The sequence below is a fragment of the Pithys albifrons genome, chromosome 31, assembly GCF_047495875.1.
Source record: "Pithys albifrons albifrons isolate INPA30051 chromosome 31, PitAlb_v1, whole genome shotgun sequence".
Classification (NCBI taxonomy): Eukaryota; Metazoa; Chordata; class Aves; order Passeriformes; family Thamnophilidae; genus Pithys; species Pithys albifrons.
In genome coordinates, this window is record NC_092488.1 from 141 (window position 1) to 68,530 (window position 68,390).

At 55.8% G+C, this 68,390-nt stretch overlaps 4 protein-coding genes and 1 pseudogene across 5 annotated transcripts; 3 read left to right on the forward strand and 2 right to left on the reverse strand.

Annotated features, from left to right (window-relative positions):
- The first annotated feature begins 2,239 nt into the window (after positions 1-2,239).
- On the forward strand, positions 2,240-12,584 carry LOC139684057 (solute carrier family 12 member 4-like). Its single transcript, XM_071579661.1, has 9 exons — positions 2,240-2,447; positions 2,957-3,120; positions 5,170-5,374; positions 7,098-7,282; positions 8,071-8,202; positions 9,170-9,259; positions 9,437-9,519; positions 11,742-11,875; positions 12,395-12,584. Exons 1-9 carry the CDS (start codon positions 2,240-2,242, stop codon positions 12,484-12,486), a joined length of 1,293 nt encoding a protein of 430 aa, XP_071435762.1. The 3' UTR covers positions 12,487-12,584.
- An 880-nt stretch (positions 12,585-13,464) lies between these two features.
- Positions 13,465-29,229, reverse strand: LOC139684023 (zinc finger protein ZFP2-like). Its single transcript, XM_071579630.1, has 4 exons — positions 29,155-29,229; positions 24,940-24,993; positions 15,015-15,099; positions 13,465-14,840 (listed from the first exon to the last, which is right to left on the reverse strand). The coding sequence occupies exons 3-4, from the start codon at positions 15,070-15,072 to the stop codon at positions 13,744-13,746; spliced, it is 1,155 nt and encodes a 384-aa protein (XP_071435731.1). The 5' UTR covers positions 15,073-15,099; positions 24,940-24,993; positions 29,155-29,229; the 3' UTR covers positions 13,465-13,743.
- Positions 29,230-29,962: 733 nt separating this feature from the next.
- Positions 29,963-35,660, forward strand: LOC139684021 (zinc finger protein 436-like; annotated as a pseudogene).
- A 3,662-nt stretch (positions 35,661-39,322) lies between these two features.
- Positions 39,323-40,288, forward strand: LOC139684059 (olfactory receptor 14A16-like). Its single transcript, XM_071579662.1, has one exon. The coding sequence runs from the start codon at positions 39,323-39,325 to the stop codon at positions 40,286-40,288; it is 966 nt and encodes a 321-aa protein (XP_071435763.1).
- Positions 40,289-51,697: 11,409 nt separating this feature from the next.
- Positions 51,698-60,376, reverse strand: LOC139684020 (zinc finger protein 551-like). 2 transcript variants are annotated; one of them, XR_011699839.1, is made up of 4 exons: positions 59,873-60,144; positions 59,623-59,779; positions 58,149-58,280; positions 57,411-57,428 (listed from the first exon to the last, which is right to left on the reverse strand). XR_011699839.1 is itself a non-coding variant. In XM_071579628.1 (3 exons), exons 1-3 carry the CDS (start codon positions 60,201-60,203, stop codon positions 55,986-55,988), a joined length of 1,257 nt encoding a protein of 418 aa, XP_071435729.1. In that variant the 5' UTR covers positions 60,204-60,376; the 3' UTR covers positions 51,698-55,985. The 2 variants fall into 2 exon arrangements, 1 of the variants encoding a protein (XP_071435729.1); XM_071579628.1 differs by lacking the exons at positions 58,149-58,280; positions 59,623-59,779; positions 59,873-60,144 and adding exons at positions 51,698-57,160; positions 60,201-60,376 and having other exon boundaries at positions 57,350-57,428.
- Positions 60,377-68,390: the final 8,014 nt, after the last annotated feature.

A 68,390-nucleotide genomic window follows, 5' to 3' on the forward strand; every position in this document is an offset into this window, starting at 1 on the left:
CTGCCCTGTCCCTGGCCCTCCCCTGGCCTGCCCTCCCTGTCCCTCCCCTGTCCCTGTCCCTGTCCCTGTCCCTGTCCCTGTCCCTGTCCCTGTCCCTCCCCTGTCCCTGTCCCTCCCCTGTCCCCTCACCTGTCTCTGTCCCTGTCCCTCCCTGTCCCTGTCCCCCCGTCCCTCCCTTGTCCCTGTCCCTCCCCTGTCCCTGTCCCTCCCCTGTCCCTGTCTCCCCGTCCCTCCCTTGTCCCTGTCCCTCCCCTGTCCCTGTCCCTCTCCTGTCCCTGTCCCCCCGTCCCTCCCTTGTCCCTGTCCCTCCCCTGTCCCTGCCCTCCCCTGTCCCTGCCCTCCCCTGTCCCTCCCCTGTCCCTGTCCCTGCCCTCCCCTGTCCCCTCCCCTGTCCCTGCCCTGTCCCTGTCCCTGTCCCTCCCCTGTCCCTCCCCTGTCCCTGTCCCTGTCCCTGTCCGTGTCCCTGTCCCTCCCCTGTCCCTGCCCTGTCCCTGTCCCCTGTCCCTCCCCTGTCCCCTCACCTGTCCCTGTCCCTGTCCCTCCCCTGTCCCTCCCCTGTCCCTCCGCTGTCCCTGCCCTCCCCTGTCCCTGTCCCTGTCCCCTGTCCCCTCCCCTGTCCCTGTCCCTGTCCCTGTCCCTGTCCCTGTCCCTGTCCCTGCCCCTGTCCCTGTCCCGCCCCTGTCCCTGTCCCTCCCCTGTCCCCTCACCTGTCCCTGTCCCTGTCCCTGTCCCTGTCCCTGTCCCTCAGGGCGGTGTCCCTGGCGGGGGGCGCTGCTGTGCCTGGCACTGATGTTGGTCACCTGCTGGTACTGTGCCCTCCTGGCCCTGGGCATCGGTGCCACCGCCTACAAGTACCTGGAGTTCCGCAGGTGAGGGGGCACCGGGGGGGCACCTGGGGGGCAGCGGGAGGGGCACCGGGGGGGGCGGGGGGGAGACACCTGAGGGGGCACCTGGGAGGGCACCGGGGGGGGGGGGGCATCTGGGGGAGAACACACCTGGGGGGACACCTGGGGGGAAGGGACACACCTGGGGGGCACCAGGGGGGCTCCTGGGCGGGGCACCTGGGGGACAACCTGGGGGGGGCACCTGGGGGGGAAGCTGGGGGGGAAGGGACACACCTGGGGGGGGGAGGGACGCCCTTGGGGGGGGAGGGACACACCTGGGGGGGAGGGGACTCACCTGGGGGGGAGGGGACACACCTCGGGGGGAGGGGACACACCTGGGGGGGAGGGGACACACCTGAGGGGACACAGCTGGAGGTCACACACTTGAGGGGGAGGGGACACACCTGGGGTCACACACCTGAGGGGACACACCTGGGGGGGAGGGGACACACCTGGGGGGGAGAGAACACACTTAGGTGGGGAGGGGACACACCTTGGGGGAGGGGACACACCTAGGGGTGAGGGAGACACACCTGAGGGGACACACCTGGGGGTGAGGGGTCACACTGAGGGGACACACCTGGGGGGAGGGGACACACTTAGAGGGGGAGGGGACACACCTGGGGGGAGGGGGACACACCTGAGGGGACACACCTGGGGGTGAGGGGACACATCTGGGGGGACACACCTGGGGGGGAGGGGACACACCTGAGGGGGACACACCTGGGGGGGAGGGGGACACACCTGAGGGGACACACCTGGGGGGGAGGGGACACACTTAGAGGGGGAGGGGGACACACCTGGGGGGGAGGGGACACATCTGGGGGGTCACACACCTGAGGGGACACACCTGGGGGTCACACCCACACCTGTGGCCCCTCCCCCAGCGCACAGACCGAGTGGGGGGAGGGGCTGCGCGGACTCTCCCTCAGCGCCGCCAGGTTCGCTTTGCTGCGGCTCGAGGATGGGCGACCCCCGCCCCCCCAGCCTCAGGTGAGACCCCCAGGTAACCCCCCCAGCCTCAGGTGAGACCCCCGGGTAAGCCCCCAGATAACCCTACCCCTCCCCAGCCTCAGGTGAGACCCCCAGGTAACCCCCCATCAGGTGGGGACCCCCCAGGTAACCCCCCCCATCAGGTGGGACCCCCCAGGTAATCCCCCAGCCTCAGGTGAGACCCCCAGGTAACCCCCACCCAGCCTCAGGTGAGACCTCCAGGTAACCCCCCACACCCCATCACCCCACACTTTGTGACCCCTCCCCCGTTTGCCCCCCCTCAGCCCCAGGTGACCCCCAGACCCCCCGTGCCCCCCAATGTGCCCCTCAATGTGCCCCCAATGTGCCCCCCTGTGCCCCCAATGTGCCCCTGTGACCCCCCAGACCACCCCGTGCTCTCCAATGTGCCCCCTGTGCCCCCCCCAGGCCCCCCTGTGCCCCCCAGTGTGCCCCCTGTGCCCCCCAGGCAGCAGGTCCTGATGCTGTCCAAGCCCTGGGACCCCCCAGACCCCCCCGTGCCCCCCAATATGCCCCCCCCCAGACCGCCCCATGCCCCCCAATATGCCCCCTGTGCCCCCCCCCAGACCCCCCCGTGCCCCCCAATGTGCCCCCTGTGCCCCCTCCAGACCCCCCTGTGCCCCCCAATGTGTTCCCTGTGCCCCCCAGGCAGCAGCTCCTGGTGCTCTCCAAGCCCTGGGACCCCCAGACCCCCCCGTGCCCCCCAGTGTGCCCCCTGAGCCCCCCAGGCAGCAGTTCCTGATGCTCTCCAAGCCCTGGGACCCCCCAGACCCCCCCGTGCCCCCCAGTGTGCCCCCTGTGCCCCCCAGGCAGCAGCTCCTGGTGCTCTCCAAGCCCTGGGACCCCCCCCCAGACCGCCCCATGCTCCCCAATATGCCCCCTGTGCCCCCCCCAGACCACCCCGTGCCCCCCAATGTGCCCCTGTGCCCCCCCCCAGACCGCCCCGTGCCCCCCAATATGCCCCCTGTACCCCCCCAGACCACCCCGTGCCCCCCAATGTGCCCCCTGTGCCCCCCCCAGACCGCCCCGTGCCCCCCCAATGTGCCCCCTGTGCCCCCCAGGCCGCAGCTCCTGGTGCTGTCCAAGCCCCACCGCCCCCCCCCGGGCCGAACTCGTGGCTCTCTCGGCTCAGCTCCAGGGGGGGGGGCGCGGCCTCACCGTCATCGGGGGGGTCCTGAGTGGGGACCTGCCCCAGGACCTGCCCCAGGCCAGGAGCGCCGAGGGGGTGAGAGGGGGGGCCTGGGGGGGAGGATATGGGGGGTATGGAGAGATATGGGGGGCTGAGGGGGCTGGGGGGGCTGTGGTGGGCCTATGGGGGGGTTATTGGGGGTATGGGGGGGGATATGGGGAGATGCGGGAGACTGTGGGGGGGCTATGGGGGCTATGGGGGGCTATGGGGGAGGATATGGGGGGCTATGGAGGCCTATGGAGGGGATATGGGGGGTATGGGGGGTCTATGGGGGATATGGGGGATATGGGGGGCTATGGGGGATATGGGGGGGGATATGGGGGGTATGGGGGGCTATGGGGGATATGGGGGATATGGGGGGGCTATGGGGGATATGGGGGGGATATGGGGGGTATGGGGGGCTATGGGGGATATGGGGGGGATATGGGGGGTATGGGGGGGCTATGGAGGCCTATGGAGGGGACATGGGGGGTATGGGGGGCTATGGGGGATATGGGGGGGATATGGGGGCTATGGAGGGGATATGGGGGGTATGGGGGGGCTATGGGGGGATATGGGGGGCTATGGGGGAGGATATGGGGGGGCTATGGAGGCCTATGAAGGGGATATGGGGGGGTATGGGGGGGCTATGGGGAGATTGGGGGGGGGCTATGGGGGATATGGGGGGGATATTGGGGGGTATGGGAGAGATATGGGGGGTTGGGGGGGCTGTGGTGGGACTATGGGGGTCTATGGGGGGCTGTGGGGTGGGGGATCTATGGGGGTCTATGGGGGGCTGTGGGGTGGGGGATCTATGGGGGGCTATGGGGGGCTGTGGGGTGGGGGATCTATGGGGGGCTATGGGGGGGTCTCTGGGGGGCTGTGGGGTGGGGGATCTATGGGGGTCTATGGGGAGCTGTGGGGTGGGGGGATCTGTGGGGGGCTATGGGGGGGTCTCTGGCGGGGCTGTGGGGTGGGGGATCTGTGGGGGGCTATGGGGGGGTCTCTGGGGGGCTGTGGGGTGGGGGATCTATGGGGGTCTATGGGGGGCTGTGGGGTGGGGGTGCTTTGGGTCCAGGTCCCTTTGGGTGCCCCCTGACCCCTTCCCTCTGGGTGACCCCCTGACTCCCCGTGCCCCCTTGGCTGACCCCCGACCCCGTGCCCCCCATGTCCCCCTGTCCCCCCGTGCCCCCCTGACTCCGTGCCCCCCATGCCCCCAGGCACTGCGCTCGGCAATGACCGCCGCGGGTGCCCCCTAACCCTGTGCCCCCCATGCCCCCCTAACCCCGTGCCCCCCAGGCTCTGCGCTCCGCCATGGCCGCCGCGGGTGCCCCCCAGACCCTCCCGTTCCCCCTAACCCCCGTGCCCCCCGTGCCCCCCCTGCCCCCTTAACCCCGTGCCCCCCGTGCCCCCCGTGCCCCCAGGCGCTAGCTCGGCCATGGCCGCTGCGGGTGCCCCCAGATCTCCCCGTCCCCCCTAACCCCGTGCCCCCCTAACCCCGTAGCCCCCGTGCCCCCCTAACCCCGTGCCCCCCATGCCCCCCTAACCCCGTGCCCCCCGTGCCCCCCGTGCCCCCGTACCCCCCGTGCCCCCCTAACCCCGTGCCCCCCCCGCCCCCCGTGCTCCCCGTGCCCCCCGTGCCTCCCGTGCCCCCCAACCCCGTGCCCCCCGTGCCCCCCTAACCCCGTGCCCCCCGTACCCCCCGTGCCCCCCGTGCCCCCGTGCCCCCCGTACCCCCCGTGCCCCCCTAACCCCGTGCCCCCCGTGCCTCCCGTGCCCCCCGTTCCCCCCTAACCCTGTGCCCCCCTAACCCCGTGCCCCTCGTACCCCCCGTGCCCCCCGTGCCCCCCGTACCCCCCCGTGCCCCCCTAACCCCGTGCCCCCCGTGCCCCCCTAACCCCCTAACCCCCTAACCCCGTGCCCCCCGTGCCCCCCGTGCCCCCCATGCCCCCATGCCCCCGTACCCCCCGTGCCCCCCTAACCCCGTGCCCCCCGTGCCCCCCTAACCCCCTAACCCCCTAACCCCGTGCCCTCCGTGCCCCCCATGCCCCCCGTGCCCCCCGTGCCCCCCGTGCCCCCCTAACCCCGTGCCCCCCGTGCCCCCAGGCGCTGCGCTCCGCCATGGCCGCCGCGGGTGCCCGGGGGTTCGTGCAGGTGTTGGTGGCCCCGCGGCCCGAGGTGGGCGCCGCGCTGGCCGCGCTGGTTCAGGGGGTGGGGCTGGGGGCGCTGCGCCCCAACACGGTCCTGCTGGGCTGGCCCCGCCGCTGGAGGCACCGCCCCGACCCCGCCGCGGCCGCCCGGAGCTTCGTGGGTACGGGGGGCATGGGGGGCACGGGGGGCACGGGGGGCATGGGGAGAACAGGGGGGCGGGGGGGGGCTGGGGAGAACGGGGGGACATGGGGGGCATGGGGGCACGGGGGGCATGGAGGACATGGGGAGAACAGGGGGACACGGGGGGTACAGGGGGCGGGGAGGGACATGGGGGGCACGGGGGGCACGGGGGGCATGGGGGGCACGGGGAGAACAGGGGGACACGGGGGGTACAGGGGGCGGGGAGGGACATTGGGGGACATGGGGGGCACGGGGGGCATGGGGGGCATGGGGCACAGCGGGCACTGGGGGCGAGGGGGGACATGGGGGGCACAGGGGGCAGGGGAGACATGGGGGGTACAGGGGGCAAGGAGGGACATGGGGGATACTGGGGGGCGGGGGGGGCCTGGGGAGAACGGGGGGACATGGGGGGACATGGGGGGCACGGGAGGCATGGGGGACATGGGGAGAACAGGGGGACACGGGGGGTACAGGGGGCGGGGAGGGACATGGGGGGCACGGGGGGCACGGGGGGCATGGGGGTTATGGGGGGCATGGGGCACAGCGGGCACTGGGGGCGAGGGGGGACATGGGGGGCACAGGGGGCATGAGGGGACATGGGGGGCACAGGGGGCAGAAGAGACATGGGGGGCAAGGAGGGACATGGGGGACACCGGGGGGTGGGGGGGGCCTGGGGAGAACAGGGGGATGGGGGGGACATGGGGGGACATGGGGAGAACAGGGGGGCGAGGGGCACAGGGGGCATGGGGAATGGGGGGGATATGGGGGGGCAGGGGGGGACATGGGAGGACACAGGTGGCACTGGGGCCGGGGGGGCATGGGGGACATGGGGAGAACAGGCCAGTGGGGGGACATGGGGGGCACATCAGTGCAGGGGCTGGCGGGGGACATGGGGGGCACGGGGGGGGGGACATGGGGGGCATAGGGGACACAAGGGGACCTGGGGGTCACAGAGGGTCACAGGGGGACATGGGGGACATGGGGGACACAAGGGGACCTGGGGGTCACAGAAGGTCACAGGGGGACATGGGGGACATGGGGGACACATCAGTGCAGGGGCTGGCGGGGACATGGGGGGCATGGGGGGGGACATGGGGGGCATGGGGGTCACAGAGGGTCACAAGGGGACCTGGGGGTCACAGAAGGTCACAGGGGGACATGGGGGACACAAGGGGACGTAGGGGTCACAGAAGGTCACAGGGGGACATGGGGGACATGGGGGTAGGAGGAGTTGGGGGATGGGGGCATGTGGTGGGTTCTGGGAAACATTGGGGTGGGAGGGGCCGGGGGGGGCACACTGTGGGGCACGGGGGGCGCTGGGGTCGTGGGTGGGGGGTGGGAGGTCTGCAGGTGGGGCTGGGGGTCCCTGGGGGATGCCCGAGGTTGCTCGAGGGGTGCCTGGGGATGGGCAGGGGATTCCCAGGGGGTGCCCCGGGGGTTCCTGGGGGATGCTCGGGGATGGGCGGGGGCTGCCCGGGGGGATGCCCGGGGGGTTCCCAGGGTGTTCCTGGGGGTGCCCGAGGGGAGCCTGAGAGGTGCCCGGGGGATGCCCGGGGGGTTCCTGGGGGTGCCCGAGGGGCTCCTGGGGGGTGCCCAAGGGGTTCCCGGGGGTACCCGGGGATGGGCGGGGGGTTCCTGGGGGATGCCCGGGGGGTGCCGGGGGAGGGGGGTGCCGGCGCCCCCATGTCTGTGTGTCCCCCCAGAGCTGCTGCGGGCGGCCGGCGCCGGGGGGCGCGCGCTGCTGGTGGCCAAGGGACCGCCGGGCTCGGAGGGGTCCCCGGGGGGCTCCCTGAGGGGGTCCCCGGGCGGGGGCACCCTGGATGTGTGGTGGGTGGTCGGCACCGGGAGGCTCCTGACGCTGCTGCCGCTGCTGCTGAGACAGCACCCGGTATGGGGCGGGGCCGGGGGGCGGGGCTATGGGAGGGTGGGGTCAGGGGAGGGGCTACGGGGGCGGGGCTATGGGAAAGGGCGGGACCGGGGGCGGGGCTATGGGGGCGGGGCTATGGGAATGGGTGGGACTAAAGAGGGAGCGGGGCTATGGGCGGGGCTATGGGGGGCGGGGCTATAGGGGAAGGGAAGGGGCTACATGGATAGCAGGGCTATGGGGAGGGGCGGAGCTATGGAGAAGGGGCGGGGCTACGGAGGAGGGGCGGGGCTATGGAGGAGGGTAGGGGGTATGGACGGGCAGGGCTATGGAGGAGGGACAGGACTATGGGTGGGGTGGGGCTATGGGAGGGGCGGGGCTATGGAGCAGGGCGTGGCTGTGGATGGGCGGGGCTATGGGGATGGGCAGGGCTTGGGTGACATAAAGGAGAGGCGGGGCTTTGGTGGGGGCGGGGCTATGGAGAAGTGTCTGCCCTCCCTTTGGCCCCCAAATACCCCCTAGGTGTAGCACAGGTGTGTTGTGCCCCCCAGGTGTGGCATAGGTGTGTTTTAGGGGTCTGTCTGACCCCCCTGACCCCCCATGCCCCCTCAGGTGTGGCACAGGTGTGTTGTGCCCCCCAGGTGTGGCACAGGTGTGTTTTAGGGGTCTGTCTGACCCCCCTGACCCCCTGTGCCCCCCAGGTGTGGCACAGGTGTGTTTTAGGGGTCTGTCTGACCCCTGTGCCCCCCAGGTGTGGCACAGGTGTGTTTTTCGGGGGCTGTCTGACCCCCCTGACCCCCCGTGCCCCCCAGGTGTGGCGCCGCTGCCACCTGCGCCTGTTCACGGTGGCACTGCTGGAGGACAACAGCGAGAGGCTGCGGCGCCTGCTCGAGGCCGTGGCGCGGAGGAGGGCACTGCCCGCACAGGTGCACGTGGTGGAGCTGGTGAGACCCCCACACACACCTGGGACCCCCAAACATCTCCCCAGTACACACCTGGGTACCCCCACCCCAACCCTGCAGGGCACTGCCCGCACAGGTGCACGTGGTGGAGCTGGTGAGACCCCCACACACACCTGGGACCCCCAAACATCTCCCCAGTACACACCTGGGTACCCCCACCCCAACCCTGCAGGGCACTGCCCGCACAGGTGCACGTGGTGGAGCTGGTGAGACCCCAACACACACCTGGGACCACCCAAAAATACACCTGGGTATCCCAAAGATACACCTGGGACCCCCAAACCTCCCCCCAACACACACCTGGGCCCCCCAACACACACCTGGGACCCCCAAACCTCCCCCCAACACACACCTGGGCCCCCCAACACACACCTGGGCCCCCCAACACACACCTGGGACCCCCAAACCTCCCCCCAACACACACCTGGGCCCCCCAACACACACCTGGCCCCCCCAAATAACCTGGGACACCCTGCCCATACTGGTCTTTAGGCACTGGGAGGGCACTGGGGGGACTGGGGCATACTGGGAGGGCACTGGGAGGGATGTGAGACACTGAGAGGGCACTGGGGGCACTGGGGCATACTGGAAGGGCACTGGGAGGGACAGAGGGGCACTGGGGTGTACTGGGAGGTGAGTGGCCCATACTGGGCATCACTGGGACGCACTGGTCCATACTGGTCTGTTTTGGGAGGGTGGGATTTGGGGTTGAGGGCTCTACTGGGAAACCAGGGAAGGGGAGTCACTGGTCCATACTGGTCTGTACTGGGGTGTACTGGCAGGGAACAGGGAGCACCAGAATAGTGCTGTTGGTCATACTGGAAAGTACTGGGTCATACTGGGAGGGCAGGATTTGGGGCTGTGGGCTGTACTGGGAGCCCGGGCAGGGGGAATGACTGTTCCATACTGGTCTGTACTGGTCCATACTGGTCCATACTGTTCCCCCCAGCATGACGGGGACGTCTCTGCCTACACGTACGAGCGGACGCTGATGATGGAGCAGCGCTCGCAGATGCTGCGGCAGCTGCGCCACGCCCAGGTGACGTCACCACCCCGAGAATGACGTCATCAGACACAGATGACGTCATCAGACACGGATGACATCATGGGACCGCCCTGTAGTGTTGAAAGGCCTCCCCATGACGTCATCGCATGGGAGGGGGCGGGGCCTGTGAAAGGGGTGGAGTCATGTGTGGGTGTGTTTATGACATCACAGAGAGGCCACGCCCACTCGCAGCCCCCCAGTGCAGAAGAGGAGGAGGAGGAGGCGGGGGGAGACCCTCGGAGGGGCCCCAGCCCGTGAGTGCCACTGGGAGCACTGGGAGGGACTGGAAGAGGAGGGGGGGCACTGGGAGGGACTGAGAGGAACTGGTGGGGCATTGGGGGGTACTGAAAGGTACTGGGAGGGACTGATGGGGCACTGGGGGGCACTGGGAGGCACTGGGAGGGACTGGGAGGAACTGGTGGGGCATTGGGAGGCACTGAGAAGGACTGGGAGGAACTGGAAGGAACTGAGAGGAACTGGTGGGGCATTGGGGGTACTGGGAGAAACTGGTGGGGCACTGGGGGGTACTGGGAGGGACTGAGAGGAACTGGTGGGGCATTGGGGGGGTACTGGGAGAAACTGGTGGGGCACTGGGGGGTACTGGGAGGGACTGAGAGGAACTGGTGGGGCATTGGGAGGCACTGGGAGGGACTGGGAGGAACTGGTGGGGCATTGGGAGGCACTGAGAGGGACTGGGAGGAACTGGAAGGAACTGAGAGGAACTGGTGGGGCATTGCGGGTACTGGGAGAAACTGGTGGGGCACTGGGGGGTACTGGGAGGGACTGGGAGGAGCTGAGGGGGGACTGGGTGAACTTGGCGGGCACTGGGAGCACTGGGATGGTGCTCCGGGCCATACCGGGAGGTACTGGATGTACTGGGAGGGGATTTGGGCCATACTGGAAGGAGATGGGGCCATACTGGGAGAGCGGGATTTGGGGTCCGTGGTGGTGCATACTGGTTCATACTGGTCCATACTGGGCAGGGGGAACGTGCGCTGCATGCAGGGGCCCATTGGGGGGTGTTCAGGTGGGGGGTGTCAGTGGTCCATACTGGTCCATAATGGTCCATACTGGTCTGTACTGATCTGTACTGGTCCATACTGGTCCATAGTGGTCCGTACTGGTTTAGACTGGTCCATACTGGGCAGGGGGAATATGTGCCACCTGTACGTGGCCATTGGGCGGAGTTGGGGGTGTCAGTGATCCACAGTGGTCTGTACTGGTCAGTATTGGTCTATACTGGTCTGTACGGGTCCATACTGGTCTATACTGGGCAGGGGGAACATGCACCACATGCATGCGGCCATCGGAGGGTGTTTGAGGGGGAGGGTGTCACTGGTCCATACTGGTCTGAACTGGTCAGTACTGACCTATACTGATTCATACTGGTTTCTATCGGTCTCTACTGGTTTATGCTACTCTGTACTGATCTGTACTGGTTTATACTGGTCCGTACTGGTTTATGCTGGTCCGTGCTGGTCAGTATCGATCTATACTTGTCCATACTGGCTTATACTGGTTCGTACTGGTTTATACTGGTCCGTACTGGGCAGTATTGATCTATATTGATCCATACTGGTTTACACTGGTCCATACTGGTCGATACTGGTTTGTACTGGCAGGGGGAACGTGCGCCACATGCACATGGCCATGGGGGGGTGTTCAGGTGGGGGGTGTCAGTGCTCCACAGTGGTTTATACTGGTCTGTACTGGTCAGTATTGATCTATACTGGTCTGTACTGGTCAGTATGGATCTATACTGGTCCGTACTGGTTTATACTGGTCCATACTGGTTTATGTTGGTCTGTACTGATCTGTACTGGTTTATACTGGTCTATACTGGTCAGTACTGATCTATACTGGTCCGTAGTGGTTTATATTGGTCTGTACTGATCTATACTGACCTGTACTGGTTTATACTGGTCTGTACTAGTCAGTACTGATGTATACTGGTCTGTACTGGTTTATACTGGTCTGTACTGATCTATACTGATCCGTACTGGTCCATACTGGTCTGTACTGATCTATACTGGTCCGTACTGACCTATACTGGTCCGTACTGACCTATCCTGGTCCGTACTGGTTTATACTGGTTTGTACTGATCTATACTGATCCGTACTGGTCCATACTGGTCTGTACTGATCTATACCGACCTGTACTGGTTTATACTGGTCCGTACTGACCTATCCTGGTCCGTATTGGTTTATACTGGTCTGTACTGATCTATACTGATCCATACTGGTCTGTACTGATCTGTACTGATCTATACTGACCTGTACTGGTTTATACTGGTCCGTACTGACCTATCCTGGTCCGTACTGATCTATACTGATCCGTACTGGTCCATACTGGTCTGTACTGATCTGTACTGGTCTGTACTGGTCTGTACTGGTCCATACTGGTCTGTACTGATCAGTATTGATCTGTACTGGTCCGTACTGGTTTATACTGGTCCATACTGGTCTGTCCCGGCAGGGGGAACGTGCGCCGCATGCACGCGGCCGAGCGGCTCAACGCGGCCATCGCTGCCCACTCGGGGGGGGCTCGTTTGGTGCTGCTGGACCTGCCCCCCCCACCCCCCCCACGGCCACACCGGCCACTGGAAAACTGTATCCAAACTGGGTATACTGGGAAACTGGGTGGGACTGGGAATGGAGGGACTGGGAAACTGAAGGGGACTGGGAATGGGAAACTGGGGCGGACTGGGAATAGGGGGACTGGGGGGACTGGGAAACTGAAGGGGACTGGGAATGGGGGGACTGGGAAACTGGAGGGGACTGGGAATGGGAAACTGAGAAACTGGGGGGGATTGGGAATGGGGGGACTGGGAATGGGGGATGGGAGGGTGGGAATGGGAGTAATGGGAAATGGAGGGAATGGGGAATGGAGGGAGTGGGGAGAATGGGGGGAATGGGGGGAATGTGGGAGAACTGGTGGTTACTGGGAGGTAATGGAGAGGCTTCTGGGAGGTAACCAGGAGCACTGGGTGTTACTGGGAGGTTCCTGGGAGGTAACTGGGAGCACTGGATGTTACTGGAAGGTTACTGCGAGGTAACTGGGAGCACTGGGCATTACTGGGAGGTTGCTAGGAGGGAACTGGGAGCACTGGTGAGGCCTTGACCACTCAGACCTGGAGTTCCTGGAGGTGCTGACAGAGGGTCTGGGGCCGGTGCTGCTGGTCAGGGGGGGCGATGGGGACGGAGACCCTCCTGAGCCCTGAGCACCAGTATGGACCAGTATGGACCAGTACAGCCCAGTATGGACTGCCCAGCACTCCCAGGATGGAACCCCCAGCCCTGAGCACCAGTATGGACCAATATGGACGAGTATGAACCAGTATGGACTGCCCAGCACTCCCAGGATGGACGCCCCCAGCCTTGGGCACCAGTATGGACCAGTATGGACTAGTATGGTCTTCCCAGCGTTCCCAGGATGGACCCCCCCCAGTCCTGAGCACTAGTACGGACCAGTATGGCCCAGTGCTCCCAGTATAGACCCAGCAAGTCTCCACTGCACTTCTAGTATGGCCCAGTGCTTCCAGTATGGACTGTCAGGCTCCCAGGCTGGATCCCACCAAGCCCTGAGCGCTCCCAGTGCTCCCAGTGCATCCCAGTGCTTCCAGTACGGACTGCCAGGCTCTGAGGATGGACTGCCCTGAGGCCTGAGCTCCCCCAGTGCTCCCAGTATGGACTGCCCAGCACTTCCAGGATGGATCCTGCTGAGCCCTGAGCGATCCCAATGCTCCCAGTATGGATCCCAGTGCTCCCAGTATGGACTGTCCATCATGCCCAGAATGGACACCCCAAGCCCTGGGCACTCCCAGTGCTCCCAGAAACCCCCTGTTCATAGATGGAGACCCATGGGGGGTCCCCAACTCACCTGACCATCCCTGGGGGCCCATGGGGGGTCCCCCCAACCAAGCAGTGGGGGCAGAGGTGGGAAAGGGGAGTCTGGAGGGGCCCCCTGAGCTCCCAACCCTCTGGGGGGCTCCTGGGTGGGGGGCACCCCCTGACCTGTGTGGGATGTTCCAATTCCCAGGAAAAGGCGAGTGTCGCTTCCCGAATGGCCCTGACTGGGAGAGGTTGGGGCACAGGAACATTTACACCAAACTCCCCCAATCCCTCCAGAAACCCCAAATATTCCCCTGGAGCCAAAACTGCCCCAAAATCCCAGTAAAATGGCGAGGCTTTAGATGTGGCTTTTTTCAATTTCTTTATTTAAAACTCAACAAATTCCCTTTCCCAATGAATTTCCAACATCTCTCTGTGTCCCTGTGGATGTTCCTCCCACTGCAACCACCCAGGTGCCCCCAGGGAACCAGGAGGATGTGGAGACCACCAGCCAGGGATCTTCTCAGTGTGGGTCACCAGGAATGTGGGTCAGCAGGTGTGTTCCCAATGTGGGTCCTTCAATGGATGATGGAGTTGGAGCAGTGGACGAAGTTCCTCCCACAGTTGGGGCACTTGAGGGGCTTTCCTTAGCGGTGGGTCCGTTGGTGTTTTGTCAGGGAACGGGTCCGGGTGAAGCTCTTCCCACACGCCCCGCACTTGTGTGGCCTCTCCCCGGTGTGGATGCGCCGGTGGCTGACGAGTCTGGAGTTCTGTGTGAAGCTGTTCCCACACTCTTCACACTTATAAGGCCTCTCCCCGGTGTGGATCAGCTTGTGGGTGATGAGGCTGGAGCTCTGTGTGAAGCTGTTCCCACACTCTTCACACTTGTAAGGCCTCTCCCCGGTGTGGATGGGCTTGTGGGCGATGAGGCTGGAGCTCTGGCTGAAGCTCTTCCCACACTCCCAGCACTTGTAAGGCCTCTCCCCGGTGTGGATGCGCCGGTGATTGACAAGGCTGGAGCTCTGGCTGAAGCTTTTCCCGCAGTCGGAGCAGCGGAAGGGCCTCTCCCCCGTGTGCGTCCTCTGATGCACGTGGAGATGGGAACTGGTCTGAAACCCCTTCCCACACTTCCCACACTTGTGAGGCCTCTCCCCAGTGTGCATGCGCCGGTGGGTGACGAGGTGGGAGCTGTGGTTGAAGCTCTTCCCACAGTCAGTGCAGCTGAAGGGCTTCTCCCCCGTGTGTATCCTCTGATGTATGAGGAGATGTGCACTGTTCTGAAAGCTCTTCCCACACTCGAGACACTTGTAGCGACCTTCCACTTCCCCAGTGTGGATGTGCCGGTGGGCGCTCAGGTTGGAGGTGTATCTGAAGCTCTTCCCACATTCCCCACATTTGTAAGGCAATTCCCCAGTGTGGACGTGCTGGTGTTGGATCAGGCTGGAGCTCTGGCTGAAGCTCTTCCCACATTCCAAACACTTGTAGCGCTTCTCCTGTGTGCGACGCCGCTGCTGCACCACCAGGTCAGAGCTCCGGGTGACTCTCCGGCCGCGTTCCCCGCTCAGGCTCGGTTTTATCTCCTTGGAAAACCCTGGGCTGGGTTTGGAGCTCCTTATCCTGGAGGACCTCCGTGGCTTTTCCTCCCCACTGACTTCCTGGGCCGTGGAGCCGTTCAAAACGGCCCCTGCCACGAGGTTCTGCTGGTAGGATTTGTCCTCTGTGCTCTCCGTGCTCACTTTGGGGCCTGGGGCAGGAAGGAAGAAGGACAGGCAGGGGATTTCCCTCCACCCCACAGGGAAGGCCAAGGATATCCCCCCAAACTCGGCCCCGGCAGGACGGCATCAGCAGCGGGGTTGTCCTGCAGCCAGGGCTGATGCAGCACAAGGGAGGGCCAAAGGGGCACTGACTTCCTCCTTACCTGCCTGGGGGTCCCGGGGCATCTTCCTCTTCCTCTTCCTCACAGCTTGCTTCTCCATCCAGCCAAGGTCTGGGAAGGAGAAATCCTGGTTTGGGGGAAACCCAAGGTGTGAGCACGTTGGGTTGGAGGTCCCTCCTGCCCAAATCCATCTCTAGAAGTCACTGGCATCTTGTGCCCATAAAACCCTCCAAAACCTCAAGATTCAGGCCAAAAAACCCTCCCAGAAGCTCCTCCTTTCTGGTGTTGCCACTTTGGGGCTCTGGTGGTTTCCCTTCTCTGGGCTGCTGGGGGTCTCCTATATATTGGGGGTCCTCCCTCTCCAGGGTCTCACCCCCTCCAGGCTACCAGGGCTCCAGGGAATCCAAGGAGGGACCCTTTCTTACATCTTCCTATTTTCTGGGGCCCCCCAGCTTAGAGATACTCAGGCTTTGAGGGTCCCGGGGTCCCTTCTGCCCTCACTCTCTGCTTTGGGGTGCAGGTTTCCAGGGGTCACCCTCTGTGAGCTCCCCACTTTGCTTTGCGGGAGGTCCCAAGTGTGAGAAAATAGATTGGGGGTTCCTCACAAGCCAGGGCCATGGACAGCTAAACATACAGGATAGTTTGAATTTTTACACAATTTTTCCAGTTATGTATTTTCATGAAATCAATAAAATAATGGTATGATGGGTGGGGGTGGTGAGATTTCTCTGAAGGTCTGAGGGAACCGGGAGGGGGGTGTGTCCCCTGGCTGGGCGTGAAGGCAGGAAGGCTGGAAGGTTCAATCAGGAGCTGTTACCAGGGACCAAGTGGTGGGGACAGGGGTTGTCAGGACAACGGGACCACCACTCTGAAGGTACCCCGCAATAGAGCATTGCCCAAACTAGGAACAGCCATCCCATAATACTAACACCATGTACAGATGGCCAATGGCTGTGGGCGAGAACCCCTGGCAACACCCAACCCAGGAGGCAGAGCCAAATAAGGTTATGGGGACTGGGGGTACAGAAGTTACTGTCTCATTGTCGGGATGGGGCTCCTGGAGAAACTCTGTAGGGAGCTGGCCCAGCTGCCCCAGGGGTTTCCCAGAGAGTTCCCAGGTGTGCACTGTTTAATAAATTTCTCCTATTTCACTTCTTTTTGGATTCTGCCTCTAAATTCTGGATCAGGGATTTTTCCCACAGGTTGGGGCTCATCTGGGATGCAAAGTCCACTGTCCTGAGTGGGAGTTCAGAGGACCTGGACAGTGCACCCCGCTGATTTCGGCAGTCTGGGGACCCAAACTCCTCCCCAAGGCAGAAGCGAACTGAGGACCTGAGACTGGCAGCGTGAAATAGGAAATTATTTTAAAAACTAAAGTCTGGATCCAGTGAAGACAGAAGGCGAGGAAGACTACAGACAGCGGATAGGGTAGGGAGGGGATAAATCCCCAGGGTCCCCAGGAAGGGGAAGGTGGGAGGGTTAAAGTGAGGTGAGGTGAGGTGAGCGTGTGTGGTGTGAATGAGGGGACCTGGTCCCCAAGTGAGTGCAGAGCCCTTCTAGGTGCAGTTCCGTACCCCGGCGACGGGATCGGCCACGGAAGGGGCAAAGTGAGTAGACAGTGGTGCCTGTGTGAGCTCCTCCAGGAAGGGAGGGGCACGGGCAGACGACCAATCTGTGGGTTTAAGGTCCGAGAGGAGGACTGGAGAGGGGGGAAGCCTGAAAGAGGACGAGAGGTCCCTGAGGGGTTCCAAGGGTGGGCTGGCCAAAACCCATTCCCGGGATTCTAATAAAGATTGAGGGGTCTCCACAGGCTGTCCTGGGGCGGGCTGGTGGTGTCTGGGACGAGCCATGTGTGAGTGTCTGTTTCTTTTGAGGGAGAACAGGTGGGTAGAGGGGTCTCCCAGGTCTGGGAGGAACAGCCTCCATTGATCACTGTGGGAGGTCCATTAAGTACCCCAGGGGCGGGACTCTGGGGGCTGGTGGGTGGAGTCCTGGATGTCAGGGGTGGTGCCCGAAATCCAGGGGTGGAAACCAGGAGGGGTCGGAGCCAGGTTGGGGCCCAGGCCGAAGGGGTGACCAGTGATCTCTGGGGGTGGAAACATCCTGGTTGTTGGGGGTGTGGCCCAAACTCCAGGGGTGGCAACCAGGGGAGGACGGTGCCGACAGTGGGCGGAGGGTGGAGATGCGGAGGAGGCGGGGAGGGGACCTCGGAGGCAGGCCCAGGGAGGGCCCAGTGTAGAGGGCGGGCGAGCACAACCCACTGAGTGATCACCAGCAAGGGGTGGTGGGGGTACCCACCCACAGGCACACGGGCTGAGGCCAGGCCCTTGAGTGGTGGTGGTTTAGGGTGAATGTGAGGTGTGAGTGGGTGTGTGAGCCACTGGGTGAAAAATGGGAATGTGTGGAAGTAAAATGGGCTTTAGGAAGAGGGAAAGGGAAATGAGAAAGGAATTAACAGAGATACCAAAGGACAGTCCCCTAGGACAGATGTTAGATGGGTGGGAAAAGGCACAATGGACTAAGTACTTAAATAAATGCCAAATGATAGAATATTGTACTGCAGTGTGGGTGAGAGAGCCAATTCAGGATGATGGCGTGATGTGGCCTGAATAGGGATCGAGTGAGTTCTGGTTGTGTCAAGCCCCAAGTTTGTATGTGAAGAGGAAGTGTGATATCGGGGATCAGGAAATTGTGTACGCTGAGTGTTGAGTAAAACCAGCGGGAGTGTTTGCAGTGTGGTTGGGAATGAGTGGAGGTATGGATGAGGAAAATAAGAAGAAAGGGAAAGGAAGGAATAAGAAAAAGCCTGATAAATGGGACCCGCTGAACTATCTGCCAGGGGAGTTGGCCCCTGATCCTCTGCCATATAACCCAGGAAGTGGGGAGGATTCAGGGGAAGAGGAGAGGAGAGGAATCCTTGAGTCACCTAAGACAGGACCACCTACAAACCCCAGTTCACCTTGTTCGCCCTGCAATCCAGCAGATGCTGGTCTGTCTCCTTGTCCAGTCACTCCCAGCCCACCTCAACGACCAGTTACCCGCAGTGTCACTCAAAAGGAATGTAAAGGGGATGATGTGGTGGTAGAAATAGGGGAGCTGTACCCGCTAGAAGAAGTGCCCATTCAAGGGGCCCCAGGGGGAATCGGATTTGTAAATGCCCCTCTTACAAGTTCTGAAGTGAGGGAGTTTAAGTCCACCGTGACAAAGCTGTTGGAGGACCCCCTGGGGCTGGCTGAGGAACTAGACCAGTCCCTCGGCCCAAATACGTACACCTGGGATGAGCTACAGTCAATTATGGGCATCTTGTTTTCCTTTGAGGAAAGGGAAATGATCCGGGTGACAGATATCAGGGTGTGGAACCAAGACCATCCCTATGATGATGCAAAGGGGGAGGAAAAGGTCCCTATTAGATGGCCAGCATGGAACCAGAACACGGTGGAGGGCAGACAGAATATGGCAGATTATAGAACGTATTTATCAAAGGTATAAGGGAGGCGGCTCCTCGGGTCAAGAATGCAGTGCGGGCCTTTGAAGAGCGGCAAGGGAAAGATGAAACCCCAACAGAGTGGGTAGAGAGGTGGAAAGGGGCCATCCAGAAGTACTCAGGGGTGCCCATTGATACTCCAGCGAGGCAGCAACTCCTAAAAATGTGTTTTGTCACTCATGCCTGGCCCGATATTAGAAGGAAATTAGAGAAGTTGGAGGATTGGAATGAGAAGGAGCTCAATGAATTGTTAAAGGAAGCACAGAAAGTGTGTGTCAGAAGGGATACAGAGATAAATGAAAGGCAAAGGTAATGGTGGCAAGAGTACGGGAGATGAGTAAGCAGGAAGGGAAAGAGGGCAGAGATAAAGTTGGGAGAGATTATGGAAGGAGGAGAGAGGAGGACCCAAGGAGCTTTAACAGGAAGGAAGGTGGCGGGAACCGGATAAGTGAACAGGAGTATGATAGAAGGAGGGAAGAAAGGTTGTGTTACATGTGTGGAAAGAAGGGACACTTTAAGCGGGAGTGTCCAAACAGGGAAATAGAGACTAGAGTATTTAGGATAGATGAGGATTAGGGTGTCAGGGGCTCTACCTCCTGGGGAGCAGAGAAGACAACGAGCCCCTGGTAAACCTGAAGATAAGCCCCCAGGAGAAAGACTTTGTGTTCATAGTTGACTCTGGAGACCGGAGATCTTGTTTATGTGGGTTGCCTGGGGGTGTTAAGAGTTAAGGGGAGAAAATGTGGGTAATGGGGGCAAGAGTGGAGAGATCTGAAGTTGATATTGTTCAGGGATTACAGGTAGAGGGGAATGGGAGAGCAGCATTTGGGGACTTTTTGTTGACCTCCAATGCCGGGGTAAATTTATTAGGACGAGATCTAATGGGAAAACTGAATGTCAGGATACTGCCTCAGATGGAAAGAAGTAAAATTGTCTGTCCTCAGGGAGAGATTGGATATTGATCTAAGTGTGTGGGCAGAGAATGGAAAAAGAGGAAGGTTGGCAATAAACCCCATCACAGTTCTGTTGCTGTCTGATAGACCAGTGTGGATAAGGCAATACCTGATATCCCCAGAAGGAAGACGAGGATTGGAGCCAATAATAATGGGGCTATTGCAGGATGGGATAATAGAACCCTGTATGTCTCAGTAGAACACACCCATTCTCCCAGTAAGGAAGGGAGATGGGACCTACACGTTGGTTCAAGATCTAAGACAGATTAACAAAACTGTCAAGGTGCAGCATCCGGTGGTTCCCAATCCCTATACCTGTGCCTGAGGACAGTCATTGGTTCTCGGTGATCGATCTTAAGGGTGCATTTTGGACCTGCCCATTGCATGAGATGTCCCGGGACATTTTCACATTTGAGTGGGACTGTCCTGGGACTGGCCAAAAGAGGCAATATAGATGGACAGCACTGCCCCAGGGATTTTCTGAGTCCCCAAACTTATTTGGACAAGCACTGGAGGAAGTATTAAGCAGCCATGAACCAGAGGAAGGGACTATAGTCAGACAATATGTTGATGACTTGCTTATTGCTGGAAAAGAAAAAGACCTTGTGGAGAAGGAGACGGTAAAATTACTAAATTATTTAGGGAGCCAGGGTCTAAATTTATCCAAAAACAAAATTCAGTTTGTGGAATCCGAGGTAAAATACCTGGGGCATAAACTGTCTGGTAAAGGAAAAAGGTTGAGCCCAGTAAGGGTGCAGGGATCTTTGAGATATGGTGGCCGAGAACCAAAAAGGAGGTGAGGCAGTTTTTGGGACTGATGGGTTACTGTAGGTTATGGATAGAGGCCAATAGTGAAAAGGTGCAGTTTCTGTAGGAAGTATTAGTTAAAGGATGAGAAGGAAAAGTTGAATTCTCTGAAGAACAAAACCAAAAGTATTGGAGGCTGAAGGAGGATCCAGTGAGGGCTCCAATATTGGCACTACTTGATGTAGACAAGTGTCCTAGTTCAGCAGGAGGGACCAGCTAACCCTGTGTGGGGGTGATCAAAGCTGTGTATTCTACCCCCTCTATCATTCCCCAAGGTCAATGGGCCATTAGCAGCAGCTGCCCAGGGAGCCATTATCACCTTCACACCCAGCCTGAGGGGGGCGGAGCTGCCAATGGGCCATCAACAGTTCAATACCCCCCTGGCTCCCAGAGTTAATCACCCATTGTGTGAGTCCCTGCCCAGGGGGAGGGACTGGGTGCTTCCTGAGGGTACATAAGGGGTGGGTAAGAAGACCTCGGGAACTTCTCGTCGGATCCAGAGCAGCAGCAGGACCTTGACAGGAGGAGATCACCGCTCTCGCCCAGACCACAGCCCTCACCTGCACCAACAGGTTTTTCTTTTCCTTTTGCTCTGGACTTGGGGGAGCCACAGGGGTCTCAGCACAAGGGCAAACAAACCCCCTTGGGTTTGTGCCCCAGGACACTGGGTTATACTGCTGGGGTTTTGTGAGTTGAAAGCAATTTCCCTTTTGTGTCAGTGTTGTTATTGTAATATTGTTATTAAATCTTAGCTCTGACTTATAATCTCCCTCGTGGTGAGTTCATTTCCCTGCTGTTTAACCTTTAAACCAGCACAACAAGCCATTTGAATTGTATGTTAATGTAACTGAGAAGGGAACAGCCAAGGGTGTACTCACCCACGAGCATGGAGGCCAGAGGAAGCCAGTGGCATACTTATCAAACATTTTGGACCCTGTGGTGAGAGGCTGGCCAGTGTGCATACAAGCGGTGGCAGCCACAGCTGTAATGGTAGAGGAATGAAGGAAACTGACTTTCAGTGCAAAGTTAACTCTTCATTCTCCTCATGATATCCGAGGAGTGTTAAATCAGAGGGCACACAGATGGGTGACTGAATCCCGAATTCTTAAGTATGAGGGAAAACTGATGGGAAGGGAGGACCTGACCATTGCAATGAGTGGAGCCGTAGATCCATCCCAGTTCCTTTATGGGGAACCAGAAGAAACTGAAGAAATGGGCCATATCTGCTTGAACTTAGTAGATTACCAAACAAAGGTGAGGGAAGAGGTAAGTGAGGAGGCAATAGAGGGAGGCTGCCATTTATTCACAGACGGCTCAGCAAGAGCAGTGAATGGATGGAGGAGAAGCGGGTACGCCGTATCCAATATGGGCAAAAGGAGGGAAAGCACCGGAATCTGAGGGAGGGGAGAGACAAGTCAATGAATATATAAAGAATATCTCGGGCAGGTTGGAAGAATTATGGAAAGCGGGACTGATACCACAAACTGTAAAGCTCGAGATGAAAGTCCATAAAATAAACATTGGAGATTGGGTACTGGTGAAGACCTGGAAGCACCAATCATTAACATCAAACTGGGAAGGAACCTACATGGTACTGGTGATAACAGAGACTGCAATAAGAACAAGGGAAAGAGGCTGGGTCCACCATACTAGAATAAAAAGTCCAGAGGATGGTCCAGATGAAGGAAACTGAGGGAATTAAAGATGTGTTTTCTAAGTCAAAAGGTGAAGAATAAAGAATTGAGAATACAGATGCCCCATAAGACTGAAGGAACACCGTTGAGAATGGAGATGAAAGGGATCAGTGATGTAATTTGGGTGATTGTTATGGGTTCACCCAGGTGGGCCTAGATTTGGGCTCTGAAGTTCAGACTGGGCCGAAGGTGTCAGCTGACTTGAGCTGGGCTGAGCCAACAGCTGACCTCTTCTGGCCAGTAATTCTGTATTCCATACCACATTATGACATCATCTCCAGGGAAGGAGGAACCAGTGTGGGAGTGGTTAAGGCAGTCGCTTCTCAGCCCTCCTCTTGGGAGGACACACGATGCTGTCCCAGGGGGGATGGAGAGGACCAGGCCCACCACTGGCTCACAGGGTACCTCAGGGAAGTAAACTGTGTTGTTCTGGGTCTCTCCTTTCTGCTTGAGTTTGTCTCCCTGGGGAATAAGTCTTTTCTTAAGTAATGTGTAGTTAAGACAGTAGAATTTGTGTGTTCGTTAAGAAGTTGAAGTGGGGAATTTGTTGTTGCAGACTTGTGTGAGTGTATATTTGTACTCTCTTCTAATTGTCTCTTTCTTTCTGTAAAAAATATATGTAGTTTTAGTATAAACGTGGTTTGAAGTGTTTTTCTTCCTTTCCCCTCTCTTTTCCTCCCTTTCCCTGGTGTTAGGAGGGAGGCTTTTCTCTCTGTGCTTGGGGGGGTTGGCAGTTGCTTATCTCAAACCAAGACACTGATAGTGGTAACTGTCCTCTTGGCAGAAGGCAATCCCCGGTGCCATAAGTGCTGCCACAATGCCTATCACAAAACTGAAACCGTACACACCTTTAAGGCACACCATTACCTGCGACCACAATGTTATAAGTGAGATCGTGTCCAGACTTGTGTTGAGAACGGTGTACAAGATTGGATGGCACCAGTGTCATATAACTCTGATGACTGTCCAAAAGGGGAGGAGTGGGTCTGCTGGCAGATAGCAAGGTGGAATATAGGGCAGATGAGTAGGGACATGACCGAGCCAGACATGATAAGAGAAACAGTGGTGACCAGGGATTCGGTGGGGATGGAGGAGAAAGAACACATTATAGCAACATCGAAAGCCCCCCGAGTCAAGGACTTGACAGATCTGACCCAAGGTGCTAAGAATCTATTTGTGGATTTAGCTGAAAGGACAGTCTTGTCACTCATTGTCACCAAAAGTTGGGTATGTGGGGGACCAATAACCACTGAGGAGTGGCCATGGAGGGGTACAGCCTTAGGTGCAGTAGAGCTGCTAAAATGGGGATGGAAACCTGGAAATCAATATGGGAATGACAGACCAGAAGGATGGATTTTAAGTTCAATAGTGGTCAGTAGAGACTGTTTAGAACAAAGAGAGTATGTGTTCGACCAGGAAGTAGGAGAGACCCCTTACAAAAGGGTCCTGAGAATAAATAAAGAAGGGCCAAGGGGGTATTTTCCTTGCAGCCCTAAAACGTATTGGTCAAAGACAAACCAAACTAATTGTGAATGGATAGAGGAGCAGGAACTATTCAAATGCAAAGGAAAAGGCATAACCCCTTTCTCAGGAATCTGAGAGATATCAAAATATTGGGATGGGATTTTGAGAACAGACCAAGGATTTTGGAAAGCACCAGAAGGACTATTCTGGATATGTGGAAAAAGAGCTTATACTGAACAGCTGACTAGATGGACAGGGAGTTGCACCAATGGAATTATTCAACCTGGGTTCTTTTTACTCCCTTTAGAAAAAGGGAACGAGCTGGGAGTGCCAGTCTGTGATGACTGGAGAAGGCAGAAATGACCAGTAGGATTGGGTGGGACACAGAAGTGGGGGAGTGAAATCTGGACACCCCAACAGATTATCAAAACCGATGGGCCAGTGACAGGGGCACAAGACGGGAGTTGGGGTTACTGCACTCCCACACACGTGTTAAACCGAATAATCCTCCTTCAGGCTGTGTTGGAAATAATAACTAATGAGACAGCCCAAGGCTGGGAATATTATGTGAAACAACATAAACAAAGCAGGGCCCCGATATACCAGAATTGCCTGGCCCTGGATTACCTTTTGGCAGAAGAGGGTGGGGGGTGTGGCAAATTCAGTTCATCAGACTGCTGCCTACAAATCCATGGCCATGGGGAGGCCATATCAAATATGGCTAAGAACATCCACAAACTAGGCCATGGTCCCCTGCAGGAGTGCACCCCCATCTTTAAATCACACGGGGGGCCAACGTATTTTCAGGATCGTGGTGGAAAACGGTCGGATTTATTGCATTGTGTGAGTGTGGGAGCTTTTTATTTCTCCCTTGTTGTTATGGGTTCACCCAGGTGGGCCTAGATTTGGGCTCTGAAGTCTGGACTAGGCTGAAGCTGTCAGCTGACTTGAGCTGGGCTGAGCTAACAGCTGACCTCTGCTCGCCAGTAATTTTGTATTCCCTACCACATTATGACATCATCTCCAGGGAAGGAGGAACCAGTGTGGGAGTGGTTAAGGCAGTCGCTTCTCAGCCTCCTCTTGGGAGGACGCACGATGCTGTCCCAGGGGGATGGAGAGGACCAGGCCCACCACTGGCTCACAGGGTACCTCAGGGAAGTAAACTGTGTTGTTCTGTGTCTCTCCTTTCTGCTTGAGTTTGTCTCCCTGGGGAATAAGTCTTTTCTTAAGTAATGTGTAGTTAGGACAGTAGAATTTGTGTGTTCATTAAGAAGTTGAAGTGGGGAACTTGTTGTTGCAGACTGTGTGAGTGTATATTTGTACTCTCTTCTAATTGTCTCTTTCTTTCTGTGAAAAATATACGTAGTTTTAGTATAAACGTGGTTTGAAGTGTTTTTTTCCTTTCCCCTCTCTTTTCCTCCCTTTCCCTGGTGTTAGGAGGGAGGCTTTTCTCTCTGTGCTTGGGGGGGTTGGCAGTTGCTTATCCCAAACCAAGACGCTTGTCTCATATCCTGTTATAAAATTAATCACCAGTGTTGTTCAAGGCATACAGGTTATCACCCTACCTGAGGGACCAGCAGAATCCCAGGCTCACAAATTATACCTCCTGAAGGCAGAATCTGGAAAGAATCGAGACAGGCAGTGAGAGAAAGAACTTCTAAGGAAATGGGAGACCCAGTGAAAACAAACTGAAAGAGTGTGACAAGTAATCGGCAACGACAGACAGAGGCCTTTGGACTTGTGTGAATCCAGTGTCAAGAAATGAAAAGGGAGGACTGTCAGAAAATAGATTGGGGGTTCCTCACAAGCCAGGGGCATGGACAGCTAAACATACAGGATAGTTTGAATTTTTACACAATTTTTCCAGTTATGTATTTTCATGAAATCAATAAAATAATGGTATGATGGGTGGGGGTGGTGAGATTTCTAGGAGGGCCTGAGGGAACCGGGAGGGGTTGTGTCCCCTGGCTGGGCGTGAAGGCAGGAAGGCTGTAAGGTTCAATCAGGAGCTGTTACCAGGGACCAAGCGGTGGGGACAGGGGTTGTCAGGGCAACGGGACCACCACTCTGAAGGTACCCCGCAATAGAGCATTGCCCAAACTAGGAACAGCCATCCCATAATACTAACACCATGTACAGATGGCCAATGGCTGTGGGCGAGAACCCCTGGCAACAACCAACCCAGGAGGCAGAGCCAAATAAGGTTATGGGGACTGGGGGTACAGAAGTTACTGTTTCATTGTCGGGATGGGGCTCCTGGAGAAACTCTGTAGGGAGCTGGCCCAGCTGCCCCAGGGGTTTCCCAGAGAGTTCCCAGGTGTGCACTGTTTAATAAATTTCTCCTATTTCACTTCTATTTGGATTCTGCCTCTAAATTCTGGATCAGGGATTTTTCCCACACAAGGGTACCGCCCCTCCAGGCCCCCCCTTTTAGGCTTGTGGCCTCACTGAGTGGGCACTTCTACCCCTCTGGGCTCATCTCAGGAGCCTGGACATCTTGGAGGGGGGAATGCAGACATGGATGGGGGATCCCAAGGCATTTGGGGGCAGCAGGAGGCCTTGTGGGACCACCTTCTACTGCCTGGGGTGGCTCTGGGGGGACCTCAGACCTTCCTGCAGCCACAGAACTGGCAGGGACCCTCCTCTGGGTGGGTCCTCCAGGTGTTCCAGTAGCTTTGGGCTCCTCCTGGCAAAGACTGGGGGTAACTGGGATCATCTTGAGATCATACTGGGAGAGACGAGAAGTGACCGGGATTACATGGGGAGTGTCTGAAACCACACTGGGAGTGGCTGGGCTCATACTGGGAGTGACTGGGCTCTGGTAAGGATAGGATGGGCAGAGGGGGAGGACAACTCTCCTCCCGCTGCTCTGCATTCCCAAAATCCTTGTTCTGAGTTCCCCCTCTGGCCCTGACCAGCAAATCCACTCTGGAATCCTTTACCCTGGGGACATTTCCCTGCTCTCTGCCCACCTTCCTGCCTCTGGAAATTGCCACTTTGGAGCCTCATTCCATTGTTTCCTTCTTTTCTTCCCTATTATTATCTGGATCCCCCTGCACCCCCATTTCCTGGGAATTGGGACTCCCCTGCTGGGCCATTCCTGGTTTTCCAGCCCCTTAACCATGCTTTCTTCCACTCCAGGGTCCCCCTGCTACCCCTTTCCTGCCCATCCTTCCTCTCCCAGCCCCTGGATCCCCCTTTTCTTTGACCCCAGGGCCCCATTCCCAGCCATCCCAGGTCACCTCACCCCCACACCCCCTTTCATAGAATCGATTGGTTGGAAAAGACCAACCCTTGGTCCAACTCCAGTCCCTTTACCAGATCATGGCACTCAGTGCCATGGCCAAGCTCAGCTGAAAAACCTCCAGGGATGGGGAATCCACCCCTTCTCTGGGCAGCCCATTCCAATGCCTGAGCACTCTCTCTGCAAAGAATTTGTTTCTGATCTCCAACTTCAATTTCCCCTGGCAGAGCTTGAGCCCATTGTGCCCCCTTGTCCTATTGCTGAGTGCCTGGGAGAAGAGACCAACCCCCACCTGGCCAGAACTTCCCTTCAGGGAGTTCCAGACAGTGCTGAGGTCACCTCTGAGCCTCCTCTTCTCCAGGCTGAACACCCCCAGCTCCCTCAGCCTCTCCCCACAGCACTTGTGCTCCACTCCCTTCTCCAGCCTCGTTGCTCTTCTCTGGACTCGCTCCAGCCCCTCAATCTCTTTCCTCAACTGAGGGGCCCAGAACTGAACACAACACTCAAGGTGTGGCATCACCAATGCAGAGTCCAGGGGAAGGGTCACTGCCCTGGGCCTGCTGGCCACGCTATTCTTGATGCAGGATCCCACTGGCCTTCTTGGCCCCCTGGGCACACTGTTGGCTCATGTTGAGCTTCCTGTCACTCAGTCCCCCCAGGTCCCTCTGCCTGGCTGCTCTCCAGCCACTCTGTGCCCAGCCTGGAGCGCTGCAGGGGGTTGTTGTGGCCAAAGGGCAGGACCTGCACTTGGCCTTGTTGAACTTCATCCCACTGGAATCAGCCCATCTCTCAAGTGTCTCCAGATCCCTCTGCAGAGCCCTCCTGCCTTCCAGCAGGTCGACACTCCCTCCCAACTTGGTGTCATCAGCAAATTTGCTGATGATGGACTCAATCCCCTCATCTAAACCATCAATAAAGATGTTAAACAGGACTGGACCCAACACTGACCCCTGGGGAACACCACTGGTGACCGGCCCCAGCTGGATGCAGCTCCGCTCACCAGCACTCTCTGGGCCCGGCCCTCCAGCCAGCTCCTAACCCAGCAGAGGGTACACTTGTCCAAGCCATGGGCTACCAGCTTTTCCAGGAGTATATTATGGGAGACAGTGTCAAAGGCCTTGCTGAAGTCCAGATAGACACATCCACAGCCTTCCCCTCATCCACCAGGTGGGTCACCTGATCACAAAAAGTGATCATGTGGTCAGACAGGACCTGCCCCTCCTAAACCCCTGCTGGCTGGGTCTGATCCCTTGTCCATCCTGAAGGTGCTGTGTGATTGCACTCAGGATGAACTGCTCCATAACCCTGCCAGGCACTGAGGTCAGGCTGACAGGCCTGGAGTTGCCAGGGTCAGCCTTGCAGCCCTTTTTGAGGATTGGAGTGACATTTGCCAACTTCCAATCATCTGGGACCTCCTCAGAGAGCCAGGACTGTTGGAAGATGATGGAGAGTGGCTTGGCAAGCTCTTCTGCCAGCTCCCTCATCCCCCTGGGATGGATCCTGTCTGGTCCCACAGACTTGTGAGGATCCAGCTGGCTCAGTAAGTCACTCCAGGACTCCAGGACCCCCCTCACCCTCTTTCCCACCCATCTTGCCTCTCCCACACTCAAAGCTTCCTTTTTCTTTACCCTGACATCTCCGGGACTCCCCTTTTCTGGGTCACAGGAACCCACTCGACCCCCCAACAACCTCTCCCCACCCCTCGTCCTGCCTTTCCTTGTCCTTTGGATCATCCTGAACCCCTGTTCCCAGGCACTGGGACGCCCCTGCACCCCCTTATTCTGCACCAATACCCCCTGGCACCCCCTTTCCTGGCCATCCCACCTCTTCCAGTCCACAGAACCCCCTTTTCCTTGACTCTGGGACCCCCCTGTATCCCCACTCCTGCATTTCCCAGACCACAGACATCTCCTTTTTTGAAATTTGGGGCGCAACTTGAGCCCCTTTTTCTGGCCATTCTGGGTCTCCCTACCCCATGACCCCCCTTTCCCCGACATCGGGGATCCCTGGACCCCCTTTCCTGCTCACAGGGTACCCCTGGACCCCCCATCCCACTTCTCCAAGCCTGACTCAGAAACATCAAACCCTCTCCCTCCCCCCAACAGGCTCTGCCGGGAACCGAAACTGGGATCCCCCCAAAAACACCTCCCGGGGACCCCCAACATCCCCCCAGGGGCATTCCCAGCTCTGCTTTGGGGTCCCTCAAGCTCCAAACATCCCCCCGAGCACAAACCAACCCCCCCAGAGCCCCCCGGGCTATTCGGGGCTCGGCTCGGGGGTCCCGCAGCGCTTTCTCGGGGCCCTTTGCCGTCCCTGTTTGCAGCTCCGGCCCCGCCCCGCGGCAGCCCCGGCGCGGGATCCAAGGAGCGGCACATTCCTTGGGCCCTTCCCGGCCTTTGCCCGGCCCATCCCGGCTCTCCTGTCCCATCGCACACCCCGCACGGCCCTTTGTGGGCACTGCGGGGACTGCGGAGTTTGGGGGTCCCAGCCCCTCGTTCCCCCTCACCCCCTTTGCCATCGTGTCCCTCTCGCTCACCCGAGAGCTCCTCGTGCGGAAACAAAGAGGAGGAGGAGCTGGAAGAGAAGGAGGAACAGGAAGGGGAACAGGAAGAGTGGGAGAAAGAGGAGGAGAAAGAGGAGGAGAAAGAGGAGGAGAAAGAGGAGGAGAAAGAGGAGGAGAAAGAGGAGCAGGCGCAGCATCGGCCCCCCCATCCCGCGGGTGCCCGGGCAGGGTCAGCTCGGCCCGGGTATTTTGGGGGTCTCTGCTGTTGTTTTTCTGGGGTGGGAGGGGGTGTTTGCATCCTGCAGGACTCCAAAGCGGAGCCGCAAATGCCCCTTGGGGGGATATTGGGGGTCCCCCGGAGGTGTTTCTGGGGGTCCCGGTGGGGCTGCGGGGGCTCCCATTGGCCGCTGTGCCCGCCCGTCTCCGCTCGCAGCCAATCAGCGTTCAGAATGCGGCGGTGAGGGCGGAGCCTGGAGGGCCGCGCTCCCCTCCCCTCCCCCCCCACGCTTCCCATCCGGGCCCCCGCCCGTCACTGCGCAGCCGCCGACCCCGCTTTCCACAAGGCCCCGCCCACTGTGCGATTGTCATGGCAACGGAAAGAACAGCGAGGAGTGACGGCAGAACTGCCCAATAGGCGCTCAGGATGGCGCAAAAATGCCCAATGAGCGCTCCGCGCTCTCCAAAGTCCCGCCCTGCCGGCTCCGCCCATCCCACGCGGTGGGAACTTCCCCAAGTGCCGGCAGAGCTGCGCGGGCCGGGCAGGGACAGGGAAGGGGCCGGGGCCGGGGCCGGGGCCGGGGCCGGGGCCGGGGCCGGGGCCGGGGCCGGGGCCGCCCCGGTGCTTCCCCCACCGCAGCACTCGCTCCGCCGCTGCCAGGCCGGCCCTGGCGCTGGGTGGGGCCCCGCGGGCTCTGCTGCTGCTGTCGAGGGCCGAGGGAGCTGCGAGCGGGGCCGGGATCGGCGCTCCGATGGTGAGTGAGGGGCTGCGGGGGGTCCCTGTGAGCCCGGAGGGAGCAGCGAGTGCCCTGCGGAGCCGCCGAGATGCTGCCCGGGCTCTGCGAGCACATGGGATCCGTGCCGGGTGAGGAGGGAGCTGCGGGACAGCTCGGGGGGTGCGGGGGCCCTGGCTGGGTGCGGGGACCCACTAAAGCCGCTCTCCCTCCCCTCTGCGCCCGGGCAGAGCAGAGAAAATCCAAGGAGGGGCTGGCGAGTTGGGATGAGGAGCAGGAGAGATCCCTCCCCGATCACCATCACAGGCAAAACAGACTCCGAGTGGGCATGTGAGTTAAATTATTACTGCCAGAATAGAATCAGCAGGAGAAGTAGAAATGAATCCGACAAACACCTTCCCCCCCACCCCCCCTCCTTGCCAGCTCTGCCTCCTCCCCCCTCAGCGGTGCAGGGAGCTGGGAATGGGGGTCCCAGTCAGTTGTTGGAGCCGCTGCTGAGGGAGAGGAGTTGGAGTCCTTGCCCTGCCCCCCGTGGGGTCCGTGCCACGGGAGACAGTCCTGCCCGAGCCTCTCCAGCGTGAGTCCATCCCATGGCAACAGTTCTTCCCAAAGTGCTGCCACGGGGTGACTTTTCCTCGGGGTTCAGCCCTTCAGGCACCGGCTGCTCCAGCGTGGGGCTCCCCAGGGCCACAAGTGCTGCCAGGGCCAAACCTGCTGTGGTGTGGGCTCCTCTCTGCAGGGCTCAGCAGGTCCCTGCCAGGCCCCTACTCCATGCTGGGCTTCCCCCAGGGTCACAGCCTTCTCTGGCATCCCCCTGCTCCATGTGGGCTCCTTCCCGGGCTGCAGGTGACCCTGTGCCCTGCCCTGCTCCTCCCTGGCCTGCAGGTGACTCTGTGCCCTGCCCTGCTCCTCCCTGCCCTGCAGGTGACTCTGTGCCCTGCCCTGCTCCTCCCTGGGCTGCAGGTGACTCTGTGCCCTGCCCTGCAGGTGACTCTGTGCCCTGCCCTGCTCCTCCCTGGGCTGCAGGTGACTCTGTGCCCTGCCCTGCTCCTCCCTGGCCTGCAGGTGACTCTGTGCCCTGCCCTGCTCCTCCCTGGCCTGCAGGTGACTCTGTGCCCTGCCCTGCTCCTCCCTGGCCTGCAGGTGACTCTGTGCCCTGCCCTGCTCCTCCCTGGCCTGCAGGTGACTCTGTGCCCTGCCCTGCTCCTCCCTGGCCTGCAGGTGACTCTGTGCCCTGCCCTGCTCCTCCCTGGGTTTCAGGGGCACAGCTGCTTCCCCAGGCACTTCCCCACGGGCTGCAGAGGAGCCTCAGCTGTGGCACCTCCAGCACCTCCTGCCCCTCCTTCTGCACTGCCCGTGGGGTCTGCAGAGCTGTTCCCACGTTCTCCCTCTGCTCTTCTCTGCCTGCAACATTCATCTACCCAAGAACTTTTGTTCCCCTTCTTCAATATGTTCTCCCCAGGGCATCACTGGTGTCTCTGCTGGGCTCGGCCTTGGCCAGTGGCAGGAGGCCCATCCTGGAGCCGGCTGGAATTGGCTCCTCCAGACCCGGGGAAGCTTTTGGGAGCTGCTCACAGAAGCCACCCCTGGACTCCCCCCGCTACCAAACCCTGCCCACAGGAACCCAGTACAGGGGAAAATAAAGGAATTTTCTGTGTCCTCTTCCATAATTTGGGGAAAACGTGGAGATTCCTGTGCCCCCAGACCCAAAATTGGAAAAAGTGGAAATGCTCCATGTCCTTACTTTTGGGAACACTGGAAAAATTCTGTGCCTCCAGACCCTAAATTGGGATGTTCCATGTCCCTAATTTGGGGAAAACTGGGGTGAGGTTTCCATTCCCCCTCATTCCCAAGCCTTTCCCCAGGTGTTTCCAACCCCGTGGGTGAGTCTGGGATTGCCCCAAAACCAGATATTGTCCACATGCCTTAAGATTTTCCAGGAGAACCCGCCCCATGAGCTTGGGCTGGAATTCACGAAATCTGCTTTTCAAAACCAGGTGGGGGATTTAAACATCTGCTCCCTCAGGATCTCCAGATCTCATGGATTTGGGCAGATTCCTACTGTTAAGATTGTCTTCAACCTCATCCTCTCCTGGAGTGTGCAGGGTCCTCATTCTCCTATACCTGGAGCCTTTCCCTGGGACCTGCGCAGTGGAGAGAGCAGAGAGGGGCAATAGCAGAGCTGGGGGAGTGGGTGGGGAGAGCACAGGGGGAGCCCTGGGCCCTTAAACAACAGTCCTGGAGAGAGAGAGACCCCGGCAGTCTGGGAGGAAAGACCCTCGGCACTGGGAGGCAGAGTCAGAAGTAGCCCCTTGGACCCCCCTGTCAACACTAAATGGGACCCCGGAGAGTGGGAACCCCCAGGACCCTCAGCAGACCAGAGAAGGGGCAGACCCAGAACACCACAGTGGGGAGCCCATAGAGGAGGAACCCCCTTGGATTCCTGGGACCCCTGGCAGCCTGGAGAGGGCAGGGACCTGGCGAGAGGAGGCCCCCAATTCATGCAGGACCCCCAGCAGCCCAGACCCAGGGACCACCATCAGCCCAAAGCAGAGAGACCAGAGAGAAGAACTCCTGGGAAGGCTTCTTTTAGGCTGAATCTTGGTGTTTTGGAGGTTTTTAGGGATACAAGATGCCCATTGACTTGTAGAGATGGATTTGGGCAGGAAGAACCCCCAAGCCAACACGCTCACACCTTGTTTTTCCCCTCTACCAGGATTTTTCCTTCCCAAACCTTGGCTGCTTGGAGAAGCAAGCTGTGAGGAAGAGGAAGATGCCCCAGGACCCCCAGGCAGGTGAGGAGGACATCAGTGCCCCTTTGCCCCTCTCTTGTGCTGCATCTTCGAGCCGAGCATCGCCCCCGGCTGCAGGACAACCCCGCTGCCGACACCGTCCTGCCGGGGCCGGGTTTGGGGGGATGTCCTTGCCCTTCCCTGTGTCCCAGAGGCAAATCCCCTGCCTGTCCTTGTTTTTTCCTGCCCCAGGCCCTGAGCTGAGCACACAGAGCACAGAGGACAAATCCCACCAGCAGAACCTCGTGGCAGGGGCCGTTTTGATTGGCTCGATGGCACAGGAAGTCAGCGGGGAGGAAAAGTCACAGAGATCCTACAGGAAGAGGAGCTCGAAATGCAGCCCAGATGGCCCTGAGAAGGAAACAACCAGCCTGTCTCAGGAAAGCTGCCTGAGCTTTGTCCAGCACTCTGACCTGGTGGTTCATGTTCAGTTTCACCCTGAGGAGAAGCCCTACAGGTGCTTGGAATGTGGGAGGTCCTTTAGCCAGATCTCCAGTCTCTTTTCCCACCAACAGGTACACACAGGTGAGAGGCCCTACAAGTGCTTGGAATGTGGGAAGAGGTTCAGCAAGAGCTCCCACCTCATCCGCCACCAGCACATCCACTCTGGGGAACGACCCTACACATGTGGGGAATGTGGGAAGAGCTTCAGCAAGAGCTCCCACCTCATCTGCCACCAGCTCATCCACTCCGGGGAACGACCCTACATATGTGAGGAATGTGGGAAGTGCTTCAGGCGGAGCTCCAACCTGACCAGCCACCAGGTTATCCACACTGGGGAGAGGCCCCACACGTGTTCTGAGTGTGGGAAGACGTTTCAGAGAAGCTCAGATCTCCTCATGCATCAGCGGATACACACGGGGGAGAGGCGTTACCGCTGCACCGCCTGTGGGAAGAGCTTCATCTGCAGCTCCCACCTCGTCTCGCACCGGCGCATCCACACTGGGGAGAGGCCTTACAAGTGTGGGATGTGTGGGAAGAGTTTCCGAGTCAGCTCCAGCCTCATCTCCCACCAGATGATGCACACAGGGGAACGTCCCTACAAGTGTTCAGAGTGTGGGAAGAGCTTTGGTACCAGGGGGTTTCTCGTGAGGCATCAGCAGACGCACACGGGGAGAGGCCCTTCTGCTGCACCGACTGCGGGAAGAGCTTCTACCGCAGGTCCCACCTCGACAGCCACCAGAGCATCCACACTGAGGAGAGGCCATACAAGTGTGAGGAGTGTGGGAAGAGCTTCAAGTGGAGCGCCAACCTCGTTTCCCACCAGAGCGTCCACTCTGGGGAGCGTCCACACAAGTGTGAGGACTGTGGGAAGAGTTTCAAGCGCAGCTCCCACCTCGTTGCCCACCAGCACATCCACACTGGAGAGAAGCCTTACACGTGTGGGGAGTGTGGGAAGAGCTTCAGCCAGAGCTGGATCTTGACCCAACACCAACGGACCCACCGTTAAGGGAAGCCCTAGAAGTGCCCCAGCTGTGGGAAGACTTTCATCTGCTCCTCCATCACCCATTGGAGGACCCACATTGGGAACAGATCTGCTGACTCACATTTCCAGTGATCTTGATTGGGAAGACCCCTGGCTGGTGGTCTCCACATCCTCCTGGTTCCCTGTGGGCACTTGGGTGAACGCAGGGGGAGGAACATCCATCAGGACACAGAACCAAGGGCCTGGAACTTGAGGAGTAGGTGTGAGACGAGGCCAAGGCCACAACAGCTCTTTACAGGCAGTGGGCAGTGACAAAAGGATAACTAGAGCTGTGATGACATAAATCAGTTGTCTCAAGTGGTTTCTCCAGAGCATGGCAAGGGATGATTTCCTTGATGCAGTTTCACGCATCCCGAGAGTATCCATTGTGGGCTGGACCCTGTGGAGACACAGCCATGGCCTCTCCCCCAGGTGATGAGGGGGACAGGGCCGACCCATTCTCCAGTTAATAAATCGTTATAAATAGCTTTTGCCTTTGTTATTTTTCCTTCAGTTTTAGACTCAAAATGTCGTTGTATGGGGAGAGATCTCTCTCTACCCTATTAAGAAAGTGAAGTACCTGTAGGGCCTTGCTGATTTTCTCTTGAGGTGTGAGCCTCACTGTGGCATTTTGTTGTTTCTTTAGCACATTTTTAAGTGGTTGATGTGCACACACAGTTGTGCCTTACCCTTGTGGAGAATGAGGGATTCCAGTGCTATGGGTGATCCTCCAGAAATTAAAGAATTCTTTCAAAGATTGCGAGACATAAGCTGGGCCATTGTCTGTTTTTATTTTTCTAGGAATGCCAAAGATCAAAATAGCTGTTAAAAATGTCTTTTGGCATCCCCAGCCTTTTCTCCTGCATGGGCCGGAGCCACTCTCAGCCCGGAACATCTGTCTGTCGACACAGGTCTGTATTTCAGCTTCCTGAAAAGCAGATAGGGGGTGACGTCCGACTGCCAAAGGTTGAGGGGAGTGATCCCTCTGGGATTCCCTCCTTCGGGTGGTACAGCAGTTACTCTTTGGCAGTGGGAACACACAGAGACAATAGGCCGTGTCTGAGAGGCACTAAGATGAAATGATTTCTGTAAAGACCTGGCGTTTTGGTGGAAGAACTCGTGAGCACCCCTTGCTTTTTCGAAATTATTTGGAACTACCACTGTTGGCACCATTGCCAAATCATTTGCAAAGTTCTCCGCCATTCTGTTCCCTTCCATAATTGGTCCTGGGAGGGATGTGTAGGAATGGACATGTATAATGTGAAGGGGAATCTTTCTGGTTGAATTTTATAAAGCAAACTTCCAAATAAATGAAGCAAAGTTTGGTTAGTAACCTCCTTTAGATACGAGTTTTCTGTTCTTGATACTATTCTCACTCCATACCCCACATCAGAAACAGTATTTAAGGGCTCTGAAAATAGTTGAAATGCCCAAACTGCAGCTGACAGTTCAGCTGTCTGAGAGGACCCCTGATCCTGATGAATATCCTTCTTCCACTCCTGTCCTTCCTTCCATGCTGCCACCCCTTGGCAGGTCCTCCCAGAGCCATCAGTAAAAACTGTTCTTGCCTTACTTAGTGGAGTAGGTGAATAATTATTTTTTAATCTTGGTTGTGTAGCTGCTAAAAACTGAAGAAAGGGAACAGAAGGAAGAAGAGTTACTAATTGTCCAGAGAAATTCTGCCATGGAGACCTGAAAATCAATAGCATGTGAATTAAAATACTGCAATTGAGACTTGAAAAGAGGAATACAGATAGATCCAGAATTCTTCCAGAGAGCTCCCAAAGCCACAGTCTGCCTTTATGGCAGACCTTGGCAAGCACCTCTGGGTGGGTGGTGATAGTTTTTTGAAACTGAAAACTGAGAAATATCCATACCCATAACCAAAATTTTTTTCTCTGAAATCAACTTGTCCAATAACTGTAAATGTTTGTTTTGGTCCATGGAAGACAAGCAAACAAGCAGGTTTCCCAATTATTTTCCTCGTGCATTGGTATTTGTTAAGTTTCTTGTTCATTTCTTTTAATATAACAACCACTTCTCTTGTAAGGTGACGTGGGGAATTTCAGTCTGCATCTCCCTTGAGTAATTGAAAAAGGGGTGCCAATGTATCGGTGCTTAGACTGAGAATAGGCCGAATCCAATTTACTTGTCCCAGAAATGACTGAAGGTCATTAAGTGTCCAGACTCCTGGTGACATTGGAATAAGTTTCCCAAGGAGCTCAGGAAGTCTCTAGAAGTATTTAGGTGGGGACTAGAGGTAGCTCTTTAGGATATGATTTAGGGATGATTATGGTGGTTCTGGGTTCACAGTTGGACTGGAAGATCAGTAAAGGGCTCATCCAACCTTGATAATTCTGTGATTCTGTGACCTGCCATCAATGTTTCCAGGTTTGGGCTCCAACTACATCCTGGGGATGTTTTCTCAGTTGTGTCCCGCAGTGGGACCCATTAGCACTACAAGAAACATCACAGTTTGAATCTGACTTTGGTTTCTCAAGAGGATCCTGCAACTTTCCTCAAGGACTGATGTTCAGGGACTCAGCACCAACACCCCCCAGAGAGTCATTAAATGCCCTGGGCTGTTGCTGTGCTGCTGAGCTGGGCCGGGCTCCTGGCACACAGGGAGCTCCTGGCAAGCGGGCAGTGCTGCAGAGAGACAGCTCTGCCCAGGAGCAGCTCCTGTGCACAGCCCAGCAGGGCTCAGGGCACTGCCTGCAGACACCCAGGGCACAGCAGAGAAGTGAGAGGGAAGTTAAGCACAGTTTGGGAGGAGAGGACAGAGAAATGCTTACTATATCTCACCAGAGGAGAAATTATCACACTGTTTGAAACAGCGAAACTATAAGGAAGATAAACTTCAATTCCTGGAGGGAATTCCTAAAGTTGGTACATCCCACAGCCTTTAAAACCTTTCTGGAGGACTCTCACAGTTCCTCCAGTGCAGAGGAGGTGGCCACACAGCAGAGCTGGGTTTGCCTCCTGCACCATCCGAGGGACAGAGCAAGGCAATCCCTGTCCCCATTGTGTGCTGCAGGTCTGTGAAGGTGGGTGTGCAGCCAGGGGGGCCCAGGGCTGTGGTGCAGAGCAGGGTCCTGCAGCCCAGGGTGCTGTGCTGGGGCAGGGACTCTGCTGCCTGCCAGGGTCAGCTCTCAGCCAGCCCGGGGAGCTGCTCACAGGTCTGGGGAGAAGCAGTGGGAGGAAGGAGCAGCCCTGAGCAGGGCAGGGTCCTGCTGCTGAGAGCAGGCTGTGTGGGTCAGGGCTGCTCACAGCTCCAGATCTGCCTGGGGACTGCTCTGGAGGACACTTCCCGAGAACAAGGTAAGTCAGGGATTACTGTAATGATAAGAAGTTTTCCTGAGTGTGTTTTCAATCTCCTCCTTGGAGCAGAGTGAGATTGTTGGGGGATGAGAGAAGCAGAATGAAAGTTGTAGTCACAGAATCACAGAATCTTCTGGATTGGAAGGGACACACCAGGACCGTCAGCACAATGGTTGAACATGTACTGAGACTGCTGATGTGTAACTCTGAGTCAGTCTGTCTTCTGGGATCCTCCTGAAGTGCCTCAGCTATGGACAGCACCAGGATCACCTTTCCTGCGCCCATCAGGGTTGTTGTGACCTGCCCTTTTCCTCCTGCAAGGAGAACATGCCCCAGGCAGTGCCCTGCAGACAGGCAGGTTTCTGTAGGGTTGGGGTGAGTGCACAGAGGGTGGGATGGGACTGGGAGTGCTGAGAGGGAAAAGGCACCTGCCAGGGGGAAAATGTCCAGGCAGCAGGGGTATGATCAGGGAATGAAGGGAAGCTTAAAGGAGAACTGCTGTGGGAAGGAGGGCACTGTTGGTGTCTGTGAGGTGGTACAGCTGGGTCAGGGTAACACTGTCCTCAGTGCCTGCTGTCTCTGCCCTGGCCTCTCAGAGAGAGAATCACAATATTTTCCTTTGTTTCTCTGCAATTCTAATCTTGTTTTTATTGTCTTGTTCTCTCAGTGAGGCTCTGGGATTTGCAGCATCTGAGTCAGGCACTGCCCTTGTGATTCCTGTCATGCAGGTGTGTCCTTGGAATGGAATGTTCAACCTTTTCCTTGGCCCTCTTGGCTGCAGACAAATCAGTGTGTGTGACAGGGGAATGAGCTGACTCTCCCTTAATGAGCCACCATCCTCAGGGCACTCAGGGATCTCCTTGTCCTGTCCTTCCAAGCACTGAGCTGCCCTCCTGCATGCAAATCTCTCCTATAGCACACTGGTGTTACCTGAATGCCCCATGGAGAAGCACAGAGATGTTACAACTGAGGAAATGCTGTTGGGTTTGTCAAATGAACTCTGTGTGTCTTTGACAGAAGTCAATCTTCATCAGAGACCTTCAGAAGGACTGAGACATTTAGTGATCCCTCTGCTCTCAGCACATTCTGGTTTCCTCTCAGGGTACATGGAAGGGTGATTGTCCTCTGATCCCCAAAGGTGCAAACACAGGGCCATTTGGAGTGAGCCTGTCCAGCCACTCACCTTGCCCTGAGCCACAGGAACCCCTTTGCCTCCCACACCTCTCAGTGGCTCAGGCCGAGTGCAGCAGAAAGGCTGGGAATGTCTGACCTCAGAGAACCAGGCATGGAATGTGGGTAGGAAAAACAGTCCTTTAAAATTGGAAGTGCAGATGCCAACAAGCCTTTCTGCCTTAGGAGTGATTGCATTGAAAAATCCTGACTGTTCAAGCCAGTCCTTCTGCCACATGAACACAAACCCACTGCAGTGGGGCAGAGATGGCTCCTCCAGGCTCAACACACACAGGCCTGACTGCTCATGGCACACCCAGACAGTGCAAGGGGAGCTCAAATCAGAAACCTGGATGAAGGATTTTCCCAGAGAAGGAACAAGGGTAGATGAGTCAAAGTGAGACAGTCTATGGGAAATGGCATCAGTGTAGCTCAAAGCAGCCTGTCCTGACTTGTCCCTGTCTTTTTCTCCATCAACAGGTCCCCATATCCAGAGGCAGCAAATGTCCAACAGCAGCTCCATCAGCCACTTCCTCCTCCTGCCATTGGCAGACACGCGGCAGCTGCAGCTCCTGCACTTGTGGCTCTTCCTGGGCATCTCCCTGGCTGCCCTCCTGGGCAACGGCCTCATCATCAGCGCCGTAGCCTCTGACCACCACCTGCACACCCCCATGTACTTCTTCCTGCTCAGCCTGTCCCTCACAGACCTGGGCTCCATCTGCACCACTGTCCCCAAGGCCATGCACAACTCCCTCTGGGACACCAGGGACATCTCCTACATGGGATGTGCTGCTCAAATCTTTCTGCTTCTCTTCTTCTTGGGAACAGAATTCTCTCTCCTCACCATCATGTGCTACGACCGCTACGTTGCCATCTGCAAACCCCTGCACTACGGGACCCTCCTGGGCAGCAGAGCTTGTGCCCACATGGCAGCAGCTGCCTGGGCCAGTGGCTTTCTCAATGCTCTGCTGCACACAGCCAATACATTTTCCCTGCCCCTGTGCCATGGCAATGCCCTGGGCCAGTTCTTCTGTGAAATTCCGCACATCCTCAAGCTCTCCTGCTCACACTCTGACCTCAGGGAACTTGGTCTCCTTGTGGTTGGTGGTTTTCTATTATTGGGATGTTTCATTTTCATAGTTTTCTCCTATGTGCAGATCTTCAGGGCTGTGCTGAGGATCCCCTCTGAGCAGGGACGGCACAAAGCCTTCTCCACTTGCCTCCCTCACCTGGCTGTGGTCTCCCTGTTTGTCACCACTGTCGTCTTTGCCTATTTGAAGCCTCCTTCTATCTCTTCCCCATCCCTGGACCTGGTCCTGGCAGTTCTGTACTCGGTGGTGCCTCCAACACTGAACCCTCTCATCTACAGCCTGAGGAATCAGGAGCTCAAGGATGCTGTGAGGAAAATGATCACTGGATGCTTTTCAGCTGCTAAAACCTCCCTGCTTTGCTCTGTCAATGGCTTATAGTGTATGTCATGAGAGACCAAGTCTGTCCTCATTTATAACTGTTTTTTCCTCTTCTGATGTTACTGTTTTCAATGAAATGTCATTATTAAATTAATTTTTCTACTTAGACACCCATCTTCTGTCACCAAGCCCAAGGACTGCCCTGGACATCCTACCAGAGGGGCCATTCCCCACCCTGGTTGCCCTTGCCCTGGGCTGGGGCTGCACAGGGGGCTGTGGCACCATCTGTTGGGCAGTGGGACACAAAGGGGCCATGGATCCACTGGCAGGAGGTGACAGCAAGGCCAGGCATAAACAAGGAATTTCTGTCTCCAGCAGAGCTGCACCTTGACCTTTGGGAGTCCTGTCACCCACAGTCATCATTTCCTTCTTTCCCAGACACTTTATGGCCCTGACATACTGCACCACTTCTGTATTCTTGCTCCAGTGCTGGAACTCTCCTGCAGTGACACCATGTCACTGCTGCTCTTTGTGTTCCAAGCCTGATTTTCTGATCCAGCCTTCCCCTTCCTGATCACACTGGCAACCTGTGTGTGCTTCAGAGCTGCCATCCTGGGGCAGCTCCTGCCCAGCACAGGCAGCCACAAGGTCTCTCCACCTGCCCCTCTCACCTCACCAGTGCCACTGTTTTCTGCAGCACCCTCAGCCTTGCCCAGCACAGCCCTCCTGAGAGAGTCTGACACAGCCCTTGTTCTACATCATCCTCAGCACCTGCTCACCCCTCTCACCTACAGCCTGATGGCCAGAAACATTCCGGGCAGGGAGGCACCAGGGAAAGTGCTCTGGGCAGCCATGGAGTGCACAAAGGGTGGTGTTCCTGTAGGAAGAAATCCCTGCTGCCACCCTTATGAATGGCCCCAAGGAGCTGGACAGGCCTGTGTTGTGTTGTGGGCACTAAACAAGAACTGTGGAATATGGAAAAGGCCTTTGGTTTCAGGGATATTGAGGAGGGTGGGCAGTGTCATTGTGAGTCCTCTCTCAAACACCTTGGGAAGGCCAGAGCCATCATAGAGATTCCTGGGGACTTGGGAAAAGCAGAGATGGAACCAGTTTGCAAACAGGGCAGGGAGGAGGAGGACTGAGAGAGTTCCAGACTGGTCAGGCTCAGCAGAGAAGGGGATATGGCAAGTCCTCTGCAGCCATCTCCAGGTTTTGGAAGGACAAGGGAGGGATTGCAGAACCCATGTGGGATGGAAAAAAGGGGGTGTTGTGTGCCAAGACTTTAGCAAGAGCTTTGACATGGTCTTCTATGGTGTCCTTATGGCCAGACTGGTGAGAGCTGGAGGGAAGAAGTGGAACCTGTGGTGGGTGGGAATTTGGCTGAACAAAGAGTGTCAAATAAAATCAACAGAAAAAAGTCCAGTTGGCAGAAACATCCTGGTGAGATCTCCCAGTGATCAGCCCTTGAATACCACTGTAGAACATCTTTATTATCTCTCTATACAATGGGACCAAATGCTTTTTCAAGTCCTTTGTGGTTGATGCCACCTTTCAGGGAGGCCTTGAGCAACCTGTCTGGGCTTAAAGACAAATATTGTGGTGGAAAATCCTATAAAATTAATTCACTCCCCTTTTATTCCCCACCAGTACAGAGAGACAAAATAAGAGGAGGCATTAAGTGAAAAAGTAGCAGTTTAGTGAGAAGAAATACAGCAGCAAAGACAACAATATCAAGAGTTCAAAGCAACAAGAGAGAGAGAAATCACTTTGTCTCTCTGCCCTCAACTCCCTTTTATGTATAGATGGTTATCAACATGTGCTTCCCATTCCCCTTTTCCCCTGGGGGAACCAGATAAAAAAATAAAACCATGGGAGAGAGGGGGCAAAGCAAAATCTGGAAAGTATCTCATCCAAGACAAGTTCTGCTGCCAAAGCAAACGCTGACTCCAGAGGTGCCCAAGGAGCAGCCACGACTCTGGTCCATGTGGCGGTGAGGGGGAGGCAGCGGGTCTGCTGATCCCTTGGAGTTCTAGGATCACACTGGCCCCTTGGCTCCTGAGGTTCTGAAATGCCTCAGGGTTCCTTTGATTCCACGAGGACTCACATGTCACAATGGCCCCTTGATTCCATGGGATATCTCACTGTCCCCATACTCCTTTGGTTCAATGAGCCCCTGCAGTGTCACAATGGACCGTTGATGTCATGAGGTTCCACTGTGTCCCAGGGTTCATTTTGTTCCATGAGACTGTGCAGGGGCACAGTGGCCCCTTGAGTCCATAAAGTTCCTCACTGTCAGAATGGCCCCTCGATTCCATGAGGTTACTCCATGTCACAGGTCCCCTTGGGTTCCCTGAGGCCCTGAATGTCCAATGGCCTCTTGGTCCCATGCTTTTCCACAGTGTTCCTGGGTTCCTTTGGTTCCATGAAGTCCTGCACTGTCACAGTGGCCCCTTGTTTCCATGAGGTTCCACAGTGTCCCTATGCCATCTTGAGTTATGAGGTTGAAGAGTGTCCCCAGGTTCCTCTGGCTCCATCAGGTCCTGTGGTGTCACAACTGCCCCTGGATCTGAAAAGGCTCCTCAGTGTCCCAGGGTCACTTTATTTCCATGACACTCAGCAGTGTCAAAATGACCCCTTGATTCCATGAGGTTCTGAAACATTTCAGGGTTATTTTTGTCCATGAGGCCCCGCATGTCACAATGGCCCCTTGATTCCATGAGCTCCTGCAGTGTCCCAGGGTCCCTTTGGCTTCATAAGGCCCTGCAAGTGTGACAATGGCCCCTTGACTCCATGAGGTTGCAGTGTCATCACAAAGCTGAGACCATCCTGTTGGAAGTTCTGGGGAGATTGGGAGGAACTGGGACAGTTGGGGAAGGAAAGGGGAGCTTGGACAAAAGAGAGGAAACATTTTGATGATTTCAAAACAGGTTCAGGTCATGCTGAGAGTGCTGAAACACTGACTGTGCAAACACCTCTGATAGACCTTTACCCAATTTCCAACCTCAAGCCCCAACCCAAAAGTGCTGCCTCTCCCAGTGAAAGGAATCCACTGCTCAATGCCAACCTCAACCTGACCTCGAAGGAAAAGCCCAAAGACAGAACTCCAGACTCTTATTTAGACTCTAATGCCCCAATCCCAAACCTGCATTCTTAGTATGAAAGCCAAGCTTTAATCCTAAACAGGACCAAAAAGCTCCTCCCCTAAACATGACTCCAACCCTGTCAGCACAACACCAAACCTCCCTAAACTTCTACCTAATCCTGACACGAACCTCTAAACACCAACCCCTGACAATTAACGACCCCCACACAGCCCTTGGGAGCTGGGCAGGGACCTTGAGGGTCCAGAGCAGGCACAAGGTGTTGGGAGAGGAACGTGAGGTGACCTGGACCTGATCAGCTTGTGGGACACAAGGAGCAGATGGGTGGCAATGCTGTGAGGAGTCAGCTGTGCCTCAGCATCTCAGGGGGCCTGTGGCTGGGAAGGGGCTGCCAGGTGCCATCTGTCACCTCCCTGCCAGGCAGCAGCAGCCTTGGGCACCCAGAGGCAGCTGAGCCCCCTGTGCACACACACTGAGAGCTGCCCCAGCTGAGAGTCCCTCTCAGGGGCCCTGAGGAGCTCTGGGCTCTGGCAATACAAACCTCATGGAGTTTTGGAAGGGAAAGAGGCCAGTCCTGCCCTGGGGGCACAATGACCCAGAGATGAGGGCAGGGACATGAACAGCTCTGGAGTGACCCTGAGGAGAAGGGCCTGGGCTCTGTGAGGGATGTCCTGAGGCACAGGGGCTCGGGATGAAAGTTAATAAGGACAACAGGATGTGGGGCTGACTTGGGGGCAGTGTGGCCACCCAGACAGGGAAGTTGTCACCCCTCTGGACTCAGCCCTGGGGTGACACTTCTGGACTGGATTGTCTGTCTATGAGGCTCACCCTTGGGGAGGAATGAAGAAGAACTGGAGCTGGGTCAGAGGAGATCAGGCAGGATGGAGATGTTCTTGGTGGTGGAATGAGAAAGAAAGCCACATAGTCAGATTTGGAATGTTCAGAGTGGAGGTGAGGAAATAGAAATATCCCTCAAAGGGGAGCCTTGTGGTGCAAGAGGTCACGCAGAGAGAGTCTGGACCATGCCATGGCTTTGTGTTCCAGGGAACAGCCAGTGATGGGTGCACAGACATCAGTGAGGGCACAGAAATGCTGCTGGGAGGGCTGGGAGGCAAAGCAGGATGGGTGTGTGCAGCCTGCAAGGCCAGAGGAGCAGCAGGGACAGGGCAGGACAGGCTGCAGGAGAGATGGCCAAGGGCTCTGGCAGGGCTGGAAGGCACAAAGGCACCCAGGGCTTTGTCCCCAGCACTCTGACAGGTACCTCTGCCACTGAGGCCACCACAAGGAACTTTCCTTTGAGGGTCTGCACCTTGTTTCTCCCTAACCCCTCCCTTTGGAGACTGGGAGGGGTTGCAGAAATTTTGACATTTGTCATTTCACACCCTCACCCCCTCCTGCCCCACAAACATCCCTGAGCCAGCAGTGAGGGACAGGACCTGTTGGCCCAGGGCCTGAGACTCAGGCCTTGGCCTTTGTGCTTCCTCAAAGAAACCCAGGGTTTTCTCAGCTTTCCAGGTGCCTGCACAGAGCCTTTGTCTCCCTGCAATCAGGGCCTCCAAGGATCTGCTCTAACGAGTCCCTGGGGAGGCTTTGTCAGTGCCTGCCCTCAGTGGGGCCCATTGATGCTTCAGGAGACTTGGAGTTTGGCTTCTGACTTCTTGAGAACTTCTTCATTGTTTTATCAGTTCCTGAGGACCATGAACTCATCTCCAAATACACAGTAGGGCTCATTAAAGCACAGAAAAATCAATTTCTTTCTCTTCCTTTAATTGACTTCAGGTCTTCAAGACTTGTATTATTTGGAGTTTAGTTAAGGAGGAAAATTTCAATATGGACCTGACAAAAATATTTATTTTTTAATGAATGGGAATGATTTACACAGACACTTCAAATGCAAGAGGGCCAGGGTGAAAAGGAATCAGATACAAAATAGGGCAAAAGAGATTAGCAGCCCTTAACCATTGACCAATTTGACAGTTACCATCTGCTTCAATAGCATTGATCAGCAATTTTAACAGTGACTCAACTACAGAGTCACAATAACAACATTCACACCACACTCAATTCACACACACTCACAGGCAGAGATGAGTGGACACATCAATATCTGTGTGTGTAAAGGTACCCATCCAAAATTCTCCTTGTTGTCAGTGAAACACTCCCGTCCAATCCCTTTGTGTTTCCCAAGAGACAAGGGTGGCACCTGGAGGAGGGTGTTTGTTGAGAGGGGATAAGAATTGTCCTGGGCATCAGCAATGCTCTAATCCCAAATATTCTGGGGTTCCAGGAACTTAATCAAACATTTTCTGCAGCATCTCTTTACTGGGTAAAAATCTGGCTGGATGATCAAGCCAAGGGAGTGGGGGGGAATCAAGTTACATCGAGGGGTGTTCCCAGGGCTCAGTGTTGGGGTCAGCTTAGTTCAATTATTGTTATAAACGACCTTGACAAGGGCATTGAGTGCACCCTTAGTCAGTTTGCAGATCACACCAGGCTGAGGGGGACTGCTGACCTGCTGGAGGGCAGGAAGGCTCTGCAGAGGGCTCTGGACAGGCTGGATCAATGGGCCCAGGCCACCTGGATGAGGTTGAACAAGACCAAGTGCCAGGTCCTGCACTGGGGTCACAAGTACCCCCAGTCCCTGGCAATGCTCTGCAACTGATCCCCACAGCCTGTCCTGTGTCCTCAGTCTCTTCATTTCCAAGAACTTGGTGAGAAAAGGGAGCTCTGTGCTCTGAGCATGGAGGGAGATCCAAGTGCCACTGAAGTAGGAAGCAAAACTCATCAGGTTTGTGTTCTTTGGGAGGTTGGGAACTGGTGATGCTTAGAGGCACAGTCCCTTCATTGCCCAGAGAAAAAATAAACACAGTAACATTTCTAAACATCACAGCTCTTTGTGCAGCTTTCCTCAGCCTCAGCAACCTGGATGACCCACGTCCTTGCTGTGCTGGTCACACAGCCCAGGGTGCTCCTGGCCTCCCTTGCTGCCAGGGCACACGGCTGCCTCCTGCCCAGCTCCTGCCCACCCACAGCTGCCTTACAGGGCTGCTCCCAGCCAGGCAGCTCCCAGCCTGTGCCATGGCCAGGGGAGGCCCCTGCAGGGGCACACACTGCCATTTGTCCTCTGGCATTGCAGGAGGTTCCTGCCAAGATGGGCTCTCCTCCTCCCTCAAGCTTTCCCTGAGCACAGAGGCCTGAGAGACCTTTCCAGTAAAGACTCAGGCAGAGAAGCCATGGAGTCCCTCAGCACCACAGCAGTGTCTCCTGGAATTAAATCCCCCTCCCCATCCCACAGCAGCCCAGCATCTCCCTCCTTCAGCCTTGGTCTCCAGTACAGCCACTGAGGCTCTTTTGGCTCTTGACTTTTCCTGCAGCCACCAACTCCAGGGGAGCTTTGCCTTTGCCACAGTTCCACATGCACAGCTCAGGCCATGCCCAGGAATTCCTTGTCTGTGCCTGGCCTTGCTCCCATCCCCTGGCAGTGACTCTGTGGCCCCTTTGTGCCCCACTGCCCCACAGTTGGTCTGACAGCCCCCTGTGCAGCCCCAGCCCAGGGCAGGAGCATCCAGGGTGGGGAACAGCCCCTATGATGGGACGCCCAGAGCAGTTCCTGGGCTGGGTCACAGAAAATGGGGGAGCTAAATAGTAGAATGAAGTTAATAATGAAATATCATTGAAGACAATAATAATAGAAAGGGAAAAAGCAATTATAAATGAGGACAGACTTCATCTCTCATGACATGAACTACAGACCATTGACAGAGGAAAGCAAGCAGTCTCTGGTTGCTGAAAAGCATCCAGTCATCTTTTTCTTCACAGCATCCCTGAGTTCTTGGTTCCTCAGGCTGTAGATGAAGGGGTTGAGTATTGGAGGCAGCACCGAGTACAGAACTGCCAGAACCAGGTCCAGGGCTGGGGAGGAGAGAGAAAGGGGCTTTAGGTAGGCACAGAAGGCAGTGGTGAGAAACAGGGAGACCACAGCCAGGTGAGGGAGGCATGTGGAAAAGGCTTTGTGCCTTCCCTGCTCAGAGGGGATCCTCAGCACAGCCCTGAAGATCTGCACATAGGAGAAAACTATGAAAATGAAACATCCCACAATAAACCCCGCACTAACCAGAAGAAGCCCAAGTTCTCTCAGGTAGGAGTGTGAGTAGGAGAGCTTGAGGATCTGGGGCACTTCACAGAAGAACTGCCCCAGGGCATTGCCATGGCATAAGGGCATGGAAAATGTATTGACTGTGTGCAGGAAACCATAAAAAACCCCATTAGTCCAGGCAGCTGCTGCCATGTGGGCACAAGCTCTGCTGCCCAGGAGGGTCCCGTAGTGCAGGGGTTTGCAGATGGCAACGTAGCGGTCGTAGCACATGATGGTGAGGAGGGAAAACTCTACTCCAACTACGAGGAAAATCAGAAAGACCTGTGCAATACATCCCTTATAGGAGATGGTTCTGATGTTCCAGAGGGAGTTGTGCATGGCCTTGGGGACAGTGGTGCAGATGGAGCCCAGGTCTATGAGGGACAGGTTGAGCAGGAAGAAGTGCATGGGGGTGTGCAGGTGGTGGTCAGAGGCTACGGCGCTGATGATGAGGCCGTTGCCCAGGAGGGCAGCCAGGGAGATGCCCAGGAAGAGCCACAAGAGCAGGAGCTGCAGCTGCCGCGTGTCTGCCAAAGGCAGGAGGAGGAAGTGGCTGATGGAGCTGCTGTTGGACATTTGCTGTCTCTGGGCATGGGGACCTGTTGATGGAGAAAAAGACAGGGACAAGTCAGGACAGGCTGCTTCGAGCTAAACTGGTGCCATTTCCTGTAGACTGTCCCCCTTTGTCTCAACCACCCTTGTTCCTTCTCTGAGGAAAACCCTCATCTCAGTCCCTGACTTGAGCTCCCTTTTGGCTGTCTGAGTGTGCCAAGAGCAGCCAGGCCTGTGTGTGTGGGCTCTGGAGAAGCCATCCCTGCCCCACTGCGGTGCGTTTGGGGACATGTGGCATATTCTGGATTTGTCAGATGGAATCATTCCTAATGCAGAAAACTTATTAGCATCTACACTCTCAGTTCTAAAGGACAGGGATGGCAGGAAGGGGATTTAGGGAATACTTTTCCTGGCCACTTTCCATGCCTGCTTCTCTGAGGTCAGAAATCCCCAGCATTTCTGCTGCACACAGAATGAGCCACAGCCAGGTCTGGGAGGTAAAGGGATTCCTGTAGCTCAGGGCAAGGTAAAGAATTGGACAGTCTTCTTCCCCACTGCCCTGTCTTTGCACCTTTGGGGATCAGAGGACAATCACCTCCTCCATGTTACCCTGAGAAGAAGCCAGACCCTGCTGAGAGCAGAGGGATCACTAAATGTTTCAGCCTTTCTTAAGGTCTTTGGGGAAGAATCAATTCTGCCAAAGACACAGTTCATCTGACAAACCCAACAGTGTTTCCTCAGTTATAACATCTCTGTGCTTCTCCATGGGGAATTCTGGTAGCACAAATATGCTGTAGGAGAGATTTGCATCCAGGATTTGCAGCTCAGTGCTTGGAAGGACAGGACAAGGAGACCCCTGAGTGCCCTGGGGATGGTGGCTCATTAAGGGAGAGTCAGCTCATTCCCCTCTCACACACACTGCCCACAGCCCACAAGTTAGAGGAAAGCTTTAACATTGCATTCCTAAGGACACACCTGCATGACAGGAATCACAAGGGCAGTGCCTGACTCAGATGCTGCAAATCCCAGAGCCTCACTGAGAGAACAAGACAAGAACAGTATCAGAGTAGTGGAGAAAGAAGGAAAAATATTGTGGTGCCTTCTCTGAGAGGCCAGGGCAGAGACAGCAGGCACTGAGGACAGTGTTACCCTGACCCAGCTGTGCCACCTCACAGACACCAACAGTGCCCTCCTTCCCACAGGAGTTCTCCTTTTAGCTCCCCTTCATTCCCTGATCATATCCCTGCTGCCTGGACATTTTCCTCCTGGCAGGTGCCTTTTCCCTCTCAGCACTCCCAGTCCCATCCCACCCTCTGTGCACTCACCCCAACCCTACAGAAACCTGCCTGTCTGCAGGGCACTGCCTGGGGCATGTTCTCTTTGCAGGTGGGAAAGGGCAGGTCACAACAACCCTGATGGGCCCAGGAAAGGTGATCCTGGTGCTGTCCATAGCTGAGGCACTTCAGGAGGATCCCAGAAGACAGACTGACTCAGTTACACATCAGCAGTCTCAGTACATGTTCAACCATTGTGTGGATGGTCCTTGTGTGCCCCTTCCAATCCAGAAGATTCTGTGATTCTGTTACTACAACTTTTATTCTGCTTCTCTCATCCCCCAACAATCTCACTCTGCTCCAAGGAGGAGACTGAAAACACACTCAGGAAAACTTCTTATCATTACAGCAATCCCTGACTTACCTTGTTCTCGGGAAGTGTCCTCCAGAGCAGTCCCCAGGCAGATCTGGAGCTGTGAGCAGCCCTGACCCACACAGCACCCTCTCAGCAGCAGGACCCTGCCCTGCTCAGGGCTGCTCCTTTCTCCCACAGCTTCTCCCCAGGCCTGTGAGCAGCTCCCCAGGCTGGCTGAGAGCTGACCCTGGCAGGCAGCAGAGTCCCTGCCCCAGCACAGCACCCTGGGCTGCAGGACCCTGCTCTGCACCACAGCCCTGGGCACCCCTGGCTGCACACCCACCTTCACAGACCTGCAGCACACAATGGGGACAGGGATTGCCTTGCTCTGTCCCTCGGATGGTGCAGGAGGCAAACCCAGCTCTGCTGTGTGGCCACCTCCTCTGCACTGGAGGAACTGGGAGAGTCCTCCAGGAAGGTCCTAAAAGCTGTGGGATGTGCCAGTTTAGGAGATCCCTCCAGGAACTGAAGTTTATCCTCCTGAAAGTTTGACTGTTTCAGAGTGATAATTTCTCCTCTAGTGAGATATAAGCAAGCTCTCCTCTGTCTTCTTCCAAACTGTGTTTAACTTCCCTCTCACTGCTCTGCTGTGCCCTGGGTGTCTGCAGGCAGTGCCCTGAGCCCTGCTGGGCTGTGCACAGGAGCTGCTCCTGGGCAGAGCTGTCTCTCTGCAGCACTGCCCGCTTGCCAGGAGCTCCCTGTGTGCCAGGAGCCCGGCCCAGCTCAGCAGCACAGCAACAGCCCAGGGCATTTAATGACTCTCTGGGGGGTGTTGGTGCTGAGTCCCTGAACATCAGTCCTTGAGGAAAGTTGCAGGATCCTCTTGAGAAACCAAAGTCAGATTCAAACTGTGAAGTTTCTTGTAGTGCTAATGGGTCCCACTGCGGGACACAACTGAGAAAAAAACATCCCCAGGATGTTGTTGGAGCCCAAACCTGGAAACATTGATGGCAGGTCACAGAATCACAGAATTATCAAGGCTGGATGAGCCCTTTACTGATCTTCCAGTCCAACTGTGAACCCAGAACCACCATAACCATCCCTAAATCATATCCTAAAGAGCTACCTCTAGACCCCACCTGAATAGCTCTAGAGGCTTCCTGAGCTCCTTGGGAAACTTATTCCAATGTCACCAGGAGTCTGGACACTTAATGACCTTCAGTCATTTCTGGGACAAGTAAATTGGATTCGGCCTATTCTCAGTCTAAGCACCGATACATTGGCACCCCTTTTTCAATTACTCAAGGGAGATGCAGACTGAAATTCCCCACGTCACCTTACAAGAGAAGTGCTTGTTATATTAAAAGAAATGAACAAGAAACTTAACAAATACCAATGCATGAGGAAAATAATTGGGAAACCTGCTTGTTTGCTTGTCTTCCATGGACCAAAACAAACATTTACAGTTATTGGACAAGTTGATTTCAGAGAAAATATTTTGGTTACGGGTATGGATATTTCTCAGTTTTCAGTTTCAAAAAACTATCACCACCTACCCAGAGGTGCTTGCCAAGGTCTGCCATAAAGGCAGACTGTGGCTTTGGGAGCTCTCTGGAAGAATTCTGGATCTATCTGTATTCCTCTTTTCAAGTCTCAATTGCAGTATTTTAATTTACATGCTATTGATTTTCAGGTCTCCATGGCAGATTTTTCTGGACAATTAGTAACTCTTCTTCCTTCTGTTCCCTTTCTTCAGTTTTTAGCAGCTACACAACCAAGATTAAAAAATAATTATTCACCTACTCCACTAAGTAAGGCAAGAACAGTTTTTACTGATGGCTCTGGGAGGACCTGCCAAGGGGTGGCAGCATGGAAGGAAGGACAGGAGTGGAAGAAGGATATTCATCAGGTTCAGGGGTCCTCTCAGACAGCTGAACTGTCAGCTGCAGTTTGGGCATTTCAACTATTTTCAGAGCCCTTAAATACTGTTTCTGATGTGGGGTATGTAGTGAGAATAGTATCAAGAACAGAAAACTCGTATCTAAAGGAGGTTACTAACCAAACTTTGCTTCATTTATTTGGAAGTTTGCTTTATAAAATTCAACCAGAAAGATTCCCCTTCACATTATACATGTCCATTCCTACACATCCCTCCCAGGACCAATTATGGAAGGGAACAGAATGGCGGAGAACTTTGCAAATGATTTGGCAATGGTGCCAACAGTGGTAGCTCCAAATAATTTCGAAAAAGCAAGGGGTGCTCACGAGTTCTTCCACCAAAACGCCAGGTCTTTACAGAAATCATTTCATCTTAGTGCCTCTCAGACACGGCCTATTGTCTCTGTGTGTTCCCACTGCCAAAGAGTAACTGCTGTACCATCCGAAGGAGGGAATCCCAGAGGGATCACTCCCCTCAACCTTTGGCAGTCGGACGTCACCCCCTATCTGCTTTTCAGGAAGCTGAAATACAGACCTGTGTCGACAGACAGATGTTCCGGGCTGAGAGTGGCTCCGGCCCATGCAGGAGAAAAGGCTGGGGATGCCAAAAGACATTTTTAACAGCTATTTTGATCTTTGGCATTCCTAGAAAAATAAAAACAGACAATGGCCCAGCTTATGTCTCGCAACCTTTGAAAGAATTCTTTAATTTCTGGAGGATCACCCATAGCACTGGAATCCCTCATTCTCCACAAGGGTAAGGCACAACTGTGTGTGCACATCAACCACTTAAAAATGTGCTAAAGAAACAACAAAATGCCACAGTGAGGCTTACACCTCAAGAGAAAATCAGTAAGGCCCTACAGGTACTTCACTTTCTTAATAGGGTAGAGAGAGATCTCTCCCCATACAACGACATTTTGAGTCTAAAACTGAAGGAAAAATAACAAAGGCAAAAGCTATTTATATAGATTTATTAACTGGAGAATGGGTGGGCCCTGTCCCCCTCATCACCTGGGGGAGAGGCCATGGCTGTGTCTCCACAGGGTCCAGCCCACAATGGATACTCTCGGGATGCGTGAAACTGCATCAAGGAAATCATCCCTTGCCATGCTCTGGAGAAACCACTTGAGACAACTGATTTATGACATCACAGCTCTAGTTATCCTTTTGTCACTGCCCACTGCCTGTCAAGAGCTGTTGTGGCCTTGGCCTCCTCTCACACCTACTCCTCAAGTTCCAGGCCCTTGGCTCATTTCCCAGCATGAAAATAGCTGGTATTCTCTTGCTAAGTCTATTGGATCAAACTCTCTTTGCCCATCAACTTCTGATCCTGCTAACCCTTCTAAAACATCTTTAATTTCTCTCCCATGGGAGTATCCCAACTGGCATGAGTTCTTGTGACTCTATATGTCTTTTTGTGATGACCTGGAGCATTTCAATAATCCCATTGCTACTTGCAATGCTCCTAACCCTGGACTGAAACCTCTTAAATTTACCTGCGTATGTGACTTTCCTGATCCATTAGAAATTTTGTTATGGGCTTAGCTAGGTAAGCCTAAATTAGGCTTTGGATTTCAGGCTAGGCCTGGGCCTGTTGGCTGACTTGAGCTGGGCTGGGCTAACTAACAGCTGACTTCTTCTAGCCAGTCGTATCCCACACCATATTCCGACACCATCTTAAAGTGGAGGAGCCGGTGTAGGAGTGGCTTGTTCGGTTCCATCATGTCTGCAGTGGAGGCAGGACGTGTGTCCTGCTGTGCTGGGACTTGCTCCTGCTGCTGCTACATCCTATTTTGTTTTAGTTTCAGGGCAGTGGAAACATTTTATTGTTTTGCTCTCTCTTTGGCCTTCCTGGGTCTCTTTTGCCTTGCTCGGTGTCTTTTAGAGTATTTTATGGATCTGGAGCAATGAAATCCAGTTTTGGTGGGAGGTAGAAAATTGTTGTTATTTCTAACTTGTGTAAGTGGGTGTTATACTGCAGTTTTCTTTTAATTTTCTCTTTTCTGTATAAAGACATATAGTTAGTTTAAGCATAAACTTAGTTGGAGTTTCCAGAGGGTTTTTCCTTTCTCCCTTTTCTCAGCAGTGGAAGGGGGGTCGGGGGTCGGGAGCTTCTGACAGTCTGTGTTGGGCAGTTGGCATTTTGCCATCTCAACCCAAGACACCCTGTTGCAAGGTACTGCTTTCATTTTGTTCTGGATGATGTAATTGACCATAGAAATACAGATCTATCCCCTAAGGACACTTAGAGAAATTACTCGTGTTGGTGTCATCAGTACATTCCTGTTGAGTTCAGAGTACCACCTAACTCTGTTGTTTTACCTCCTAAAAGGTTTCTAATCCCTGATCTGAAAGTGTGGAAAGTTATCCCCAAACGTGGCAATGGAGGCCCATGTACACTGGGCAAGTTTACTATTTTTGACCCTACAAAAATTGTAAGCTCCTATCACATTAAAAACAAAAGCATATTTTTTCAGACTTACAGGGCAAGACATTTAAATTAAAGCAATGGAAAAGTTACCCTACCTATGATAAACTGGGTGCAAGATTCAGCCAGCATCCTTCTCCAGGTCATGGAGTGCAATACATCCCCTTTCAAACAACAAATCAACAAGTGTTCTCTGGCAAAGAAGAACATCAACCTTAAACGTCCTCCTGTGCACCCACTTAACCAATCCATGAGTTTCAGAAAAATTGTGGTTCTGACACACACATTTGGTCTCGCAGCAAAAATTCTGGGCAAGTGCAATTATTCCTTATATGGGCACCCGTCATGCACTTGACCTATTAATGCAAACGGGTACTGGCTGGCCAAGGAGGCCAATGCCACCAGCCTTGCTTTGGAGGGTTTGCTCCTAGACACACCAATGATTAAAAAGGCCACCCTCCAAAACAGGGCTGCCATCGACTTCCTTCTTTTAGTTAGTGGCCATGGATGCAGTGAATTGGAAGGTTTATACTGCCTTAACTTTCCTGACCACTCCAAATCAATCCATAATCGTATCAATGAGCTGCAGGAATTAGTAGAGCAGATCATGCAGGAGGAGGATACTTCTGGGATGATGTGTTTGACTTTTCATTGGATGGTTTCTCCCTTCCATTTAAGAAATTTGCACTCTTTGGTTTGCTTGCTTTGTTTATCATATTCCTTTTCTTACTCATCCTCCCTTGCATTTTTGGTTGCTTTCAATGGCTTTTTGTTCACAACACTGTTTCTAATTTCATGGCATTAGAAAAAGGAGGAGCTGTGAGAGAACAGCTCCCCTATCAGGAGTGGCAGAGATATCACCACCAGTGGATTTATGATGACCAGGAAGGATTAGAGCCGTCAGCACCGGTGACGGACAGTAAATTAATGACCTCAGGTGTTTAATAGTGCACATGGAATTGTACAGGTTCAAATATTTTGTTGTTCTGATATCACCCCCCAACATTTAATTGTTCTAACATGGCTGTCCTGTTCTATTTTTCCCTTAGTCATCCCATCCATGTTGTCTCGTTCCCATAATCCCTTAGGGTTCTCTTCCCACCTTGGGCCTCATCCCTGTTTTTCATTGGTTGGTTGACTGCTGCTTTTCTATTGGTTTCTTGTCTCCAAACCAACATACTCCTCCCCTGGTTTTGTCCAAATCCTTTGCTGTTCCTTCCCAGTTTCCAGATCCTTCCCTAAGCAACCCTATATAAGTCTGGTGCTCCCTCAATAAATTGCTTTTCTACCATCCCACTCTGGTGTCCGGACTCCTTCCGTGCCTCGGGTGTCCAGCACAGAAACCACTGCAGCAGTCACACACTCTCATATTTGGGGTGAAATCAGGCAGATTTGAAGTGGAATTAAGGGAATTTTGAGCGGAGTTAAGGGAATTTTGGGTGGAATTAAAAGAATTCTGGGTGAAATTAAGAAGATTTTAGGTGTAATTCAGGAAAATTTTCAGTAGATTTAAGGGAATTTTGCATGGAATTAAGAGGATTTTAGAGGAATCTTGGGGATTTGGGGTGAAATTGGTGGGATTTGTGATAAAATTCTGGAGATTTTAAGAGGAATTAAGAACTTTTGAGTGGAATGAAGGGATTTAGGGTGGAATTAGGGGGTCTTGATGCCACCAGAAAAAATGATGGGATGGAACAGGTGAGATGTTTTGGGGTGTAAAGTCAACAAATCCTCCCCCCTCCCAATGATTTTCCAATGTCAGTCTGTGTCCTGATGGATGTTCCTCCCCCTGCGTTCACCCAAGCGCCCACAGGGAACCAGGAGGATGTGGAGACCACCAGCCAGGGGTCTTCCCAATCAAGATCACTGGAAATGTGAGTCAGCAGATCTGTTCCCAATGTGGGTCCTCCAATGGGTGATGGAGGAGCAGATGAAAGTCTTCCCACAGCTGGGGCACTTCTAGGGCTTCCCTTAACGGTGGGTCCGTTGGTGTTGGGTCAAGATCCAGCTCTGGCTGAAGCTCTTCCCACACTCCCCACATGTGTAAGGCTTCTCTCCAGTGTGGATGTGCTGGTGGGCAACGAGGTGGGAGCTGCGCTTGAAACTCTTCCCACAGTCCTCACACTTGTATGGCCTCTCCCCAGTGTGGATGCTCTGGTGGCTGTCGAGGTGGGACCTGCGGTAGAAGCTCTTCCCGCAGTCGGTGCAGCAGAAGGGCCTCTCCCCCGTGTGCGTCTGCTGATGCCTCACGAGAAACCCCCTGGTACCAAAGCTCTTCCCACACTCTGAACACTTGTAGGGACGTTCCCCTGTGTGCATCATCTGGTGGGAGATGAGGCCGGAGCTGACTCTGAAACTCTTCCCACACATCCCACACTTGTAAGGCCTCTCCCCAGTGTGGATGCGCCGGTGCGAGACGAGGTGGGAGCTGCAGATGAAGCTCTTCCCACAGGCGGTGCAGCGGTAACGCCTCTCCCCCGTGTGTATCCGCTGATGCATGAGGAGATCTGAGCTTCTCTGAAACGTCTTCCCACACTCAGAACACGTGTGGGGCCTCTCCCCAGTGTGGATAACCTGGTGGCTGGTCAGGTTGGAGCTCCGTCTGAAGCTCTTCCCACATTCCTCACATATGTAGGGTCGTTCCCCAGAGTGGATGAGCTGGTGGCAGATGAGGTGGGAGCTCTTGCTGAAGCTCTTCCCACATTCCCCACATGTGTAGGGTCGTTCCCCAGAGTGGATGAGCTGGTGGCGGATGAGGTGGGAGCTCTTGCTGAAGCTTTTCCCACATTCCAAGCACTTGTAGGGCCTCTCACCTGTGTGTACCTGTTGGTGGGAAAAGAGACTGGAGATCTGGCTAAAGGACCTCCCACATTCCAAGCACCTGTAGGGCTTCTCCTCAGGGTGAAACTGAACATGAACCACCAGGTCAGAGTGCTGGACAAAGCTCAGGCAGCTTTCCTGAGACAGGCTGGTTGTTTCCTTCTCAGAGCCATCTGGGCTGCATTTCGAGCTCCTCTTCCTGTAGGATCTCTGTGACTTTTCCTCCCCGCTGACTTCCTGTGCCATCGAGCCAATCAAAACGGCCCCTGCCACGAGGTTCTGATGGTGGGATTTGTCCTCTGTGCTCTGTGTGCTCAGCTCAGGGCCTGGGGCAGGAAAAAACAAGGACAGGCAGGGGATTTGCCTCTGGGACACAGGGAAGGGCAAGGACATCCCCCCAAACCCGGCTCTGGCAGGATGGCGTCGGCAGCGGGGTTGTCCTGCAGCCGGGGGCGATGCTCGGCTCGAAGATGCAGCACAAGAGAGGGGCAAAGGGGCACTGATGTCCTCCTCACCTGCCTGGGGGTCCTGGGGCATCTTCCTCTTCCTCACAGCTTCCTTCTCCACCCAGCCGAGGTTTGGGAAGGAAAAATCCTGGTAGAGGGGAAAAACAACGTGTGAGCGTGTTGGCTTGGGGGTTCTTCCTGCCCAAATCCATCTCTACAAGTCAATGGGCATCTTGTATCCCTAAAAACCTCCAAAACACCAAGATTCAGCCTAAAGAAGCCTTCCCAGGAGTTCTTCTCTCTGGTCTCTCTGCTTTGGGCTGAAGGTGGTCCCTGGGTCTGGGCTGCTGGGGGTCCTGCATGAATTGGGGGCCTCCTCTCGCCAGGTCCCTGCCCTCTCCAGGCTGCCAGGGGTCCCAGGAATCCAAGGGGGTTCCTCCTCTATGGGCTCCCCACTGTGGTGTTCTGGGTCTGACCCTTCTCTGGTCTGCTGAGGGTCCTGGGGGTTCCCACTCTCCAGGGTCCCATTTAGTGTTGACAGGGGGGTCCAAGGGGCTACTTCTGACTCTCTGCCTCCCAGTGCCGAGGGTCTTTCCTCCCAGACTGCCGGGGTCTCTCTCTCTCCAGGACTGTTGTTTAAGGGCCCAGGGCTCCCCCTGTGCTCTCCCCACCCACTCCCCCAGCTCTGCTATTGCCCCTCTCTGCTCTCTCCACTGCGCAGGTCCCAGGGAAAGGCTCCAGGTATAGGAGAATGAGGACCCTGCACACTCCAGGAGAGGATGAGGTTGAAGACAATCTTAACAGTAGGAATCTGCCCAAATCCATGAGATCTGGAGATCCTGAGGGAGCAGATGTTTAAATCCCCCACCTGGTTTTGAAAAGCAGATTTCGTGAATTCCAGCCCAAGCTCATGGGGCGGGTTCTCCTGGAAAATCTTAAGGCATGTGGACAATATCTGGTTTTGGGGCAATCCCAGACTCACCCACGGGGTTGGAAACACCTGGGAAAAGGCTTGGGAATGAGGGGGAATGGAAAACTCACCCCAGTTTTCCCCAAATTAGGGACATGGAACATCCCAATTTAGGGTCTGGAGGCACAGAATTTTTCCAGTGTTCCCAAAAGTAAGGACATGGAGCATTTCCACTTTTTCCAATTGTGGGTCTGGGGGCACAGGAATCTCCACGTTTTCCCCAAATTATGGAAGAGGACACAGAAAATTCCTTTATTTTCCCCTGTACTGGGTTCCTGTGGGCAGGGTTTGGTAGCGGGGGGTGTCCAGGGGTGGCTTCTGTGAGCAGCTCCCAAAAGCTTCCCCGGGTCTGGAGGAGCCAATTCCAGCCGGCTCCAGGATGGGCTTCCTGCCACTGGCCAAGGCCGAGCCCAGCAGAGACACCAGTGATGCCCTGGGGAGAACATATTGAAGAAGGGGAACAAAAGTTCTTGGGTAGATGAATGTTGCAGGCAGAGAAGAGCAGAGGGAGAACGTGGGAACAGCTCTGCAGACCCCACAGGCAGTGCAGAAGGAGGGGCAGGAGGTGCTGGAGGTGCCACAGCTGAGGCTCCTCTGCAGCCCGTGGGGAAGGGCCTGGGGAAGCAGCTGTGCCCCTGAAACCCAGGGAGGAGCAGGGCAGGGCACAGAGTCACCTGCAGCCCAGGGAGGAGCAGGGCAGGGCACAGAGTCACCTGCAGGCCAGGGAGGAGCAGGGCAGGGCACAGAGTCACCTGCAGGCCAGGGAGGAGCAGGGCAGGGCACAGAGTCACCTGCAGCCCAGGGAGGAGCAGGGCAGGGCACAGAGTCACCTGCAGCCCAGGGAGGAGCAGGGCAGGGCACAGAGTCACCTGCAGGCCAGGGAGGAGCAGGGCAGGGCACAGAGTCACCTGCAGCCCAGGGAGGAGCAGGGCAGGGCACAGAGTCACCTGCAGGCCAGGGAGGAGCAGGGCAGGGCACAGAGTCACCTGCAGCCCAGGGAGGAGCAGGGCAGGGCACAGAGTCACCTGCAGCCCAGGGAGGAGCAGGGCAGGGCACAGAGTCACCTGCAGCCCAGGGAGGAGCAGGACAGGGCACAGAGTCACCTGCAGCCCGGGAAGGAGCCCACATGGAGCAGGGGGATGCCAGAGAAGGCTGTGACCCTGGGGGAAGCCCAGCATGGAGTAGGAGCCTGGCAGGGACCTGCTGAGCCCTGCAGAGAGGAGCCCACACCACAGCAGGTTTGGCCCTGGCAGCACTTGTGGCCCTGGGGAGCCCCACGCTGGAGCAGCCGGTGCCTGAAGGGCTGAACCCCGAGGAAAAGTCACCCCGTGGCAGCACTTTGGGAAGAACTGTTGCCATGGGATGGACTCACGCTGGAGAGGCTCGGGCAGGACTGTCTCCCGTGGCACGGACCCCACGGGGGGCAGGGCAAGGACTCCAACTCCTCTCCCTCAGCAGCGGCCCCAACAACAACTGACTGGGACCCCCATTCCCAGCTCCCTGCACCGCTGAGGGGGGAGGAGGCAGAGCTGGCAAGGAGGGGGGGTGGGGGGGAAGGTGTTTGTCGGATTCATTTCTACTTCTCCTGCTGATTCTATTCTGGCAGTAATAATTTAACTCACATGCCCACTCGGAGTCTGTTTTGCCTGTGATGGTGATCGGGGAGGGATCTCTCCTGCTCCTCATCCCAACTCGCCAGCCCCTCCTTGGATTTTCTCTGCTCTGCCCGGGCGCAGAGGGGAGGGAGAGCGGCTTTAGTGGGTCCCCGCACCCAGCCAGGGCCCCCGCACCCCCCGAGCTGTCCCGCAGCTCCCTCCTCACCCGGCACGGATCCCATGTGCTCGCAGAGCCCGGGCAGCATCTCGGCGGCTCCGCAGGGCACTCGCTGCTCCCTGCGGGCTCACAGGGACCCCCCGCCCACCTGGGTGTCCCCCGCAGCCCCTCACTCACCATCGGAGCGCCGATCCCGGCCCCGCTCGCAGCTCCCTCGGCCCTCGACAGCAGCAGCAGAGCCCGCGGGGCCGACCCAGCGCCAGGGCCGGCCCAGCGGCGGCGGCGGAGCGGGGGCTGTGGCGGGGAAAACGCCCGGGGCACCGGGGCGGCCGCGCTCCCGCCCGGCCTCGGCCTCGGCCCCTTCCCTGTCCCTGCCCGGCCCGCGCAGCTCTGCCGGCACTTGGGGAAGTTCCGACCGCGTGCGATGGGCGGAGCCGGTGGGGCGGGACTTTGGAGAGCGCGGAGCGCTCATTGGGCATTTCTGCGCCAGCCTTAGCGCCTATTGGGCAGTTCCGCCGTCACTCTTTGCTGCTCTTTCCGTTGCCATGACAATCGCGCAGTGGGCGGGGCCAGGTGGAAAGCGGGATCGGCGGCTGCGCAGTGACGGGCGGGGACCCGGATGGGGCGTGGGGGGGCCCCGGGGCTGCCGCCGTTTTTCGGTCTCGTGTCCCGGAGCTTTCCCCGTTTCCCTTCCCGGAGCTTTCCCCGTTTCCCTTCCCGGAGCGTTCCCCGTTCCCCTTCCCGGAGCTTTCCCCGTCCCCTCTCCCGGAGCTTTCCCCGTTCCCTCTCCCGGAGCTTTCCCCGTCCCCTCTCCCGGAGCTTTCCCCGTCCCCTCTCCCGGAGCTTTCCCCGTCCCCTCTCCCGGAGCTTTCCCCGTTCCCTCTCCCGGAGCTTTCCCCGTCCCCTTCCCGGAGCTTTCCCTCCCCGTCCGCTCTCCCGGAGCTTTCCCCGTTCCCCTTCCCGGAGCTTTCCCTCCCCGTCCCCTTCCCGGAGCTTTCCCTCCCCGTCCCCTCTCCCGGAGCTTTCCCCGTCCCCTTCCCGGAGCTTTCCCTCCCCGTCCCCTCTCCCGGAGCTTTCCCTCCTCTCCAGCCCTGGCTGAGCTCCCCGCGGGGATCCTGGACCAGGCGGGACTCAGCTCCGGGATTTGGGGAATTATCTTTGGGATTAAAGGATGCTTTTTATCCTTCTCTTTCTCGGGTCCAGGATGAGGATCCGGACTCGGGACGGGGAGACCGGCAGGGATGGGAAGGGAAGGAAAGTTGCTAATTTTTATCACTATTTATACGAAAACAAGCAAGGTTTTCAGCAGAGACCTTTGGTCTTTTTTTTTTTCCCTCTAGCCACAACCTGGTATCATAAAACTCCTTTCCATGCACCACAATTCCATTTATTGAGTGGTTTTGATGCTGCAAAACTGGATTTTCCATTTCTCCTCCTGACTTGCTTTATATCACTTTCAAATCTTCGTTTGTTTGGGGCTTTTTTTAATATGTGAAAGAGATGTTTTCTTCTGTTTTAGGCCACCATGAAGGTATTTCTGGTCAGTCAGACCCCAGAAAGAGCAACACCTGATTGCACAGAAACACCCCAGGTCGACACTGCAGTGTCTCCTCCATCCTTCCTTCTGGTGCCATCGAGCCCCCGAATTCCTCTCCAAATCCTTTAATTCTACTCAAAAATCCCTTAATCCCTCCTGGAATCCCCAGAATTTCATCCCAGATCCCCCCAATTTACCCACAATCCCCAAGTTTCCACCAAAATCCCATAAATTCCCATAAATTCCACCCAAAATTGCCTTAAATCCACTGAAAATTCCCTTGAAACATGTAACATTCCCTGAAATCCACTGAAAATTTCCTTAATTCCAACTAAAATCACCCTGATTTCAACCGAAATCTCCTTAATTTAGCTTCAAATGCAACTAATTTCTCCTAAAATCCCTGAGTCCACCAAAAATCCCTTCCCCAGCTCACCCAGCCCCCCCCAAGTGCCCCCAAATCCCCCCAAGTGCCCCCTTGAAGCCGCAAATCCCGGGAAAGGGACCCCATGGGTGGAGAGGGGATTTGAGGGTGGTAGAATTGGGGGGTCTCTGGAGGAGTTAAAGGAACTTGGGGGTCCTGGGGACACTTCTGGGGCAGTTTCGGGTCCGCGGAGGCACTTGGAGGCGAGCGGAGACGGGCGGGCACAGCGGCCAATGGGAGCCCCCGCAGCCCCACCGGGACCCCCAGAAACACCTCCGGGGGACCCCCAATATCCCCCCAGGGGCATTTTCGGCTCCGCTTTGGAGTCCTGCAGGATCCAAACACCCCCTCCCACCCCAGAAAAACAACAGCAGAGACCCCCAAAATACCCGGGCCGAGCTGACCCTGCCCGGGCACCCGCGGGATGGGGGGGCCGATGCTGCGCCTGCTCCTCTTTCTCCTCCTCTTTCTCCTCCTCTTTCTCCTCCTCTTTCTCCTCCTCTTTCTCCTCCTCTTTCTCCTCCTCTTTCTCCTCCTCTTTCTCCTCCTCTTTCTTCTCCTCTTTCTCCTCCTCTTTCTCCTCCTCTTTCTCCTCCTCTTTCTCCTGTTCCTCTTGCTCTTCCTCCTCCTCCTCCTTTTCCTCCTCCTCTTCCTCCTCCTCTTCCTCCTCCTCTTCCTCCTCCTCTTCCTCCTCCTCTTCCTCCTCCTCCTCCTCCTCCTCCTCCTCCTCCTCCTCCTCCTCCTCCTCCTCCTCCTCCTCCTCCTCCTCCTCCTCCTCCTCCTCCTCCTCCTCCTCCTCTTTGTTTCCCCACGAGGAGCTCTCGGGTGAGCGAGAGGGACACGATGGCAAAGGGGGTGAGGGGGAACGAGGGGCTGGGACCCCCAAACTCCGCAGTCCCCGCAGTGCCCACAAAGGGCCGTGCGGGGTGTGCGATGGGACAGGAGAGCCGGGATGGGCCGGGCAAAGGCCGGGAAGGGCCCAAGGAATGTGCCGCTCCTTGGATCCCGCGCCGGGGCTGCCGCGGGGCGGGGCCGGAGCTGCAAACAGGGACGGCAAAGGGCCCCGAGAAAGCGCTGCGGGACCCCCGAGCCGAGCCCCGAATAGCCCGGGGGGCTCTGGGGGGGTTGGTTTGTGCTCGGGGGGATGTTTGGAGCTTGAGGGACCCCAAAGTAGAGCTGGGAATGCCCCTGGGGGGATGTTGGGGGTCCCCGGGAGGTGTTTTTGAGGCGATCGCAGTTTCGGTTCCCGGCAGAGCCTGTTGGGGGGGGGGGGAGGGGGTTTGATGTTTCTGAGTCAGGCTTGGAGAAGTGGGATGGGGGGTCCAGGGGTACCCTGTGAGCAGGAAAGGGGGTCCAGGGATCCCCAATGTCGGGGAAAGGGGGGTCATGGGGTAGGGAGACCCAGAATGGCCAGAAAAAGGGGCTCAAGTTGCGCCCCAAATTTCAAAAAAGGAGATGTCTGTGGTCTGGGAAATGCAGGAGTGGGGATACAGGGGGGTCCCAGAGTCAAGGAAAAGGGGGTTCTGTGAACTGGAAGAGGTGGGATGGCCAGGAAAGGGGGTGCTGAGGGGTATTGGTGCAGAATAAGGGGGTGCAGGGGCGTCCCAGTGCCTGGGAACAGGGGTTCAGGATGATCCAAAGGACAAGGAAAGGCAGGACGAGGGTTGGGGAGAGGTTGTTGGGGGGTCGAGGAGGTTCCTGTGACCCAGAAAAGGGGGGTCCAGGAGATGTCAGGGTAAAGAAAAAGGGAGCTTTGAGTGTGGGAGAGGCAAGATGGGTGGGAAAGGGCGTTGAGGGGGGTCTTGTAGTCCTGGAGTGACTTACTGAGCCAGCTGGATCCTCACAAGTCTCTGGGACCAGACGGGATCCATCCCAGGGGGATGAGGGAGCTGGCAGAAGAGCTTGCCGAGCCACTCTCCATCATCTTCCAACAGTCCTGGCTCTCTGAGGAGGTCCCAGATGATTGGAAGTTGGCAAATGTCACTCCAATTCACAAAAAGGGCTGCAAGGCTGACCCTGGCAACTCCAGGCCTGTCAGCCTGACCTCAGTGCCTGGCAGGGTTATGGAGCAGTTCATCCTGAGGGCAATCACACAGCACCTTCAGGGTGGACAAGGGATCAGACCCAGCCAGCAGGGGTTTAGGAGGGGCAGGTCCTATCTGACCACATGATCTCTTTTTCTGATCAGGTGACCCACCTGGTGGATGAGGGGAAGGCTGTGGATGTGTCTGTCTGGACTTCAGCAAGGCCTTTGACACTGTCTCCCATAATATACTCCTGGAAAAGCTGGTAGCCCATGGCTTGGACAAGTGTACCCTCTGCTGGGTTAGGAGTTGGCTGGAGGGCCGGGCCCAGAGAGTGCTGGTGAGCGGAGCTGCATCCAGCTGGGGCCGGTCACCAGTGGTGTTCCCCAGGGGTCAGTGTTGGGTCCAGTCCTGTTTAACATCTTTATTGGTGATTTAGATGAGGGGATTGAGTCCATCATCAGCAAATTTCCTGATGACCCCAAGTTGGGAGGGAGTGTCGACCTGCTGGAAGGCAGGAGGGCTCTGCAGAGGGATCTGGAGAGACTTGAGAGATGGGCTGATTCCAGTGGGATGAAGTTCAACAAGGCCAAGTGCAGGTCCTGCCCTTTGACCACAACAACCCCCTGCATTGCTCCAGGCTGGGCACAGAGTGGCTGGAGAGCAGCCAGGCAGAAAGGGACCTGGGGGTACTAATTGACAGGAAGCTCAACATGAGCCAACAGTGTGCCCAGGGGGCCAAGAAGGCCAATGGGATCCTGCCCTGGATCAAGAATAGCGTGGCCAGTAGGACCAGGGCAGTGACCCTTCCCCTGTACTTGCGTTGGTGAGGTCACACCTTGAGTACTGTGTTCAGTTCTGGGCCCCTCAGTTCAGAAAGGATATTGAGGTGCTGGAGCGAGTCCAGAGAAGAGCAGCAAGGCTGGAGAAGGGACTGGAGCACAAGCCCTATGGGGAGAGACTGAGGGAGCTCAAGTTGTTTAGCCTGGAGAAGAGGAGGCTCAGAGGTGACCTCATTACTGTCTATAACTACCTGAAGGGAATTTCCAGCCAGGTGGGGGCTGGTCTCTTCTCCCAGACACTCAGCAATAGGACAAGGGGGCACGGGCTCAAGCTCTGCCAGGGGAAATTTAAGTTGGATATCAGAAAAATTTCTTTGCAGAGAGAGTGCTCAGGCATTGGAATGGGCTGCCCAGAGAGGTGGTGTATTCACCATCCCTGGAGATTTTTAAACGCAGATTGGACGTCGCGCTGAGTGCCATGATCTGGTAAAGGGACTGGAGTTGGACCAAGGGTTGGATTTGATGATCTCGGAGGTCTTTTCCAACCCAATCGATTCTATGATTCTATGAGGATCTGTGGTGTCACAATGTCCCTTTGGTTCCATGAGGTTCTGTGGTGTCACAATGTCCCTTTTGTACCATGAGGTTCTGTGGTGTCACAATGTCCCTTTGGTTCCATGAGGTTCTGTGGTGTCACAATGTCCCTTTGGTTCCATGAGGTTCTGTGGTGTCACAATGTCCCTTTGGTTCCATGAGGTTCCACACTGCACTTGCAGGAACACACATGGGTGGATGTTGCCCCGCCTGCAGAGCTGCCTCCAGCTCTGGGGTCCCAGCACAGCAAGGACATGGAGCTGTTGGAGAGAGTCCAGAGGAGACCACCAGGATGATCAGAGGGATGGAGCAGCTCTGCCATGAGGAAATGCTGAGAGAACTGGGATTGTTCAACATGGAGAAGAGAAGGCCATGGGGTGACCAAATTGTGTCCTTCTGGACCTGAAGGGACCCAACAAGAAAGATGGAGAGAGACTATTTACATGGGCCTGGAGTGACAAGAACAAGAGGGAATGGCTTCACACAGATAGATAAAGTAAACAATTTATAAATGGCGGAGGAACTGGACTTCACCAACAATCATGAAGTTTATAGTGAAGACCTTTTGTTACACAAAGCACACAGTTTATATAGGGTTAGGACTACAGCTTATTGGCTAAAAGAGTTAACACACCACCACACCAGATACTTCAATTGGTTAAAGCCTCTCTCTCACAAGTCCCATGTTTATATTATTTCATCCTGGCTGTTTTCGTGCCCCTGCAGAGTCCTGTGAATTCCTACTATGTGAATTCTTGGGGAGTAACCTCCTCCCTATCAGCCAGCAGCAGCTGAGCTCCTTGCTGCCTCTGGCTGATAGCTCAGTCTCACAGGGTTTTCTATAGATCTGAATTGCTCACTTTTGATTTTACTGTAACAACAGATAGAAGGAAGGGATAGATGAGATATTGGGAAGAAATTCTTTATGTTAAGGGTGGTGAGTGCCTGGCACAGATTGGTCAGAGGAGTTCTGGCTCCCCCATCCCTGGAAGTTGGTCAAGGCCAGTTTGATTGCAGTGCTGAGAAACCTGGTCTGGTGGAAGGTGTCCCTGTCCATGGCAAGGGCTTGGAATAAGATGCTCTTTAAGGTCCCTCCCAAACCAATCCATTCTGTGATTCTGTGACTGGTGGGGGATGTCATGGTCAGGCCCATCTTGGGCACAGGGACACTGAATGGCAGAGTTTTCCATGGTGGGTGAAGGAAAGAGTGGGCAGCAGAACTGACACCTTGGATTGACGGCAGGCAGACTTTGTCCTGTTTGGGAGAATGATTGATGGAATCCCTTGGGAGTCAGTCCTGAAGGGCACAGAGGTCCAGGAAGGCTGGAGGTGCTTTAAGAAGGAAATCTCCAATCTCCAGGAGCTCTGTGTGAGGAGTAAGAAGAGGGGGTTCATTGTGAGTGGGATAACATAGAAGTGAGAGGTTTGGAGATCAGAGCAAGGGGTACCAATTGAAGGATGTTTAATGTTAATTCAAAGTTCTGTTTGAATGTTAATTCAAAGGTCTCTTTGACTGCTCATGATAAATGGGGTTGGGCTTTCAGGGGGGATAGTTTGCCATCTTCAAAGGGTTTTCCATCTAGGTCAGTTAGGCCAAATTGGTGGGAAGGCTGTGAGGCAACGGTCCCAATCAGGGGCTGTTGTCAGGGGTCTGCGGCCGGTGACAGGGACTGAGGGGGGGCCAGTCACACCAATCAGCACCGATGGTGAGCGGGAGGACAAGACAAGCTGGTAACATGGAATCAGCGGGCGGGATGCCAAAGATGGACAAGGGGGGGTTGGGATGAGCCACCCAGAGGGGAGAGAAGGGGCATGGCAGGCAAGAGTATAAATGTCCCAACCCCCCTCCCAGCGTGTGCTCCCCGGTGGCAACACTGTGTCGGGGCACCCTGCGCCTGCACAGCTTGGCCAGTAAAGCCTTTTGTTTTGCTTTCTCAAACCCGTCTCTGAAATTTCTTTGAAACCAGATTTTCTCACACTCTGCCCATGTGCCCTAACACAAGCCAGGGGGCAAAAAGCACATCTTGGTTAAACACAGAACTTAGGCTGGATATCAGGTTAAAAACTGAGAGTGCATCATCTCTTGGACAAGGAACAGAAAACTCAGGGGGACTACATGTGGTGAGGTTGTGTAGGTGGAAAATTTGAAGGGGCAAAGACAAACTGTAACTGAATTTGGCCACTGCAGTAAAAGAAAACAAAATAAAATGTCTCTTAATCAATGGTCAGCAAAAGGAGGGCTCAGGAGAGTCTCCACCCTTTGCTGGATGCAGAGGGCAGGACAGTGCTGGGGGAGGAGGAAAATTTGAGAGACTTAAGGCCTTCCTTGCCTCAGTTTTTAACCTCCAACCTACTTGTCTTCAGGATACCCAGGTCCCAGGTCTGAAATTTGGGGATGAGAAGCTGAGTGAAACCCCCACAATCCAAAAGGAAATTGAATTGTGAGTGACTTGCTCTGCCAGTGAGACCCTCACAAGTCCCTGGGCCCAGATGGGATGCCCCTCAGTCTCTGGAAGTGCTCAGATGGTGTCTGGATATGGCTTTTGAAATACAATTTAGGGGTGTTTATGGTGGTGCTGAGCTGACAGTTGGACTAGAAGATCTTGAAGGTCTCTTTCAACCTTGATGATTCTGTGACTCTCTAACCTGTCATCAATGTTGCCAGGATTGTGCTCCAACAAAATCCTGGGGATGTTTTCTCAGTCATGTCCCTCAGCGGGACCCATTAGCACTACAAGAAACTTTACAGTTTGAATCTCACTTTGGCTTCTCAAGAGGTTTCTGCAGCTTTCCTGAGGGACTGTGATTCAAAGACTCAGCACCAAAACCCCCAGAGGGTCATGAAATGCCCTGGGCTGTTGCTGTGCTGCTGAGCTGGGCCGGGCTCCTGGCACACAGGGAGCTCCTGGCAAGCGGGCAGTGCTGCAGAGAGACAGCTCTGCCCAGGAGCAGCTCCTGTGCACAGCCCAGCAGGGCTCAGGGCACTGCCTGCAGACACCCAGGGCA

Excerpts from the sequence above, each read along its gene's own strand:
- LOC139684059 (XM_071579662.1), top strand. The coding sequence starts at position 39,323 with ATGTCCAACAGCAGCTCCATCAGCCACTTCCTCCTCCTGCCATTGGCA.
- LOC139684023 (XM_071579630.1), bottom strand. The coding sequence starts at position 15,072 with ATGGAGAAGCAAGCTGTGAGGAAGAGGAAGAGGAAGATGCCCCGGGAC. Across the intron at positions 14,841-15,014 it reads GCCCCGGGACCCCCAGGCAG|GCCCCAAAGTGAGCACGGAG; the intron begins GTAAGGAGGAAG and ends TTCCTGCCCCAG.
- LOC139684020 (XM_071579628.1), bottom strand. Across the intron at positions 57,161-57,349 it reads GCCCCAGGACCCCCAGGCAG|GCCCTGAGCTGAGCACACAG; the intron begins GTGAGGAGGACA and ends TTCCTGCCCCAG.
- LOC139684057 (XM_071579661.1), top strand. The coding sequence starts at position 2,240 with ATGTGCCCCTGTGACCCCCCAGACCACCCCGTGCTCTCCAATGTGCCC. Across the intron at positions 2,448-2,956 it reads TGCCCCCCAATATGCCCCCT|GCCGCAGCTCCTGGTGCTGT; the intron begins GTGCCCCCCCCC and ends TGTGCCCCCCAG. Across the intron at positions 9,260-9,436 it reads GGCAGCTGCGCCACGCCCAG|AGAGGCCACGCCCACTCGCA; the intron begins GTGACGTCACCA and ends ATGACATCACAG.